The 72,089-nt window shown below is 38.1% G+C and overlaps 3 protein-coding genes across 3 annotated transcripts; all 3 read left to right on the plus strand.

Annotated features, from left to right (window-relative positions):
• The first annotated feature begins 8,138 nt into the window (after window positions 1-8,138).
• LOC117326390 (N-lysine methyltransferase KMT5A-A-like) lies at window positions 8,139-12,147 on the plus strand. The gene is made up of 3 exons (XM_033883137.1): window positions 8,139-8,371; window positions 9,097-9,241; window positions 11,730-12,147. The coding sequence occupies exons 1-3, from the start codon at window positions 8,188-8,190 to the stop codon at window positions 12,016-12,018; spliced, it is 618 nt and encodes a 205-aa protein (XP_033739028.1). The 5' UTR covers window positions 8,139-8,187; the 3' UTR covers window positions 12,019-12,147.
• A 16,049-nt stretch (window positions 12,148-28,196) lies between these two features.
• On the plus strand, window positions 28,197-34,115 carry LOC117326632 (cell surface glycoprotein 1-like). Its single transcript, XM_033883393.1, has 4 exons — window positions 28,197-28,263; window positions 29,030-30,637; window positions 32,225-33,156; window positions 33,850-34,115. Exons 1-3 carry the CDS (start codon window positions 28,197-28,199, stop codon window positions 32,977-32,979), a joined length of 2,430 nt encoding a protein of 809 aa, XP_033739284.1. The 3' UTR covers window positions 32,980-33,156; window positions 33,850-34,115.
• A 5,264-nt stretch (window positions 34,116-39,379) lies between these two features.
• Window positions 39,380-43,994, plus strand: LOC117326633 (THAP domain-containing protein 3-like). Its single transcript, XM_033883394.1, has 5 exons — window positions 39,380-39,538; window positions 40,001-40,164; window positions 41,962-42,176; window positions 42,723-42,878; window positions 43,960-43,994. Exons 1-5 carry the CDS (start codon window positions 39,380-39,382, stop codon window positions 43,992-43,994), a joined length of 729 nt encoding a protein of 242 aa, XP_033739285.1.
• Window positions 43,995-72,089: the final 28,095 nt, after the last annotated feature.

Raw genomic sequence — 72,089 nt, forward strand, 5'->3', positions numbered from 1 at the left:
TTGCGTTCCGATTCCGGTGGTGACAGGGCCAGAGTAAAATTGGGCTAATTAATAAAATGAAAAATAATTTTAGATAATCAAAATTTATACCAATTGCATACCATATACTACTTTTTAGCCCACCATCATCAGATGGTGGGCTATTCAAATCGCCCTGCGTCCGTGGTCCGTCGTCCGTCCGTCCCTCCTTCCGTCCGTCCGTCCGTCCGTCCGTCCGTCCGTAAACAATTCTTGTTATCTCTAATCCTCAGAAAGTACGGAAGGGATCTTTCTCAAATTTCATATGTGGGTTCCCCTTGGTGCCTAGTTATGCATATTGCATTTTGAGACCAATCGGAAAACAACATGGCCGACAGGCAGCCATCTTGGATTTTGACAATTGAAGTTGTTATCGCTATTTCTGAGAAAGTACTGAAGGGATCTTTCTCAAATTTCATATGTAGGTTCCCCCTGGTGCCTAGTTATGCATATTGCATTTTGAGACCAATCGGAAAACAACATGGCCGACAGGCAGCCATCTTGGATTTTGATAATTGAAGTTTGTTATCGCTATTTCTGAGAAAGTACTGAAGGGTTCTTTCTCAAATTTCATATGTAGGTCCCCCTGGTGCCTAGTTATGCATATTGCATTTTGAGACCAATCGGAAAACAACATGGCCGACAGGCGGCCATCTTGGATTTTGACAATTGAAGTTTGTTATCGCTATTTCTCAAAAAGTCCTGAATGGATCTTTCTCAAATTTCATATGTAGGTTCCCCTTGGTGCCTAGTTGTGCATATTACATTTTGAGACCTATCGGAAAACAACATGGCCGACAGGCAGCCATCTTAGATTTTGACAATTGAAGTTTGTTATCGCTATTTCTCAGAAAGTAATGAAGGGATCTTTCTCAAATTTTCATATGTAGGTTCCCCTGGGTGCCTAGTTATTCATATTGCATTTTGAGACTAATCGTAAAACAACATGGCCGACAGGCAGCCATCTTAGATTTTGACAATTGAAACTTGTTATCGCTAATTCTCAGAAAGCACTGAAGGGATCTTTCCCAAATTTCATATGTAGGTTCCTCTTGGGGCGTAGTTATGCATATTGCATTTTGAGACCAATCAGAAAACAACATGACCGACAGGCAGCCATCTTGGATTTTGACAATTGAAGTTTGTTATCGCTATTCCTCATAAAGTACAGAATGGATCTTTCTCAAATTTCATATGTAGGTTTCCCTTGATGCTTAGTTATGCATATTGCATTTTGAGACTAATCGGAAAACAACATGGCCGACAGGCAGCCATCTTGGATTTCGACAATTGAAGTTTGTTGTCGCTATTTCTAAGAAACTAATGAAGGGATCTTACTGAAATTTCATATGTAGGTTCCCCGCGTTGTCTAGTTATGCATATTGCATTTTGAGACCAATCAGAAAACAACATGGCCGACAGGCAGCCATCTTGGATTTTGACAATTGAAGTTTGTTATCGCTATTTCTGAGAAAGTACTGAAGGGATATTCCTGAAATTTCATATGTAGGTTCCCCCTGGTGCCTTGTTATGCATATTGCATTTTGAGACTGATCGGAAAACAACATGGCTGACAGGTAGCCATCTTGGATTTCGACAATTGAAATTTGTTATCGCTATTTCTAAGAAACTAATGAAGGGATATTCCTGAAATTTCATATCTAGGTTCCCCCTGGTGCCTAGTTATGCATATTGCATTTTGAGACCAATCGGAAAACAACATGGCCGACAGGCAGCCATCTTGGATTTTGACAATTGAAGTTTGTTATCGCTATTTCTGAGAAAGTACTGAAGGGATCTTTCTCAAATTTCATATATAGGTTCCCCTTGATGCTAAGTTATGCATATTGCATTTTGAGACTAATCGGAAAACAACATGGCCGACAGGCAGCCATCTTGGATTTCGACAATTGAAGTTTGTTATCGCTATTTCTCAGAAAGCACTGAAGGGATCTTTTTCAAATTTCATATGTAGGTTCCTTTTGGTGCCTATTTATGCATATTGCATTTTGGGACCAATCGGAAAACAACATGGCCGACAGGCAGCCATCTTGGATTTTGACAATTGAAGATTGTTATCGCTATTTCTCAGAAAGTAATGAAGGGATCTTTCTCAAATTTCATATGTAGGTTCCCCTTAGTACCTAGTTATGCATATTGCATTTTGAGACCAATCGGAAAACAACATGGCCGACAGGCAGCCATCTTGGATTTTGACAATTGAAGTTTGTTATCGCTAATTCTCAGAAAGCACTGAAGGGATCTTTCTCAAATTTCATATGTAGGTTCCCCTCAGTGCCTTGTTTTGCATATTGGGACCAATCCAAAAACAACATGGTTGACAGACAGCCATTATCGCTAAATCTTAAATTTTATATATAGGTTCCCCTTGTTTGAAAAGTACTAGCTATAGAGGGCTGTTTCTGAATTTACACAGATTAGTAAGACTTAGAGGAAGGGAAAAGTAGAGAAAAGATCAATCTGACATGGAACCTATGAAGATCATTCAATGGTGGGCGCCAAGATCCCTCTGGGATCTCTTGTTGAAGTATATATATATATAGTTTTATAATCGCCTACTTGTTGGGACCATGATCAATGTTATCCTCGAATTCTTGGGTCTTGAGAACTTTATTGGGTCTTTACCTCTTTATTGGGTCAAGAGCCAATTAATATTGGACCCAATAAATTTGTATAGCTCAATCGTTTTTCTTGCGCGGGAAAAATCATATAAGCGTATGTTCTAAAACCAATCTATTGGGTCCTCTTTTCCGCGAATATATAAATCCCGCGTTTGCACATCACTCCAGAATATATATATATTGAAAGTGACCAATCAGAGCATAGAGGAGCGCCGCAACTCGGATAGCCTCGCAGGATAGCCTCGATATATATTAGTTTATTCCATCCGGAACGTTTCGGTGATTTAGCTGCTGGAGTATTTAGGTCACGCCGTTCCCGCAGTTGGAGCGTGGACGTTTACAAGTCGTAAGTGTACTTTATACCCATTATTTCATTGCTCTAGACAATGCAGCTGTATTATACTTGTTTCATATTTCGATATTTTGGAGCACTTAATCAATTTTTTGCTGTATCTGTCTTAAAACGAAGTGGGGTAGCCTACGAACGACAAAACATGTCTGCGCACCGAATTTGCAACGTTTTAGGTTAGACCTGTACAGTACAGTAGCCAACTTGAGAGTTGAGACTATTAAAGCGCTATTTTGTATCGGATTGACTTAATGATATCATAATATTAGGTCTTCCAGTTTTTATCAAAACTTTTTTCGGTCAAGATGTCTTGCATATCTACACTGAAAATATATTGTACCTGTGTATTGGGTCTTGTATATATATATTTGGGTCTTCGTTATCATTTGTTTGACTGGATATGGCTTCATAAGCTCGAGTTTTCTCTGGCCCTGTCACCATGTCCTACACCAGACATGGTGACAGGGCCAGAGAAAACTCGGGCTATGGCTTCATCAACGCGTACACTACACACATTAATTCTGTTTTGACCTTGAAATGCAAATGTCTGCCATAAAAAGCATTAAGGTGACAGTACCCAAATCGGATCAGTACAAATTAGATCACTTTTCATGAAATTGCTTTTAAATGTTTATTTTTTCCACGGTTCATGTTTTACAATGATATACCTTAGGATTGAATGTTTATTGCCATGATACATATGCAACAATTGATCAAGTTACACTGTTAGATGAGTGTAGGACAAAAGCCCCCCCGGACATTAGCCCCCCCGGACATTAGCCCCTAGGACAAAAGCCCCTCCGGACGAAAGCCCCCCCGGACATTAGCCCCCCCGGACAAAAGCCCCTTCTTTATAAATTTAGCTGGTATACTTGATATAAATCTGTACTTTTGAAAAACAGAAACTATATATATATATATTGTTGTTTTTATCTCTGAAATTTGGAGAATAATTGTGTGCAAAATGAAGGTCCTTGGTTCAATGTCAGTGTATCATTATATGTCTGTGGTTTAACATCATAATTTATTTTTTCAAACTTTATATTATTAAGTAAGCTAAAAATTTCAGGAGAGTTCTCCATGATGAACAAATTGTTACTGATTACACATAATTTTTGACTTCCTAATATACTGCAAATATTGATAATCAAAGAAATGTCTACAAAAGCAATAAACATTTGATCCCTATTTGCAGTGTCTCAAATTATAATATAATAAGTACATAATGTACCTAACCAAACATGTTGCTCTGTGTTGTAATACGTTTAATTTTAGGAATACAATGTAATTAAAATCAAAGAAACAATGAAGCCATTAATGGTATATTTCTTTCCAGGAGAATATAAAACCTACGAAACACCTGTGAAACAGCTTATTGTTTATGTAACAGTTCAAGTAGTTGTTTTTCGAACTGGTTGTTTACATTGCAGAAGCCACTGGTGACTGAAGTCACTTACATATATATGTAGCACTTAATATAACCACTGCTAAAACATATATTGTAATTTAAAAAAAAAAAAAAAAAAAATAAAAACATAAAAAATAAAAAAAATAAATATAATTTTTTTTTATGAAGGGGCTTTTGTCCACTTTTTGATTAGTGTAAAGGGGCTAATGTCCGGGGGGGGCTTTTGTCCTAGGGGCTAATGTCCGGGGGGGCTAATGTCCGGGGGGGCTTTTGTCCGTACCTCCTGTTAGATTGCACAGGAGTAGTGATAAATATGAGTTATTAAGCTTGTAAAAGTATCAGTCAATGCATTATGATGACCCTTAAAGTATTGAGTCTTTGTCCATGCACCATCTAAAGTATTTTTTTCCATTTCCTTTTTGCTTTCCAGAAATGGAGAACTATGAAGCCACTATATTAATGCTTTATTATTTTTGTTGTCTAAGCTTTAAAGCTTCTGCTGTTTTGGTACCACTTTTTAGCTCTACTCTTCTTATCACTTCTGTTTTCATTGATTTACTGTTTGCGCTGGTTTTTAGCTCACCTGGCCCGAAGGGCCGGTGAGCTTATGCCATGGTGCAGCGTCCGTCGTCCGGCGTCCGGCGTCCGTCAACTTTTTCTTTAAATCGCTACTAGTCATAAAGTATTGAATGGATTTTCACCAAATTTGGTCAGGAACATCCTTGGGGGAAGGGGAACAGAGTTTGTATACAGTTTTACTCTGAACCCCCAGGGGCTTGAGGGGCGGGGCCAAATAGGGGAAATAGGGTTAATCCTTTAAATCGCTACTTGTCATAAAGTTATGAATGAATTTGAACCAAATTTGGTCAGGAACATCCTTGGCAGAAGGTGAACAGAGTTTGTATAAATTTTTACTCTGAACCCCCAGGGGCCTGAGGGGCGGGGCCAAATAGGGGAAATAGGGTTACTCCTTTAAATCGCTACTAGTCATAAAGTTATGAATGAATTTGAACCAAATTTGGTCAGTAACATCCTTGGCAGAAAGGGAACAGAGTTTGTATAAATTTTTACTCTGAACCCCCAGGGGCCTGAGGGGCGGGGCCAAATAGGGGAAATAGGGTTACTCCTTTAAATCGCTACTAGTCATAAAGTTATGAATGAATTTGAACCAAATTTGGCCAGGAACATCCTTGGCAGAAGGGGAACAGAGTTTGTATAAATTTTTACTCTGAACCCCTAGGGACCTGAGGGGCGGGGCCAAATAGGGGAAATAGGGTTACTCCTTTAAATCGCTACTAGTCATAAAGTTATGAATGAATTTGAACCAAATTTGGTCAGTGACATCCTTGGCAGAAAGGGAACAGAGTTTGTATAAATTTTTACTCTGAACCCCCAGGGGCCTGAGGGGCGGGGCCAAATAGGGGAAATAGGGGAAATAGGGTTACTCCTTTAAATCACTACTAGTCATAAAGTTATGAATGAATTTGAACCAAATTTGGTCAGGAACATCCTTGGTAGAAGGGGAGCATAGTTTGTATAAATTTTTACTCTTAACCCCTAGGGACCTGAGGGGCGGGGCCAAATAGGGAAATAGGGGTTTATCCTTTAAATCGCTATTATTCATAAAGTTATTAATGGATTTGAACCAAATTTGGTCTGGAATATTCTTAGGGGAAGGGGGAAAGAGAGTTTATATAAATATTGACTCTGACCACCAAGGGGCCTGAAGGGAGGGGCCAAATAGGGGAAATAGAGATTTGAGTTTTAAATGGATTTGAACCCAATTTGGTCAGAAACATCCGTGGTGATGGGGGAACAGATTTTGCATAAATGGTTACTGTGACCCTCAATCCCATAACTATGTATAGTAACGCTGGGCATTAAGGGATAAACACAATTCTTATGTAAACATAGGCCAAAGGGTTTTCCCCACCCTAAGGGACTTAGTTTCTTTAAACACCATTATGTTGTAAAAAATAATCCATATGGTCTTTCAGAGAGTACATTTTTGTATAATGTATTAACAAATTGAACATGAACATTATTTTGACATTTGGTCAAATCCAACCAGGTGAGCGATACAGGCCCCATGGGCCTCTTGTTCTGTTTTATGCTCTATTCCTCCACTACAAGAATCAGTAAGTTCTTTTATTTCACATACAGTTAAAAACTGTTTTAACAGGTCCAGTACAATCTGCCGACCGACCTAAATACCTGTGATATACGTATACGATGATGACGCTTTGTTACAATCTTTACATAAACACCTCTCGTTTGACTTTAAAACATGTCATCTCTTGTAGGCTAACTCAGCTGTTAATAAAATGCTAAACAATACCAAACCAAACTCTTGTAGCACACGTCCCAGTTGTAGCTGCTATGAGAAGTGATCATGTGCGCATATATATACATAGTGTATAAGACAATGTCATTAGGTTTGACATAGCTTTGATACATTTTACGATGTTGGGTTACATTCATCAATTTAAACATATTTCAAACATGCCCCTGAAACGTGCAAATTTACCTACCCTGACAGAGACTGACTATATATTAACATGCTGAAAAGTGCATGGACTGAAACAAATGCCTTTGAATTAATTTGACCTATCTTAAATAGCTATATGGATGATCAGTTTCAGCTGTATAGAGTAATAATAATAATAGACTCGAAGATTTCATTGAAATCAAGCAAGGTCAAATCAATTAAGATTTTTTATCATGATGGAGATTACAAAAAGCATGCAATCAGATGAATATTTTTATTTTTCATAACTATCCCATTTTCTAAAATGATGTCACCAATTTTTAAAAAAGATTATTATTATTTGCTGTCTTTTCACTCTTTTGTTATCAACACATGTACAATGCTAAAAACTTCCTTCAAATGCAACTTTGCTTCATTGGAATGAAATCTGAAATCTTCAAATCTATTACTCATAATAGCTATTTCAGACAGGTTTAGCTATTATAGGTCTTTAAATAGCTACATAGATCGAATGGCAGATTGTACTGGACATGGTTAAGTTTTTTTCCAAAGAATTTTTTTGAAATGAATGTTTCCTGCTAAAGTGTACACTTAACACAGTACTTAATCTGAAATCAGAACATTAACTTTGATTTCGCTGTATTAGGTAGATACAATACAAGTTGATTGCAATTACTCTTGTGAAATCTTATCAATTCTTCGATTTAAACCCTAGGACCAATATTCACAGTTGCTAATTGATTTGACCACAACAGGTGGATTTGTTACGTATTTGAGGGTCATTCAGTCACAGTTGTCAGTAACTGACCTGTTCCTCGACCTGAACAACTTTTGACACCTTATTAATTTAAACAATGAATGTAGTACAATACCAAGACTTGAACCAGTCTATTTGTCATCCAAGTTCAGCTCAAATTGTTTTGATTTTATTGCAATGTGAAGGTTGTATAGTTTGTAAAGTTTCATAATAATGCAGTACTAAAATTATGAGGATATTGAATATATAATTAAATGTACGTATTTCAGTACATAAATAAATTTAGGAAAACCACACTTTAAGTAAAATAAATGGTGGTATGTACAATGTATTATGATTTTATAACAATCAAATGTTGACCATTAACATCAGTATTCACCGTTTATTATTTAAATTTTTGGTGATGTATTTTCCAAAATTTGCTAAATCACAAGAAGAAAAATCTGTTATTTACTAAAATTATTCTGAAACTTTTATTTTAAAAATATCCCTTTATCAGATTATCACAGATTTCACAGTAATTATATGTACAGTATAAACACATTAAACCAAATTGTAATGAATCATCTTATAGAAATGTCATTGCGGAGGTCCAGGAGGACTGATCATAGTGATGGTAGTACTGACAGTGGATCCCCTGGACATACATGTACCAGTAATATTGAGGAGCGGCGCAACTTCACAATAAAGTTTATAGACACATATATAGGTAAGTAGCTATAGCATAAAATTTTAATTAAATGGAATTTGAATTTTTAATAATTACTAGTAGACAAAGAAATTATTTATATATAAGTGTTTTACTATTTTCATACAAACCTGTGTAAGAGGATTAGTCGTGTGACAAATTAATTTTAAATTTGATTTGAAGGAAATTACAATATTCCCCAAATGGTATGTTTTCCCTCTGAATAAATCATCCTAAGTTCCTTATCAGAATATTTTCAAAACATGGGTAGCATACCAAAGTAGATTTTGAAAAATATCTTCAAATGTACCATGAATATATGCACAATTAGGAAACTTAATCTAATCTCAGGACATTTTGTTCATGTTTTCTTTATGTATGTGATGTTATCCATGTCTCTCCCATCCCAAATCAAATTGACAATGTTATATCACTTAAGCAACTTCCAGGATACAGTAATTGGCATCCAGATAAGGGGGTATTCTTGTCTTACAGACACATGTGTCATTTTCTTGTCTTTGAAAATTTCCATAGTGGGTAGTATACATTCTAATTCAAGTTTAACCCCTGTCTATGAAGCAAGAAGATTTATCTATGTGTCTCACGGTCGTATATATGTGTCTTGAAAATAGTCGTTGTGTCTTTGACCAAACATGTTAAAAATGAACCATGCAATTTATTTAATTCCCTGCACATAATTAGAGAATACAGTAAAACATGTCCTGCACTTGATGTTTACAAAACAGGATGTGGAGTTTTTGCAAGAAGACCTTTTCAGAAAGGTGAATTTTTACTGGAATACAAAGGTGTCCAAACCTTGAGTTCTAGCAGCCAGGACATTGAGGAGGACTGCTTGAAGTACTTCTTTCATCATAATGGGCAGACATATTAGTAAGTAGATCTCGGCATGCCCACCAGGTTTTTAAACAGGGAGTTTCTTCTGTACCCCATGATATTCTTGTCAGAGGGTACTTTTTTTTTTCATGGGGTACACAACAAAAAGAACTTCTTTTTTTTTTAATGTTTTCCTGTGCCCACTTGCATTGACTCTTTGCAGTCTTTACAAAACATGGATGTTTGAAATCTTTCTGCCTTTTAAATTGAAAGCTTGTTTTGGGTCCATAAGGCTTATTATTTATTCACAGCTGACACAGATTTCCGGCCTGTGAATGTTTGGACTGACCGACTGACCCACTTTTAACAACGGTGTTGATTCTCTACACGTGCAGGGTTGCCAACTCACTCACGTGAGACAAAAAACTCACGTAAAAACGTCCCTAAAATGTCCCTTCTCACGTTGAAGCAATCCTCACGTAACGTGAGGTACAAATCTCACACATGAAATCGACAACTTTAGCTTGGGACTGTTCAAAGGGGAATAACTCTTACAGTTTTTGTAAAGATTACACTAGGCGTCGCGCTTCACATCCGGTTGGTAGCGACGGAAGCACGTTTGGAGAGCTGACTTCTGAACACGATAACTAAGCTTAGGCCTACAAAAATAGTGAGTAGATCTAATATTCACATTCTCAGTTTATAACTGAACAACCCCTTTGATATTTCGTGGAATATGCCGTCGCTTAAAAGGAAAAAGATCGCTATCTAGTCCACTAAGCTCGCCTAGTTCAAAGAATCGACATGGGGAAAAAATTCACGATTGGATTTCTAAAAGTGTTTTCGGAAATGAGCATGCCTATTGCCTATTGCAAGTTGTTTAAAGCTAACTTTTCGATCAGATCAAGGGCAGTATGTGACACATTTTGTCAGTTGGCATTGAGTTGGTTTTACAGGTAAAAGTTTATATATTACCACAGCTAGAAATTAAAATCTTGACGGATAATTCATAAGTAATCGCATTTTAATTTTATTTTTGCAAGACAATCGGGAAATTCTATATGGCAGTGACGGACAAAATGATTGCAAAGTTCCCCCTGCATGATCCTTCTTTGCCATGGATTTTTTGGTACCTAGCCATAGAAATATATACTTTATCTACTAGAAATTAAATGCAAAAATCTCAAACGTAGTACATGATATAAATAGAACAGTTATCCATTACTTCAAAATATTTTATAATCTTAACCTTAAACTATTGATTAAAACTATTAATAATCAACTTACAAAAACTATTGGAAACTTATTTAGTTCTTCAAGTTCTACAACTGGCAGCTAGATTACATGTAATGTCACCAAGGATGAGGAGAAGGATTCACTTGAGGAGGAAATTATTGACTTTCAGCTTGCTCCAAAGGAGGAGATTTCAAAGCAAGGAGATATATTAAATAAATGGCTTAAATATCTGTTAATGTCTGATATTTTTTCTACAACATTTAATCAAATAATAAAATGCTGTGATGCCGCGGCGTCGTCAAAAAGTCTCACACATTGGAAGAGCCCAATGTGGGAGATCTCCCACATTGGGCTACTTACAGGTTGGCAACCCTGCACGTGTGTACAGTACAATGAATGGAGGTTGCATGCTAAACCGTTAACTAGTGATGTGTCGATGATCGGGAATGATCGATTAACGGTTGATTATTGTCAACCGATTACGATCATCGATCATGTTTTGCATAATCGATTAATCGGGTCCCTATGTTTATATACATATAATGCCATCAGAATTTTTATCCTAATTGTTAACTAATTATATTTCTTAAGACACTAATCAATTAAAATTCAATATTCTTTATTCACATGAGTATGGCATCTTTATATATATAAAAGCCCTTCAGTATTGAAATGAGGCAATGTAGTTGTCTAGTTGATACTCATAGCTCAGTGAACCATGATATTACTGAAACATATTTATTTAAATGTATATACACGCAGTATCAGTGTATGTTTCATCAAAACAAAACAAAACATTATATGACAATAAGTGTTAACTTACAAGCTGCAATCGTGTGTGTATTTTCTTGTCATAATAAATTTGTCAAGTTTTATAAACACTAGTTTGTTAATTTTTAATTTCAATAGGATGTTTTAATGGCATTAGACATTTTTTGACGCATAGATATAAATAGCAAATGAATAAGTAAGTGCCAGTTGCCTTCTCTGGCTCAGTTTTGTTTGCATTTTTAATTTCAAACAGACTAATCAATAACAACCGATTATAATCGTATAATCGGTTACCAAGATCATCTGATTACAACCGATCATCGGTTGCCTTGTTCAACCGATTACCCAACACTACCGTTAACCTATATAGGCTAAAGATTTTGTAAGGCGACATCTCATTGTACTCAATCTTTACATAATATATATAAGAGTAAGGCCATATAATGGCATCAATGAAAACATGATATAATATATATATGTACTGTATTATAAACCTGCTCTAGTACTAGAAATTTTATTTCAATAAAATATTTTGCAGCATTGATCCATCTAATACTGATGCCATGGGGAAAATGGTAAATGATGGATTAGGGAAGAGAGCTAACTGCAAAATGAGGAAGATACTGAGAAAACAATTACCAGTTTTGCGCTTGTTTGCTACCAAAGTTATATGTACTGGAGATGAGCTTCGCTATGACTATGGGGTCCGGAATCTTCCATGGCGCAAAGTGAGTACAGTAAATTTATGCATAACAATTGTACATGTACATGAAAAGAAATTAAGTATTTGTCCAATTTCAGGATTTTCAACTGACCAGTTAAAATAGGAACAGTTGTTAAGATTACCAGACCTAGAGATCATTCTTAGGTTAATTAGTAACTAATTGAACATGGTTATTTATTTTATGTTTCCCTTGCTCGAAGAATGATTGTGCTATATATATATATGTGATCATTGGGTCCAACATTAATTAAAGAGGCAATTTATAATATATAAAGACCCAATAATTTGAGGATATCTAACATTGATCATGGTCCCAATAAGTATACACTTATAAAACTAGACAAACATTGATATTATTAATACCCTTGCATTGCTATACGTATATATATACTGTATATATGTCAGTTTCTAGACCAATGTTGAATTTTTCCTCGTAATGTATCTGTGTCTATCTCATCAGTACGAAATTCTTTCTGTTTTAATTTGCTTGTACTATTTGGAATTACAAACACTTAAAATAATAGTATCATGAATTCAGATTATAACTTAAAATGGGTGATAAATGATACTGTTTACAGTTCAACCTTTTATTTCCCTCAATACAGATATTTATGTAATTATTAGATCTACATTAGAGAAAAGAAGTCCGGCAACAACTGGAATGAAATGGGGTTTATAATGATATACTCTTTCAGAAACGTGACCCAAGTCAGCCAACACCTGTCCTGTATCAACAACCTGCATATTGTAGTAATTAGAAATTGATTATATTAAAGTTATAACCATGATTTTTTCTTTTTATTTAAGCATTGATGTCATTTTTTTTTTAAATTTTCATTGGGGTATGTTTGTGAACTGTATGAATCTGTGACATGTTCAGTTTCGCTTTCAGTACACTGGAAATTAGGATCACGGTTGCTATCATCTGAACACTCGATATTAGTATCATCGGTACTGTCATCTTCTGAATACTCTTCCTCCAGGCCTAGGTTCATCTCTAAAACTAGAAAATTTCAATACAACGTTATATGCTATTACATGTTCATGTAGGTAATATTTGTATGGGGAAAAAGGCAAATACCACCCATAAATTCCCATTCTGGAATATAAATGTTTATTTTTGTATATTCTCGCACACATTTTACACTTACACATGTTATGGGAGCATTTCATGATCATGTCACAAGATATTCAGAAAGGATCTTGGTATCCATTCTACAAAACTAAAAAATAATTGACATCAATGCTTATAATTGATCTTTAGCTGGTGTGCAAAGCCCACTCGCTTATGCTTTTATGTCTGGTGAATTTAAGGCCTTGTGGGCAGGATAACTCAAAATCAAAGGGTCTGTTTGACCTCATCTTTTCCAAATCTTGTCACGTTTAGAAAAGACAGTTTGCTATTGTTTTGAGGTTTGAGTGATAAACAGTTAATCTGTAATTGATTTAATTTTGATTTTGTCCTCATCAACATGCTTGTATATATGTGTAGAGCTGTGCTAAAAATAGTGTCCACAGTGCAATGTTGTTGGTTTTTTTTAGGCTAGGGTCTGCCATCTGCTAGACCTAGTACATGTAGTTTTGACAATGTGGGGTTTGGCCCTACAGGTGGGATGCTGACAGGCTTCAAGGCTGAGAAACCACCAGCTATCTAATCTCTGCATCAAATTTATATGACAGATCAGCAGCCCAAACCTGGCTGTTGTGAGGAGGGTCGAAGATCTGTTCAGTAATATGCAACATGATACCCCCATCATGATAACTATTAATTGAAAGTGTGTTTACCTTACCTAGATGTGAAAAAAAAACCTATCCTATTGTTCAATGATATTCCTATGATTTATTGATGTAAACTTATATATATATTAATTTGAATGTTTAATATGTCACAGAAAATAAAGATTTATGTGGTGTATGTATTATACTGTACCTATTCCCATCTGTGATCCATGTATGGATGTCCTTTAGGATTTGGGTATAAATTTCTCACACATGTATAAGTATACACATACTGTCATGACTTCTCGTTGATGGGTTACAACACAACCATTCACCTTCTTCCATGCGCCTTTTCTTCAAAACATATCAAGGATCATTTGATCCTCTAAGATTACTTTACAGTATTTAGAATATCTATCTCAACACATGGAGCTTGTCCATGGCCCAATCATTGGTAGTAGTGAGACATCACACATGTACTATGGCAATGATGGGGATGATCAGAATCTTGGAATTTAGACAGGTGGAAAAGAATTAGATTGCTAGTATCAGTTTTGGTATGACCTCTTGCTCATGCTTTTATAAAAAAATGACTTCTATTGATTAAATGGTTTTACAAAGCTGCAATTTGTAAACAGAAATGTTTGTTTCAATAAATGAATATATCAAAACCTAATTGGTTGTCAAAGTGATTAATCACTAATTCAGATGTTCTAAAGATAGAATTTTTATCAACATTGCATGTGAATCAATGAATATACAAGCTGACTTTTATCAACATTGCATGTGAATCAATGAATACAAGCTGACTTTTTTGATATTATTTTTCATCATTCAAACCTCAAAAACAATAACAACCTGTCTTATATTTTCCATACATTTGGGAAAGTTGGATTTGTATGATTCATATAAAGAACGTTTTTGCATCTTGTCCATTCTGAAATGTATTATCAACATGATATAAAAGCCCACCAGCTACATGGCCATTGGCCTCTTGTTGAAACTAGTTTCTAGTTTAAAACATGTTTAATGTACAATTTTACTGATTTTCTTTTTCACAAATCAATATGCAAAATTAATTGATGTATTGACGTCACATGTTCCGCACCATTTTCGGAATTATTTTCCTAGAGGTGTGGAAAAAAATCTCAACCTATAAGAAAACCACATTAGGCATTAACAATAGAAAATTGATTATTTCAGTGTACAATTTATTGTTGAAATTGTTATGTTGAACAATGCTGTAATGGTTCACCTAGCATACGTCTCTGAATGTTCAAGTACAGAATTTAATATAACATGATTAAGTGCATAGAATCCAAAACAGTCGCAAATTTGAATTTAATTAGAGCTCTGTAACTCAACAAAAAATGGTACTGAAAACTGGTGAAACAGATATTGCATGTTGTTTTGTCAGATTGACACTGTTTCTGAATCCAAATTAACACTACTCTTTTGGATGATGTTCAACTGGTGTACATAGATCTACAGTTGAGTGTAGACTAAAGGTTACACAAAGTGCACTCCGAGTGCACTCCGTTTGGACTCCAGGTAAACTTGGAGTGCACTCCGAGTGCACTCCAAGTTTACCTGGAGTCCTATCAGGCCCCAATCCTACCTGGGTCCACATGTAACACATGTACCTGTAACCAAGTACATATATACATACTGTTTATAGATAGATGTATACTCTTATACATTTTGACTCCTTAAACATGTAACAATAAGATATGTGTTACTGTTTTATCTTTGTATATATCATCTTATTTTGTTGGTTCAGTTTTCGTTGGTTAACTAATAATATCTAATATAATTGATTTTTTCTATTAGTAAACCCTATATAAAATGAATAGATCTGGCACTTCTTTGAAAAATGTATGATAGCATTCCTTTGATTTGAAGAGTTTTAACAAGCCACGTCAATTAGTAGAAAATTGGCAATAAACAAAAATGTATTTGGCAAGTTTTTTTTGGTCTCTCAAAAAACAGAGTTTGATTGTGTACTGGACATAACTTGTACTCGAAATACTAAGTACTGTTTTTAATATATTTCAAATACTTTTCTTCCAACAGTTCATATTTATCTTAACATACAACAAAAAAGAAAGTTGGTTTTTTTATCACCTTGATAGCATGTATTCCGGATCTAATGTCTAATGACCTCTTCCTCCAAGTTTACCTCATAAGGTGTGAAGATCTGGACAGGTGTACACACAGTCATCTAACTAGATAAAGACCCCCTTAATTGTTAGATGGAAACTGGTCATCACACGTTACCTTTACCTAGCCCGAGTTTCCTCTGGCATTGACACCATGTCTGGTATGGTGTCAGGGCTACAGGAAATTTAACTCAGGCTGACCTATACCAAGGTCATATAGAATATAGGTACACCCTTGTGACGGTTGATATCTGACACCTTTGAAATTATATGGTTGTCCATTCCTATTACAGTATTATAATATTAAAACAGTTATAAGTCATTAATATAAAAAAAAAATATTTGATTTTTTTTTTTATTTCAAACTGGTACTATTACTTTATGTCTTTGATGTTATAATGGAAGCATGTATAGAGTATTAGAGGTCAATATGTAAATCAACATAGATTAATATAATTTTCATGTTTGAGTTAAGTAAATACTTATCAAACATTCCATACACCAATTGCAGCAGGCCTTATGCAATTTTTTTTCAAAGTTTGAACATTTAACTTTATGATTTTATAATTGGTTTGAACAACCATTGAACATTCATGACCTGTATCTGTTACATACAATGTATGAGTGACACATATCATGATAGTCATTAGATATTGACTGAATGGGAATAGAAAACGATGTACAGTACAGCTCGAGTGGACGTTGCTTAATCCACTCATGCGCGAAATGGGGGGACATGCGTGGGCAAGACTGTCCACGAGCATTCACGGTATACCGTGATCCGTCACAGTCCACCGAATCACGTGGACATATGAAAAATCCACGTGATACCGTGGTTCGTGACGATCCGCGATATTGAGTGGGCAACCACTACACGATAGGCCGTGAAGACTCGCGCTGTTCCGCGATATAGGGTGGGCACTTGCTTGTCCGAAACGCATACCAGTTGTCCGGTTGCACAATCACTGTCAGAGCGAAATTTGACCAGACCCAGTGGACACAAAACTTTCGGAGAACGTCCGGAAAACGTCCTATTCCGGTCACAACGTCCGGGACTTTCCTACAACGTATTGAGAACGTTTCATGTCAAACGTTTGTGCAACGTTAGCTTTTGACGTTGTTTCGTTATTTGCTTGCTTTAGAGAGTGTGTTATATACATGTGTGTAATGGTATAAATTATAATTATATCGGTTGTGTTCTCCGCCGTCTAAACTAAACATTAAGTGGATCAGAGTTTTCAGACACTATTAACTAATTTGTGTGTAATTAACCCAGTTCTTGTGATCACTGCCTAATACGTAAATGTATCATGTGTGTAATTAATAACATTCACCTTTCAATGAGTCTTCGTTTCACGTAACGGTTTTACCCAATACAAGTGTTAATGATGTTAAATACCGATCATAAATTTATTACATGTATTTGAGATTGATTAATTATCGTATCACGTAAAGTATGTTAGTGCATGAAGTCTTATTATAAAACACTCGGGGCTATGACCTGGCTGCGGTCGCTTTGACCACGCACAGTGTCAAGCGAGAATCTGTACAGCTGTCGACTCGACACGGGTGACTTGCCCCGACATTTTTTTCTCCTCGTGATGCAAAAATCGTCCGGATTATTGCGGGAAATTTACTAATAAAAAGTACGTTCCGTTCCCAAAATGGGTTCAAATAACGTTACGGAAATCCGTCCCCGTGCTATTCCGTTTTCCCTGGTTTTCCGTACTATCGGCGTCCGGATTCACTGTACACTAATAATCTATTTATTTTGCACTTTATATACAAATTCATACATATAATGTGTTTATATGTAATGTTTATTATTTTATTGTACTGAATGCTTTGCATATATGTTCTGTATTCCTATGTACTCTTCATTTTTGGAGGCAATACAGAGAATAAGTATAATGTTAAGTACATCTGTCAATCAAACGGGGTGTCTACATTTCATTGGCGGATGTCTGACGGTAACCTGTCAATCACACAGATATACGCAGCTGATTGGTCGATCTGTGTAAATGGTATTTTCATCCACCCCAATGTGACAGAGCATTTTATATGTGAAATACACGTCTCTGATTTTTAGGATAAATCATTCTGTTCTTGTGTTATGTAAAGAATTAAAAAACTTTATGGATAAGCCGAACAAATATATATGTGTATTATTAGTACACTGTACTCGCATAGCACAGAGACCGGAAACAGTTCATATATCTAACCAAATAACACGCACGCCCGGATATGGAACGCCAAAGCTGCCTTATATGATAATTGTTCATTATATGATTTGATCTTACTATTATATGATATCTCTCTCCGGCCATGGACGGCTTTACCTCTAACTTATACATGTATCTTCAATACCAGTACAGGAAAGTCTGTAGATCTAAGTATCCTAGTTACAGTTCAAAGGAACCCTGCAGCTTACCTGTGATAACTTTAATTCACAACTTACCTGTAATCGGATGACATGTTGACAAACAGTGATGAGTACACAAGCATAGTCACACGTTCCTAATAATCTGATATTTGTACAATTGTCTATAGCCAATTTCAGGATGTATTAAACGCTATCTTTATCATTGGTATTATCAAGCAGCGACATATATCACTTATATATAAGGATCATAAAACATTTCAGGAAAATTATAACCAGGAAAAAATATGCTTGTAAGTAGTTGGAGAAAGATCCTACCTTGGTTTATGTACATGTTTGTGACATTTAGATAAGACACACTTAAGAATGATATAAAAAAGATTATCTAAACTTTGCCACTGTAAAAAAATTATCTGTCCGGAGACGCTTTGACCGTCTGCAAATATGACGGCCTTTTTTTAACGCCCGGGACGATTTTTGGTAAGATTTATCTTGTCTAGAGAGTCGTATGATATATTGATTTATTGTATTGTATATATGTTATATGTACTGATCACAGGCGCTTGCATAGAAAATGAGAATTAAAAAAAATGATACCAGTGGTATATGTACTGTGTAAAAACACATACCACTGTCAAATAAAAAAAAATGAAAATCACATTTTCTATGCAAACGCATTTGGTACTGATGAGCTGTAAAGCTTAAAGTCAATAAATTAAATGAATTGTATTGAATTGACATATAATAAGGTGGCATATTTCTGCCGTCGATTTGCCAACTTGAAGACGTCTGTAATGATATGGCTTGATATACTTTGCCTTAAATCAGTATAACAGATGTACCTTAGAAGAAAATGAAATTCAACTTCAATGTCATTAGAATTACACACTTCACATATCATATGATCTCTTAGACGGTTTCTATACCGTCCATGTTCAATATTTAAATTGTGTAAACTTAGTCCTTTAGCAATTTCTTAAAATACAATTACATGTATCTGAATTCCGCAGTTCCAACCAGTACTTAAATATGCGAAGTTTTCTGTATGTTAACAATGGTACTCTTCCGAGTTCACAATATACTAAATAATTACGAGTACTTTTTAAACACCAAGTACTTTTTACAAAAGTTTAAATCAAGTAGGTTCTCTGTAACAATTTAAGGGTGGGAAATCACAGCGATCCACCCGGCAAAACAACTACACTAAAGGAACACGCATAAAAATTACTAGTACTTAAAGTGTACCCGGAATAAAAATATGTTATTCTAGGTAACCATCAAAGAAGAATGTAGCAAACCGCATCAAAATTGGTTGGCCGAGTGCCGAGATATCGCACATCGTAGTACGCGATTTGCACCTGTTGGTCGACTGCTAATCAGGGTATGACGTCACATGTACAGGTTTAACGGAGTAACTGAAAAGGGGGCCAGCAGTATAGACGACAGTGTGGACAGTAGCAACACAGACAAGTCTGAAGATTTAATTCAAATTAATTTTATTCTCTTTCCACATATGATCTGGATATGAGATTTAAGGGTGATGACTTTGGCGAATATTGCTGACAAGATGTTGAAATCCAACAATATCAATTTGAGCTTTCAAAAGATTGATTTTAGTGAAAAGGACTCTGAAATGACCGCTTGGGTAATACAGACTGATGTGTTATACCAGGGACATACAGATGTTATACACGATCAAATAATCGGTCAATCATCAATAAATGTATATTAGTTATGTGTTTACCATTTCTTACTCATTGCTGTAAAAAGGAACACGGCATCAACATTTAAAAAAAAAGATAATGTACCATTTTCTCCGCAAGTAATATTTATAAACATACCAACAATACAACAGTTCTGGATACTCTGGTTTGTGAGACAAGACGATTAAATGTTTGAGAAAGATATAATTTATATACGATCGTTGTCATTGAAATTACATAAAAGTGCTTCGCAACAATTATAATATTATTGATCGTTTACGTACAGGTACATATCACAGGAACTTATTTAAACCATAATTTTAGTTCTGTTATTTTTGGTGATAAAAAAACATACAATTAAGTTAATCGTGACTTATCATAATTAATAGTAAAACGTATTAGTAAACTAGCAATAATTTAAGTGTATTTTTTTTCTTTTATTTTCGTTTTTTCGGTTATTTTTTCTTTTCTTTTTGTATTTGTATAAGTGTATAAGTGATTGAGATCCTTGTGATTTTACTTTCCATTCGTGTGTCGCAAGTCATGTCTTCTCTTAAAACAGGAATTAGAAAAAAATATACCAGCATGTTCGGAGGATTACGAATCCTCAAGTTTGAGTAGGTTGGTATACCGCTAAGCAATTGCCAGGTGAGAAATTACGGTCCACAAGCTTATAACACCTGTCACTGCACCACAGGTGTCTGTGATTTCTGGCCCTCTAATCGGCACAAGCCGATAATTGCTTGTGAGTTCACGCGTTTGGTTTCCATGCACTTCAAAACAGTTCCCAAGATATGCTTTTACAGGTTTTACGTAAATTGAGCTTGAATTTTGTCAAGAATTGCGTTTACATTTATACTATAGGGAATACATTTTCAAGTTGTTGAAATCGAACACATTATTTTTGGAATTCAGTGAGTTCCGTTTTCCCTACAAGTAAAACAAATTCGTATCTCAAAATTTTGCCTATAGAATAATTAACCATAGTTGGCTCTTTCACATACCCACGATGTTGAAAATTTACTCTATGAATCCTGTCTGGGAGTTACTAATCTTTCATGAACACGTGTCATCAGTTTCGGACAATTATCAGAAAATCACATATAGTGGTATCTTCAAGTGGATTTGCTATAATTATGATGGAAGTCGTTACATGTTATAAACGGCCCGTTATTCATTCTACATGTAACAAAGACCCGTTGAAATAGAAAATTATTCAATTTTTTAATGTTAACGACACGTTATAATAGAAAATAAGTAAGATGAACACGCTGTATTAAGCCCGTTATAATAGAAAACTAGTAAGATGCTACATGGTATATATGGCCCGTTATAATAGAAAATTATATGTCCCTGGTTTCGATAACACTTGTTATATGGGGATAACATGTGTGAGTTTGTTCTTATCCCGATTCATCTTATCTTTACCGAAAGTGGAATACAGAGAAAGAAAATATTTATTCAACAATTGCCTTCGGATGTGTTATATACGGTAATAATAAAAACTATATAAAAATATCAGCATTCTTCCTTTGGATTTCCTAAAATATACAGTAATTATCATCTTTAAGAGTTGCTTTCCTCCGTTTCACTCCGAAAGTGCCAGTCTTCTTTCACACTTGTCCAGTCACCCATTGTTAATTACATGGACACCTGTGCTTACTGTTTTCTTTGAGATTATCATTTTAAACAGTGAAGTGTATCCCCTAACCGAACTTCCCACTGAGCGACTTCTTCAGGAAGGCCGGTCATATACACATGTACACATTACCTGTATGTTACCAGAAACATGGACACAAACACACATCAGTGACGACTGACAGAGTTTGGCTGGGTGGACCCGGTCAGACGCTGGAGCTGTCACCTGTACACGTGTACCGTTACCTGTATGTTACACCAGTAAACACACTTACCTTTGCAGAATATCACGCCCATATGTCTGTATAAGCATAGCTAAGGCCATGATAAAACATTTATGTTATAAGCAATTACACTGTCGTTATACTTATTAAAAATGATGTCAATTACTTTTATCAGAGACTTGTATAGGTATATACAAAGCCAATAAAATGAAAATAAAATAAGAACTATATGAGAATTCTGCTGATAAAAGCGGGTCCTCTATATACTCCCTACACGTATATATACATATATATATATATCAAAAACCAACACATATGTTCCACCGCTAGTACGGACGGAGACGGCGTTTATTCAAAAATCGTAAGTAAAGTACATTAGATACGTCTCAATGTTTCTCCTTTTCATCCCCTCTCACAGGTTGTCGCATTAAAATCCTAAAAAACCAAGCGCGCCACCCAACCTGAAACCTATTTATAGGAGAATAGGAGGTGTACCAGCCCGACAATGCTTAAGGTTTTTTTTTGTTTTTTTTTTAGCTGGGATTTCTAACCATTTAGCGACACCCAAACATACCTCTATAAATGCAATATATCTACTGTATGCAAAATTTCCATTTTGCCGTACTACATGTGCGACGTTCTGAGCTAGAATGACTACCCAACCTATACCCGATCTACACCTAACCCATGGCCCTATCTGATTGGCTATTGCCAATGCACGAGACAGACAACCTGTCAACATATACTCCGTGTATTCTCCGAAACCGGGAAAAAGATATACTCTTAGCAGCAAATAAATGCAATGCATCATTGGTTACTAGAACGTGAAGTAAATTATCTTATGTCCTTATATGGAAATCAGTTCAACCTGAAAAATAGGGAGTCGACATGTGACAAAAACTCTATGCAAAATCCTGAACACAATTTACTATTAATCGTGGGTATGCAGGATATACAACTCGGATTCGGATATTTTGCAATTTTAAGTAATAACTGCGGCCTTCGTTATTTATTTAAATGCAAAATATCCTCGTCCTCGTTGTATATCCTACAACAAAACACGAATCTTCGTTAATCATTTCTAGGTACAGTCCATATCCTGTTCAGTCCTGAAGCGATATTTGTTGTATTTTGTCTGTATGAAACAATAAAAGTTAACACTAAATAAAAGGTGGAAAATGCATGAAATTTTTTTTACACTTCTGGCACGGTGCTAGTAAATGTACATGTATGTTTCATAGAAAATGACTAGCGACGACGACTGCCATTTCCTGGTTACAAATAGTAGTTTACTAACTACGATGTACGGTAAACCTCCGGTTAGTTCGAACAAAATTAAATAAATATTGACGAACCGGTTCGAATTATTCGAAATTTTGCTTCAGAAAATAAGCGTGAGTTCGAACTATTCGAGTCAATATCGGCGAAAATCTCGGCAGAGTGAAATCATTAGACACAAACACATCCATCGTAAATCTGATACGTAACAACGGCGGCCTGAACAATGGCACATTTATAAGTAAGTAAAATAATAGAATTTTATTTAATTCAATGTTAATTGATCGTTAAACATTCTTCATTTCGCGATAATTATTATGGTTATTGCGCGAAGCCGCTCGGTTAATGCGTAGCTACAGTAGGCCCCAAAACAGTACAGTACACGTTTCATTTCTGACACAAAAGTTAAACATTTGTACAGTATAATCTTTCCATGGTTATATATTTTATCTGAATAAGAAACTATCGCTATATTATTGTAATAAATGGTCTCTTCAATATATCAAAAGCAGTCTACATAACCTGTTGCGTTTACGAAAGCACTACTGTAAAAATAGGCGAGATTCTATATGTTGGTAAAATTAGGTCAGAACATCAACATGTCTGTTTTTAAATAAGCCCAGTCGTATTATCTACCAAATATAGTTGATACCTGCAAAATTATCCATCACTAATTGGGACACATGTGGATTGTTTTGACTGGATATGAATGCTTTCACGTCACTCAGCACGATTTCTTATCCTTATATATTATTTTATATCAATGATTACTGGAGCGTTCTTCTTTATTGATTTCAAAAATTCAAAATGTATTCTGAAAATTAGTCAGATATTATCAGTGTCTCATTTATCTTTGCATATCAATTACGAAAATTCAATGCACGCTCAGTTTCTAACAAGTTCAAAAGCCTGCAAAAAACTATCGATAACAAAGCCCGAGGCAATGCTACACCCGTCACTCTTTATCAATTCACTCAGACTCCGCCCATCAACCAATTAGAGTCGGCGCAATAATAAAAAAGCGGAACAAATCTCTGACACACCGGTAGATCTACCCGGATGATGTTTTTACAGGTGTAGAGATGAAACAGTCACCGGCGCCTATTAAATCTTTAAACTGCTGAAACAATAGCGTGATTACTGCCGAGGTGTTCAGAGTACAACTGTAACGGTCAGTGCTGTCTATTAAATCGGATAAAACGCCAACTCAGTTACAGTAACATTTTATACGCACATGTTCAGCCCAACTTCCGGTGCTAATACACAACGAAATGGCGTGGTTATCAATAAAAAGTAAGTAGGTCGATCAAACAGTATTTTATATGTCCAATAAAAGGTAACGGTTCTGTTAATAATATAATGTTAGTAATATTCAAAACCATCTGTAAGAACTGGTTTGTCCGCCGCCCTGAACTATACATCGTCACAACCCGAGATGAAACACTTTAGAAGCAAAACACTTATGAACCATGTATGATAAAATGTTCTTCTAAAACAATTTATACTTTTATTTCATCTTTAGTGTATTGCTTGTCTTGCAAACTACCTTTACACGTGTTTCTGGAATACGGCAATATGTAGAGGATCGCTACTGTACACAATAATAACTTACGCTCGGGAAAAGACAATTGTTTGAATGCAGACTGATTTGATATCCGATTAATCAATGGATTTTCACGGCTAAGATTTTCATGTTTTTTAGTGGTTCTTCCCATGGATTTAGGGGCCAACGCTAGATAGTGATCCACAGTATTTAGTGGACCACTGTGTCTCGTGGTATCTAGTGGACCGCGGTATCTGGTGGTCCGCGACATATCGTCGTATAGCGTGGACGTCCGCGGTATACGCTGATCCGTCACGGCTCGCGGTATTGCGTGGGCTTCTTGTCCACTTGTGGACATTTGAGTGGACAGCCTCATTTTGTCCGTGATATAGCGTGGATTAAGCAATGGCCACTCGAGCTGTACTGTAGTTCCAACAGGTCAGTTTTACAGGTAAATGGTACATACCATAGGTTGCCGTGTCCAACTGCCCTGAGGCAAATTTTACCTCAGGCTCTATAATCTTATTTCCTGGATGAGAACAATGTGTACTAATTAAGGGTATAAGGCTATAGGTTGGTTTTGGGAAATGGTGAATTTACATTCATTATACCATTTTGAATTACACTGAAATCATTTATTTATTTTATTTTAATCTCTTTCTTTACAATTAATTTTTTAAAGCAATGTCTTTATATTTTTGAATATAACAAGATAAGAACTGCATCATTTCTGAAATTGATTTGCATTAATTTTTTTTGAACTGATATCATTCAACATTGTACCTCTACATACCGGACACCTGCATAAACCAGCCAATACGTTTGGTCTCAATGACTCACGGTTTAGACAGGTTACAATGTAATAAGAAACAGCTTATTTTACTTTCTAATTTAAGTAAAGAATGACTTCATTTCAATAGAGTTTGTCTTCTTAAACCTGTTAACCAATTTGTTAATGGTTTTACAACTTATCTTGATATTTCCACCTTAATTACACTGGTATTTCGTTTATACATGTAATTTTGGTCTGATTAAGGCCTCTCAAACGGAGAGCTACAATCCTTTCCTTCAAGTCAGGAGATTATATATATAATCTTACTGTTCTGTTAATTGGCCTGAGGTTATAACACTGTGACCATGCTTTGCACAGCTTCATCATTTGAAGCCATACAGTGACAGTATTGACACAGGTATTTCTGTGAACCCAGGACAGTACCTGTAGCTGGCTCCTAAAACTTACCTGGCACCGTATCAGGGGTGTCAGGCCAGAGTCAGTCATGCATGGCCAATAATAATAGCAATTAAACAGATACTGTCATTTATTATTGGTAGTACAGAACTACATACTTGTGTGTACGTTATGTCAGAATATTAATTTAACTAGGTAATACTCGTAAATATGTACAGTTGTAAATGTATATTTTTCTAATGATACATTTAAATATATAACCTATATAAACTAAAATGATTGTTTATTTTATAATTACTTGCCTGAATTGAGTACATATATGTAGAGAATGTCTTAAATAAAAACGCATAATTCATTAAATACTGTAAACTTTCAATATTTTGAATAATCAATAACATAATATAGAGTCATGATATATGTACAGTAATAAATATAAAAATAATTTTCAATTCCTTAATAAAATGAAATACAATTTACTTACATCTAAATGAAATATGAAATAATAAGCAATTAACTTTCATAGAAACCTGATTATAGCATGAATTGTATAACTGTCTTTTATGGATCTTAATAAATATAAATTTAACATGTAGGCATTATTACCATGTATTAACAATAAAAGAAATATTCCTAGTAGACTAAACAAATGTTAACAGTAATATTAACAGAACAAAAGTAATTTGTAAATATCTATTTGTTTATATGTAAATTATATTAAAAGCATCAAAGTATTGATATATATATATGATATAGTCTGATTATAGAACTGGGGCAGACATGGTGTCTTAAAGGACTCCAGGTAGACTCGGAGTCCACTTGGAGTGCACTCCAAGTTTACCTGGAGTCCAAACGGAGTGCACTCCAAGTCCAAATGGAGTGCACTCGGAGTGCACTTGGGTGTAACCTTTAGTCTACACTCAACTGTAGATCTATTATACATTGTGAATCTCACCTAGTTGTTAATACCCAAAGAAAGAGGAAATTGTTATATAATAGGCCTACATTGATATTATGTATCATTATCATATATCTCAGGGAAGGTTGAGAGTTTTAATGAACTGTACGTTGCTACTTGCTTTTTTGTCAGTTTATCAGAACAAATCACTGAAATCAGTATTTAAGTGTATTGTAAGATTTTTACTGCTCTATTATAAGTAAAATATAAAGGGGGACTTGGTTTTGCTTATAGTGCTTATAAAGCAACTAGTGAGAGGTGCATCATACAGTATTCTTTGTTGTGTAATTGGTTCTAGTTATATACAGTCAAACCTGTCCTATGTAACCTTCCAAGGGAGTTAATAAAAAAAAAAATGACCCGAAAAGAAAGCTCATGATTATTCTGCCACATATGTAAAATGTATCAGCTACAAGTATCAGTACAAAAATGAAAAGGGATTTCCTCAGTCATCAATTAAGATTGTGGATATAATAAAACCTGTAAGAAACCTCTAAAACAAATCAAAGAGTTTGAATGGCTAATTTGATTAATTCCAGTGCAGGATACATTTAAAAAAAAAAAAAAAAAAAATTCCTCAATTCCTGGTCCGTATGGATTATTAGTCACATAAATGCATTTCCTTAATCACGATGGAGACGTTTACAACTGGCAAATATCTGTCCTAATGTCTCAAAAAGAATATAAATTTCAGTTTAACAGTAAGTTGACTGATTATGCACTCTTTTTCATTCTTCCCAAGCAAATTTTTGTACTTCTATCTATCAAAATTTTGTGAAAATTGTCTGAATGGCTAGGACGTCTTTTCGCCATATCCCATCTCCTTTTTGAGAAGTAAAGTTCTTTCGTTGGCTTTTGGGTGTTATGCCTGCAAAGATAATGAATTCAATACATTTTATGAGGCAGAATAAGACATTTCATGCATTTCTGAAGTGTTTTTTAATCGCCAAAAGCGGACAAGTTCGTCCGGTTTCTTTTTGATTATGGCTTCTGCTGCCATTTTTAAACTCAGAAAGTCACTGAAAAAAGTCGCTGAAAAAAGTTGCTCTTCATCGTTTGGGACACAGATATGATGGTCGTTAGTCGCGTCTGACAGGTAGTCCCTTAATTCAGGTCACTAGTATAGTAAATAACGTTGGGAGGGGAAATACGGTCGCATATGAAAGGAAGTTGTTTAATTCAGGTGGTTGCTAAGGCAGGTTTGACTGTAAATAGCTGACATCTGTTCAGTCAGGACTCAGGATACTGAAACAGACCCGAACTTTGGTATGTTTCGTCAGCACCATAAGGCCACCCAGTCTTCGCCACTTACCCACTTCCCAGTACATGTACTTGCATATTTAGTGTGCTCCGCTTTGGTATATGATGCTATTGACGTTTTGTAAACCGTACTTGCTAAGACTATAAATAGAGATTTGAATTGACAATTGCTTTAATTTACACAGTCTTTATTTATTTATGAAATGTTATCATTTGTCAAACTTATCTGTATAATGGTCTTTGTAGTCAATCTGTCATTGACAGAACAAAGTGACTTTTATAGAGAGGTGATTAAGGCAGGTTTGACTTATTGTTCTTGTTACATTGTTTTTATTTCATTTTTATTTGTTTTAATCTGTCAGTTATGTTAAGCCCAAATTTACAACATATTTGATCAATGTACAAGTCATCTCTATGCCCTTTCATGATTTGCTCAACCTTGAAAAGCCCTTTAATTTGGCCTAGGACTATCATATGAAATGTAGTTTTTCTAATTTTGTCTGTAAAACTTAACAGCAAAGATCTTGAATGCCACAATTTTACAAGTATCAAACCTTTGTTGCATGATTTAAAGCAAAAATCCTGTAAATTTGTTTCAGACTTTGCATGTTCAGTTTTAAGCAATGTACAAAGATGAAGTATTATCTGAATAAGAAGACATGACTTAGTTCACATCTCAATGAACACCGAAATATAATATAAAGCAAAATTAAATGTTCAAATTTCAAGTGAAATTTCATTAGAATAAAAAAAAGTATCAAATTTTGTTAAAGTTTTCTGACTTGTGGTTGTAACAAAGATAATCATGCAGTTGCAGTGCATGACCATTCAGAATGACGAGCGTTCATAAGAGTTTTAAAGTTGTTAAAATGTGCCACATTCAGATATTCTCTTAATTAGTGATACATTCATTGATTGAACAAAATATATCAAAATAGATATATATTGATTTTATTCTTACAGTCCCAGGGTATTTATTGTGTTGGGCAGTAGTCATATCAGTCATTGTGCACCTCAAATTAACAGATATTGCACAAGATTTAGAAACTAAATTGATTTGTTGTAGGTGATGATGACAATGCTCATACCACAACACATGTGACAGTTCAAGCTCCCACAGATGTGACAGGTCAAGCTCCCAAAAATGAGACAGGTCAAGCTCCCACAGATGTGACAGGTCAAGCTCCCAAAAATGAGACAGGTCAAGCTCCCGTAGATGAGACAGGTCAAGCTCCCGTAGATGAGACAGGTCAAGCTCCCACAGATGTGACAGGTCAAGCTGCCACAGATGAGATAGGTCAAGCTGCCACAGATGTGACAGGTCAAGCTCCCACAGATATGACAGGTCAAGCTCCCACAGATGTGACAGGTCAAGCTCCCACAGATGAGATAGGTCAAGCTCCCACATATGAGACAGGTCAATCTCACACAGATGTGACAGGTCAAGCTCCCACAGATGTGACAGGTCAAGCTCCCACAGATGAGATAGGTCAGGCTCCCACAGATGAGATTGGTCAAGCTCCCACAGATGTGACAGGTCAAGCTCCCACAGATATGACAGGTCAAGCTCCCACAGATGTGACAGGTCAAGCTCCCACAGATGAGACGTCAGAGACTGTGCAGGATCCTACAGATGAGATAGGTCAAGCTCCCACAGATGTGACAGGTCAAGCTCCCACAGATGAGATAGGTCAAGCTCCCACAGATGAGATTGGTCAAGCTCCCACAGATGTGACAGGTCAAGCTCCCACAGATGAGACAGGTCAAGCTCCCACAGATGAGACATGTCAAGCTCCCACAGATGAGATAGGTCAAGCTCCCACAGATGTGACAGGTCAATCTCCCACAGATGAGACGTCAGAGACTGTGCAGGATCCTACAGATGAGATAGGTCAAGCTCCCACAGATGTGACAGGTGAAGCTCCCACAGATGTGACAGGTCAAGCTCCCACAGATGAGACGTCAGAGACTGTGCAGGATCCTACAGATGAGATAGGTCAAGCTCCCACAGATGTGACAGGTGAAGCTCCCACAGATGAGATTGGTCAAGCTCCCACAGATGTGACAGGTCAAGCTGCCACAGATGAGATAGGTCAAGCTCCCACAGATGAGATAGGTCAAGCTGCCACAGATGAGATAGGTCAAGCTGCCACAGATGAGACAGGTCAAGCTCCCACAGATGAAATAGGTCAAGCTGCCACAGATGAGATAGGTCAAGCTCCCACAGATGAGATAGGTCAAGCTCCCACAGATGAGACAGGTCAAGCTGCCACAGATGAGATAGGTCAAGCTCCCACAGATGTGACAGGTCAAGCTCCCACAGATGAGACGTCAGAGACTGTGCAGGATCCTACAGATGTGACAGGTCAAGCTCCCACAGATGAGACGTCAGAGACTGTGCAGGATCCTACAGATGTGACAGGTCAAGCTCCCACAGATGAGACGTCAGAGACTGTGCAGGATCCTACAGATGTGACAGGTCAAGCTCCCACAGATGAGACGTCGGAGACTGTGCAGGATCCTACAGATGTGACAGGTCAAGCTCCCACAGATGAGACGTCAGAGACTGTGCAGGATCCTACAGATGTGACAGGTCAAGCTCCCACAGATGAGACGTCAGAGACTGTGCAGGATCCTACAGATGTGATATTCCAGGCTTCCATGTTTGCCTCACGTATGTAAAATTCTTGTCACTTATAACAAAGAATTCTTTAGCATATATAGAGGAGGGAAAATATGCTTTTGTTCCTGTCTGTCTCATAATTATGACAATGTAATATAGTCCAACCCACTTAATACAAACTCTGATAATACAAAAACTCGCTTTATACGAATTGAATGAAAATCAAATCCCCCGCAAACTGTGCACAATGTGCTTATATTGTTTACCCACTTAATACGAATCGGTTACGACGAAAACCCTGGTAATACACAGACATGCCAGGGTCCCTTGACCACTGTTTGTGTTGTTTTAAACCCACATAATACGAAGTGTCAAAGTCAGAGCCAGCCAAACGTGACACAGGTAAGTTTTCATGACCTTTGTCTCGGACCGACCCATGCGCTGTTTAGAAAGTGTATACAACTGTAGGACCCGGATGACAACACCCCGTAATTAGAATCATGACTTCCCTTGCTTAAGTTATCATGGCTGAGGAAGACCTTGGTATTAGCTCGAGATTCCTGAGGATTAGAGCTCCACGAGAGAGATGATGATGGTACTGACCCGGAAACACATGCGATACAGATCGCGCGGCCCGCGAATGCCTTGACAAGTTGAAATCATTCATTCAAAATCAAAATGACGTTTAAGATTGTGTTTTCAAAAATCTCTTATACCTGGATATATTTGTAAGTAAGGTCAGCTCTGAAAGAGTCAAACAAACACTGGTCAGTGATTATTTCGCAGCTGCAAAACGTGATTAGCGCGATCGTGATATGACATTATGTTGCCGTTGTAGGCCCATTGTGCATTGGTAGGCCAACTGTAAATAACCAAAGACTGAACGCCACGCACTTACAATGTACAAAGTATCAACTGATCAATTGTAATTGATTTTAAACAAAGCATCTTCACACGTACCCTTTAATATTATTCAATGTGTAAAATATTCCCTTCCGGACTATCTGCCCCATCCACATGACGAAGCTTCACTGGATGTAACAAAATGTAGGTCTATCATAAAGTGTTGTTGTGCATGTGGAAATACTGTTTAAAACTAAAGTTATAGTCATTTGCCTTTCTTATATATTATGCAATATATACATTGATTAACTTTCATGATATGCATATTATTCAGACAAACCAGATTGTCTACGTATGTATGTGCCGGTTTGTAATCGGGTGCATTCTAATAAAACATCGTCCAACCAATTATATCTGGAATTCGACCAGTCATTTTTCGATCAACTTCTCCAAACTGAACCCTCTGTAAACCGAACAAATAGTCATGTCCCATGCATGTTCGGTTTATGGAGGTTCCACTGTATATCTATCGTGAAATAGTCTGTCCCTGTCATTGAATGATTGATATTACTATATGATTAATGATGGTGGATACCAAGATCCTTTCAGAATATCTTGTGACACAAAATGCCCCCACAATATCTGTAAGTGTAAAACGTGTTTGAGAATATAAAAAAAAAAAATAAACATTTATATTCCAGAATGAGAATTTATGGGTGGTATTTGCCTTTCCCCATACAAATATTACCTACATGAACATGTAATAGCATATAACATTGTATTGAAATTTTCTAGTTTTAGAGATGAACCTAGGCCTGGAGGAAGAGTATTCAGAAGATGACAGTACCGATGATCCTAATATCGAGTGTTCAGATGATAGCAACCGTGATCCTAATTTCCAGTGTACTGAAAGCGAAATTGAACATGTCACATCTAATGATGACGGTGACTTTGATGAAATAAAAATAAGGAAAAGAAAGGCCATTACAGAGGCTTTTGTTGATCACAATATTGCGAAGAGAAACTGTACAGAAAAGGAATTTGATGACCACGTTTCAGACAGTGAAATGTCTGATGTTATCGTCAATGAGTATGTTCCTGGAGAACTTGGACCTCATTTCAACATTGACACAGACATTACATCAGGAGGAAACAATACAAATGAGAGTACTAAGGACACCAATGACAAGTGTGGTACACCAATATTTGGACTGTTGCCAAAAAGCCAAAAGAAAGAAGGATGTAAGCAAGTGTATGATAAACAGAATTGTTGCACATTCTGTGGAAAAATGATCAAAAGCAAAATTTCACGTCACCTTTTGAATGCTCATAAGCTGGAACCAACAGTCAGCAAAATATGGCTACTACCGAAAAGATCAGAAGAGCGTACAATTAAGTTGGAAATGCTTGCCAACGAAGGCAACTTCAAACACAATATTACAGGTACAGACCATTCCTTTGACAGAAGATCTGAAAACGCTCACAGAATTCATTATGTGCAACATAAGAGAAACATCCACAGCACTGCAGAAATGCCCGACACCTTGTGATTGGACAAAACTTGCCAAATTTACCATGTGCAGGTTGATCCTGTTTAACAAGCGAAGGCGGGCTGAAGTCAAAGACTTGAAAGTTCAGGACTACGAGAAGAGGCCCAACTGGCATGAGGATCAGCGTGGTGAATTTGACCTGGCATTATCACATGCGGACAAAGTATTAGCCAGCAGGTTTGTTGATATATATACAAGTCTTGTCGTAATGACTATATTATATTCAATAAATTAAAAATTTAAATGAAAACATTAATATCTGGACATAACACCAGTATGTTAGTTTCTACTTTACAAACAGTGTACATATTTATATATAAATCTAGGTTCTCTTTATAGCAATGTCTGGATAATCTTAGTTTGTGATTACTGGTAACAAGTTACCACAAGCCCGTGTCTTGCCATTTTGTTAATTACTGTGCCTACACTTTGAATAATAATTTATTACATTGTATTAATTGCAACTTGACTATGTTTTTTTGTAACCCCAAAATCCTGGGGAGAAACCGTAATAAAGCAAATCTCAACATTGTGTTCACAGAGCCTCATTCTGGATTTAGACAGAAAGGTTTCTGTCATATCCACACATTGGTAATTTGGTTAGAGATTCATATCCTAATGCTATCGTTTAAATTTTTTTTTTTACAGGATTACTGGGGATTTTCACTCCCACAAAAGTGCTGAAGGATGTGCACTGATGTATGCAATACTTTAATTTGGTACTTTCAGCAGATGTCAATTGACAGCTACATGATTATATGATTTTAAGTCCTGTCTCCCAGGAGACTGGGTAGTTGGGTTCCAATAAATGATTAAATTGGGTCATCATTTGTGTTCATTAATTGTTTTCTTTGTATTTGTATTTTGTAGAATGGACATGGTCATTTCAGCAGGGAAGTCACGGAAAAATGTGGACGCATATATGTCCTGCTGCCACCAGACAGCAAGGATGCCATTGACCTCCTTAACAGCCTGAGAGATAAAGTCGGGATCAGATCCACCAACGAATACATATTCGCTAGGGTTTGCTCAGAGACTCTGCTGACGAGCAACACCGAGCTCAGAGAAATTGTTGACAGTTGCCCCAACCTTCAACATCCTGATAGAATCAGCTCAACATCACTTAGAAAATATATAGCCACAGTCTCTCAGGTTTGTTATTTTAAATTGATTTTGTTTAGCTATAGCCTAAAAACGTTAAGATTAGATGCTTTACTACTATGTGAAGAACATCTAGAATTACTTACTTTAATATATATTATGTTCATTATGGATATATTGTTGGAAGCTGACTTGCGTGTTTGGTAGTTATCATGACAGCTGGTAATATATACAGGTACAGTTATTGACTGTGTTGAAGTTTACATGTGGCGATACAGAACTGCAGTGGCCAACTATTTTGAGCCAAAGGTAATTTAATAAGCAAATGAATGTACATGTCTGTATAGTCGAGTAAATCAAACTTAAGTAAGGCCACATCAACCAGTTTAGGACGTACGTAGGTCTGTCTGGGTAATTTTTAGGTCAGTTCTGGCCTAACTATAAGACCTATATATACTGCCCTCCAAAAGTTCCATTACACTTTTCAGACAAAATATTTTTAAATTCAGTTAAAGCAGTTATAAATTAGTCTATCGACAATGTGTATTGGTTATTTAGAATGCTCAAAATGAATGTTAATGAAATATGTTTTCAGAGATTTGGAAAAAGGAAACTAAAACAGTTTTTTTTGGAGGGATTGTATTTATCAATGAAATGTAATTTGTTATGGTACAAATTTAATATCATGAGGTGGAATATTTTTGAAAATATTTGCAATCATCACTGACAAATGAATTATCTCCAAGAAATTGCAACAGGTTTAATTATTTTATGGGTTTAATTTTTGTTATATAGGATAATATAATGTGTCACAGAACTTTTGGAGGGCAGGGTATAGGGCCATATAATTTCACATGCTGATACATTTCAATGAGTAGTGTTGATTAAACAAGTTTTTGATTACCTTGACCCCAGGATATTGGTATAGTTTCTACGTTCAGGTTTGTTCTGGTTTGACTTGACCTAGAGAAATGCTTATTGCTGACATAGCCGGAAATGGGGTATCCATGTTTTACAAACAAATTTCTAGTTGTTTATTTAACATTTTATTGATGATGAAACCAGGGGACTATAGTTTTCCTCTCCATCCGTCTGTGTATAAGGGGTCTAGCAGCTGAATTATTTCTTGGGAATACACTCTTATATAAGGACCATAATAATGTTTACCTCAAGAAGTTTTGAGTTTCATTGTGTTAACTTGTGATGTCAATGTCACAGTAACTATTCCAGGACAACATGTTAATGAAATAGGCAAAATGTTCTCCAGTTATGGATCAGAGTGAAAAATTGATTTGGATATTTCTTTGACTTTAGATCCTGGATATGACTGATCTGGAGCTAGAAATGCTTGCAACGCATCTAGGGCATGATGTCAAAACCCACAAAGAAAACTACAGACTGTCACATTCAACCCGTGAATTGACAAAGGTATGTCATGCAGTAATTGTACATATGCATGGTCAGATGGTAGGCCATTTAATTCGCCCTTAAATATGTGCATTTATGGTCTGTTAATCGGTTTTGTTCGTCCATCTGACCTTGGACAATTTTTGTTATAGGTAAAAAAAAATTTTTTTTTTAATACAGGATTGATTATTCTCAGTTATCATATGTACACATGTAGCTTTACCTCAGTCTTTTGCTGTGCAAGTCTATTTTGGGATTAAACAGGGATACCATGGTTGACAACAATATATTTTTGAATTTGACAGTGATTGTTTTATCACTATTTCTGATTTATAAACAACCATAACACTAGGATACAGTTAGCACTATTTCTTGAGAAGTGCTGCGTACATGTCATTCTCTCTTATATTGTACAGGGTTTGCACTGGGCATTTCATAAATGGGGTCCTTTTCAGATAAAATTGGGTCCCTGCGAATAATTTGAATGGAGTTTCCAGAAAAAAATGGGGTCCTTTCAATTTTCTATACTTCAAAAGGCTATGGGGATGGCTTCAACGCAAACCCTGATTGTATGTAGGTTTTTCTTGATCCCTAGTGTTGTGCATAGTCCATTTGAGAAAAAAAACAAAATGGCTGACGGATGGCCAACTTTGATTTTGGTCACCATGAAATGTCTATTTTGATCGTTTTTATCGTCTGCATGTAATATTACCAACTTCTGAAACAACTAAAAGAATTTTGACCAAATTTAGTTGTGATGGGGTAATCAAAGTTTCTTTATTCTGTATTGTTTATTATGTCAGGATGCCTTTGGCTTCAGTATTATCGTTATGGAAATTTACATGTACATGCGTCCACAGAGAAACTATCCACATGTCTTAGACTCGTATGTTCATTCTAAGTTCATATACAGGAATATTTCATATAAGCCTAAAACTAACCGTGTTTACATAATCAAATGTCTACAATTCTATATATAGCTTTGCAGTCAAATGTCTACAATTCTATATATAGCTTTGCAGCCAAACATTCCACAGGATAACTTCAGCTGTCACGTGACTAACGACTAAATGGCGGTTATGTTTAATGTAACTAAACCAGCGACCGTTCACAGTTTCATATGTATTTGTATGTCCCTAGAATACGCAGGACTTATAAACAGGAATTGAAGGCAAGTTGTAACAAACTTAGCATTGCCGTTTTTCATGAGGATTTTATTAAATAAGAATATTATTTGTTTATTTGAAAAGAATCTTAATGATTATGATCCATGACTGATGTACTGGTGTCTTGTTTGTCAAAACTATATGTATATGTCTCGTCTGACAGCACGACCACAGTTTTCTATCAGAGGTTAAAATATTTGCATTTTTAGGTCACCTGAGACAAAGTCTCAAGTGACCTATTCTAATCGCCTGTTGTTCGTCGTCGTCCGTCGTCCGTCGTCTGTCGTGTGTCCGTAAACAATTTACATTTTCAACTTCTCCAAAACCACTGAACCAAATTCAATGAAATTTGGCAGGGAGCTTCTATGGCTGAAGGTCAACCAAAATTGTGAATTATATGGTCCCAGAACCCCAGGGGCCTGAGGGGTGGGGCCAAAAAGGGTCAAATTAACAAAAACTTCAAAAATCTTCTTCTCTACTCTCAGATAAGGTAGAATCAAATACTCTTCATAGATGGAAGGGTCTTCAGGTGCTTTACCACAATTGTGAATTTCATGACCCTGGGGTCTCGCGTTTACCCCTGGGGAGGGGGTAAACTTTACTATAGTTTATATAGGGAAATCACATTTTTGACTATTATTTGTTGGATTTCTATTGGAATTTATGCTAACTTGGTTTAAATTATCAGCATAGGATGACAGTTTGATAGTATGTACATGTTGGCCCTGGTTGACCCCCAGGGGCTGATGGGCGGGGCCAAAAAGGGTCAAATTGACAAAAACTTCAAAAATCTTCTTCTCTACTCTCAGATATGGTGGAATCAAATGCTCTTCATAGATGGAAGGGTCTTAAGGCACTTTACCAAAATTGTGAATTTCATGACCCAGGGGTCTCGCGTTTGCCCCATGGGAGGGGATAAACTTTACTATAGTTATAGGGAAATCACATTTATGACTACCATTTGTTTTATTTGTTTTGAAATTCATTCTAGATTTGTTAACATTATCAACATGGGATGACTGCTTAATGGCATGCACATGTTGGCCCTGACTGATCCCTTAGACTGATATGTCAGGCCAAGAAGTGTAAGTTAAATTTATTGAAATATTTCAAATCTCAGGTGACCGTTAAGGCCCATGGGCCTCTTGTTGATGTTACTAGGGTCATAAAATAGATATTTGCTAGGCCTTATTAACATCTTATACATGTAGTATAAATAAAAAAAACTTATCCTGTGTACATCTTGGATTATATCTCTAGTTGTACATTCAACTGTTATAATAGACTGATTTGTCCTTCAGTTGATTTTTTTTTCAAAGTTTACAAGCAGCTTTACTGATCCAGAAGTATATCAAAATAGGGAAAGAAATATACTCAGCTATTGGGAAGTTGTCAGCAGATAGATATATTATATAGTTTTCTTGAATATTTATAGAATTGTAGCTGTCTGATACTATAAAATCCAAATTAAAATGTCTTTTCTTATGACCTCGGACCCTTACATTTCTCAGGGCCTTTTGGCCCTTTGATTTTCCAAGGGGCAAAGCACAATAGGTAAATTATAGTCAACTTTCTTGAGACCCAGAAACTGCAGATCTTGATGACTTGATATGTAAGAATATATAAAGCATGTCAAGGTATAGTATGATGGCAAATTGTTCCCCATGGGAGATAAATATAAGTTTACATTAATATTTGATTACATAGAATAAAAGTAAGAAAAGTTGATTTTGGGCTCCTTCTCTGGAGTTATTCAGTGGATTTTAGCAAAATGTGGTATGCAGTCCACAAAATGGTCTGCTTGAGGTGAAAATGTTGGCATATATACCCAATTTTATCCAAAGATGTAAGTGAAGATGAGATATGTACAGTTCCATATGAGTGTTTTTTAGGTCACCTGATGAGACAAAGTCTCAGTTGACCTATTGCAATCGCCTTTTGTCCAGCGCCGTGCTTGGTCTGTCCATCATAAACAATTTCGACTTCTTCTCCAAAACCGCTGAACCCAATTCAATGAAATTCTACAGGAAGCTTCCAAGGCTAGATCTAGAGTTCAAACGAAATTGTGAATTATATGGTCTTGTTTTCAAAAACATATTTTTCACTTTTCAGGTATCGCAACTTCTGCTAGCTGTTGAAAGTGGAAAGGTGAACACCTGGCAAGGAAAGAACTTATCTGAAATCACCATAGATGGTAAGACAAAACTGACTTTATAAATAAATAGTTCAGTCACAAAGTTAACCTATTTATCAGTCCCAAGACACCCCGGGTCCTTCATGAGTGAAGCAAGAAAATTAAGGTAATTCCTTTAAATCGCTACTAGTCATAAAATTATGAATGGATTTGAACCAAATTTGGTCTTGGTTTGTTTTCATTCAACCAGGAAAAAGACATACAATTAGGGGCTTTTATTGACTTCAAAACTGATGAGGGAAGGCCTAAGAAACAAGAAATTAATTTTATTTGGCCATATATATTTTTATTTAATCATAATACAATCAAAGTTTTATTGTGCAGCTGCTATCTGTCCCAATATTTCCTTGTCCAAATCCTGATATCGTTGAATTCCCATGCACCATGGACTGTAATAGGTGGGTACATCAGCAGTTGTACATTTATTCAACTGAATGTTTAGACTCAATACTCCTTTCTCGTGCGTCATGGCCACTATAATGAAAACGAGGCTGTAGGCGCACAGTCAGCGCCATCTATGTATACAAGCGGCATGGCTGCGAAGCACTGTTGTGTACCGTTTTGCACCAACGACTCGAGGAAAGCAGCCACCAGTGACCTGAAAATTTCATTCCACCTCATTCCGAAAGCGGAATCGCTGAAAAAGCGATGGATTGTCGCAATAAGGAGAGACGAGGGTCCATTGTTTAAGGTATTCGCATGCCCCCCCCCCCCCCCAAATTCATGACCACTCGGTATGGGCCCTACAGTAACACTCGATCATCGCAATCAATGCAGCATACTTTTTGTACTAGGCCTACTAGTGAACATGTTTATTCTTATTTACATCATTACTTGATTAGCTTCATTGATTCCATATTACTATTATATAATTAGCAGCTACGATATATCACGGCTATAAATTTACATCGTATGAAAGATTTCATGTTAGTATATAACTAGGCCTCTGATGTTTTATAATTCCACACAAAACGACTTGTAGATCTAGGTCTAAATAGCTCTAAATAGCTAATATTCAGTCTATCAAAGGAGTTTGACATGTCAGTAAGAAGATGTGAAAGCATAAGGGGCATAGGAATATGGATCTATATATGATTGTGTGGTCCTGCATAAATTAAATGTTGAGTTGATTATATATGTCGTTACAATACAGGTTACAAGTTCTACATATGTTTGCTCTGAGCACTTCACCCCAGAGCAGTTTAAGAGGACACTGACTGGAATAAAGAAACTTAAAGATGGTGCAGTTCCCACATTATTCCAGTGGATAACAAATAAACTGGAGAGACCACCCCCCAAAAAACGTCAATTTGTCCAGTGAGAACAATGCAGTGCAATGTTTAAAATTCATTTTAGTGCATTCAAAATCGATGTTTGTTTTCTCTTGTTTTTACCTGATCACTGGTGTTCATATTGTTAGTTTCAAATTCAGGTGAACCCATTACTACATACCATCAAAATGTTACTTTCTGTATCGTGTGACTTAAGTTAATAATGACCTACCAGGTAGCTTAAATTGATCACACAGATATACTTTCACATTTGTTGGTAATAAATAAAAATGACACATTCAAAATTACATTTTATTATGGTAATATTCATGAGAAAACAAGCATTTAGATTCTATACAATTTCAAATGTTTTAAATATTTATGGAAAAATTTACCTTAAAATTGATTTTTACAAATCCATTTGATATTTTATGCAATTTCTTCTACGACTCTTAAGAAGTAATTATAAGCCAATGGTGAAAATGATCAATTTTGGAGTAAATTGATTCATTGTACAAAACCTGCTTTAATCCACTACATTGTATATATGTGTGTACAGTATATATTGGCAGAATATATATACCACATTTTTTTCAGTGCTGTGTACGTGTTAGGATTTCCAGAATCAAGTTGTCCGGTTTCATTAGTTATACAACTTCCGCCAAAACATAATGAAGAATTCAGCTGGTGTAATGAATTATGAAATCCTAAAGACCTTGCTTTGAAATATGATACAGTGCTTCATACATATGGTTATAATTATATGTCACAGCACGACCCTGATAAAAAAAGGTTTGATATGATACAGGAACAAATTTTTTATTACTGGGAAAACTCGCTATATATATATACATATCAATTTGCCTATATAAACAATTTAGGAACATCAATGGATGTACTGGAACTCCCAATGTATCCTGTCATAAGGAGAAAAATCCTCCAAACTCGGGCACATTGTGTGAATTGGTGTACAGGTGATATTTATAAACTAGACAGAATGTTATTTTCTTATTTACATGCCGAGATATTCATGTTTAACTACATGATGTCTACTTTATACACTTTGATTAACTATTCCATTACCATAAAATTAAGGTTGCCATTATTAACAATGAAATCAACACAGGTGGACACATTCCTAAAAACAGATTCACTCTAAAGTCTAATTACCTGTGCATACTTTTGCTGTGGCAGTCCATTGGATTATTCTAGATCTGCAGTGCATGGGTTATCAATAAATCTGGATTATTGGATACACTGATAATATAGTATATAAAATGGGTAACCATATGAACTTTTTTAATTGTATTAATTATTGAAAACACTGAAAAGGCAATGTAACTCTTGGATGTCATAATACAAGAATATGGTGTTCATTGTAACATTTCCTATAATCATGTGAAAATCAATAATGGCATGTGCAGGAATTCATGAAGAAAATTACATTTTTTGTTGATTTTCATAGTTTTGCATGAGCAGAGTTTTGTATTTGGTACCGTCCAATTGTTTTTGGATGCTGGGTTCAAGTCCCAGAGGCTCGGTGTGCAGTTGAAAATCACTCATTAATTATAGACAAATCTAAAACCTTCATGGTTAGATATTCTAATTCTCAATAATTCTTATGATTGCATTTCAACAACATAACAACATATTGTTGTTGAAATTCATTATATTGTATTTTATTTTGCATTTTGAAAAAAAAAGTCTTTTAAATGAAAAAATTGGCAATATGAAAGCTTTTGTTTATAAACAATAATATTTTGCTTTCGATTTATAAAAAAAAGTGACCATTGTGTACATACAGTAGTATGGAAATAATCTATAAAACTTTTGTTCTCTACAGACATGACATAGAAGAAACTTCGAGGGTTACTGAACCATCAGATAATGGTCACCAGTGGCAGCCCATCCCAAGCCAGGATCACGATTATGCTTCTGAGCCATTGACAGACAGGGAAAAGCTCGAAATATCTAGACTCTATATTGCAGATCTTGAGTCCAGATTAGCAAAACAACAGATGCAAAGGTTTTGTCTTGAAAGGTTTACATCCGATGAAAGTACTTTAAATATGTATACTGGTTTCAAGACCTATGCCTGCATTAAAGCAGTATATGAAAGCCTTAAACCAAGTGCCATAAATATGACACACTGGAGCCAGGTCCAACGTCAGAGGGTAGGCGTGGAAAATAAGGATGACCCGTTTCGTTGTGAAACCCTTCCCCTCATAGATCAGTTTTTTATGTTTTTATGCCGTATTAGGCAAGGTCTCAATGAACATGACCTTGCCATACGGTTTGGTGTATCTACTAGCACTGTTAGTAGACTGTTACTTACATGGGTGAATTATTTATATTTCATGTTTGGAAGTTTACCCATTTGGCCATCTAGAAGTAACGTAGATATGAATATGCCAGATTGTTTCAAAATTACATACCCCAATACTCGGGTGATTGTAGACTGTACTGAGTTACGAGCTCAAACCCCCAGTGCTAAGGTATTGAACTCTGAAACGTATTCTAATTACAAATCCCACACTACTTTTAAAGGTTTTATAGGCATAACTCCTTGTGGTGCAATAAGCTTTGTAAGTGCTCTACACACAGGTTCCATTTCTGACAAGGAAATAACCAGAGTATCAGGGTTGCTGGACCTCCTTGATGTAGGGGATGAGGTGATGGCTGACAAGGGATTCCTGATTCAGGATCTCTTACAGAAAGTTGGTGTGAAACTCGTGATTCCACCTTTTCTTGGTCTAAAAGGTCAGTTTTCAAAACATGAGGTCAAAAGTACACATGAAATTGCCAGGCTAAGAATCCATGTATAAAGAGCCATCAGAAGATGTAAAGAGTACAAAATCTTTGATACTGTGTTGCCACTCACTCTTGCTGGCTCTGTTAATCAGGTTTGGACTGTATGTTGCCTGTTAACAAATTTCAGAGGAAAATTGTTCTGAAGTTGTCATGATCTGGAAGATTTTACAATATTCAGACATAATTATGGTACTGCAACCAGGTTTTTCTTTGTTCAAAATTCTTCATATTTTGAATTGATCTCTGAAACTTTGTATACATTATACACATGATGGGAAGTTGTGTTTCCCCCAAAGAATTTTGGCAAAAGTTAGGCATATACACACTAGGGATTAGAAAAGTGGAAATTCGCTCGCCAATGACACTTATCATAATTACCACAGGTGTATCATCATTACCACTAGATGTTGATTATTTCCACTGGATTTTGATTTTTACCATCAATTTAGTTAAATTGGTAAAACTAGTACAGATAGACTCGAACTCGTACAAACATATGTAACCAAATGATATGCTCAGTCTATCAACTTCATTCGTGGTCCACTTGTCATGAAACTTCATACACTTGGTTCAAAAAAATGCATATCTTTTACAAAACTATTGCAACCACCTGGGATCAAAACTGAGGTCACTGTTTCTACATGTTAAATTAGATTTTTAAGTCTACAGTCTGTATATGATCAACAGACTTCATTATTTATCCCATGGGACTGGAAAGTAATGTAATTTAAAAAGGCAGCTTCTCAAATCTTCGATTAAAATGACATTTGATTTTAACCATATTTTGCAACAAGTTATGGGGCTTTGTGTAATTCAAACTTATCTTTCTACGACATATTTTGTATTATTAGCAAAATAATAAACAGAAAGAAATTTAAAGGACAATTAAGGCCATCTGCTTTCTTGTTACATAAGTTATTAAGTTATGAAACTCTTATGTAATACACTGTATTAACCACTGACATAATGAAGCATAGCTGTGCAACTCTTTTTACAAGTTGTATTAATTAACAATTTTGGATTTTTACAGAAGTTATTCTTTTGAATGGTGGAAGTCAAGTGTGATGGATGGATGATGGTAAAACATGGTAATAGTAGCTATAGGCAGCAACACTGAAATAATTCTTGTTCTTTCGAATCTAGGTGAGCAAGATATAAAGTTCACTTTACAAGAAGTGGAAGAAAATAATTGAAGTAAAACATTTCCAGTTTGCATTGCATTTCATCCCACTTAGTTAAATCAAAGTTGATTCTTTCCAAGTTGTAGTCACTTTGGCACCAGACGAAGAAGTCACACCATGGCATTCCGGTCATTGCCATCTGTCCCATCACCTGTAAATAATAATCATGTGTTTTCTTTAGTGCATAATTATTATCAACAAGCTTCAAATACCCCAATTCAACAATAGAATTGGACTGAGGGCATTTCACCTCAAGCAAACCCCATGATCGGGCTGTGGTGTCAAACACAACACGGTCTGGGGATGCTCCTAAGAAGGGGCAACTGGGGCAGATGAAAAATCCACATTGATATATGTTATTGGATGTAACATTTGCATAACATTCACATGCAGTTTGTTCATGAGTCAGTCCATGTTGCATGGCTTTTGTAACAATACGTTTCTTTGAAATGAGATTCTCAGCTAATTTATCAAAATCTTTTTTGCGAGAACATATCAACTTAAATTTTGATGATGTCAGTCTTGATGCCCGTAAACTGTGCCATGATGAGGAGTTGGACTGGTCACGTGTGTTGCTCTCAATATCGCTTGCCTGATCTGTTGTTACCTGCATTCCATTAAAAACATCCATTTGACCTTTACTTAGAGAAATGTGGGTTTTCCGTAATAATGCATCACTAATTAAAGATGGTCGTGGTGGTGCGGAAAGATCATTGATGATGTCACCAGAACTAGAATTTGTACATTTCTGTTGGTATGAAAGAACACTTCCAATTGGAACTTCCCCAAACTTACATACTGTCGAGGACACATTGTCAACATCAACATCACTCAATAATTTTAAGTATTGCGAGTCACTACCTGCCTACAAAAGGTTTTCACAAAGTCTTTTGGTGAAGTCATTATACGGAATAGGATTGACAGGACAATACACAGTACTTTGAACACAATCAATTTTCCTTTTCAGTTTTGGTGTTTTGTCTTTAGGTGGCTCTATTTTCCTTATTTCTACTTCCTCAACAGGCCTAGTTTTTATACCGTCTAATCTAGATGGCAAATGCCATGTCTGGGGCAGTGATGTTTTGGATTTGTAGTCTGGGATGATTTTGAAATCTAACTTTTGAAAATGAGCTATGGTGTAAAGAAGCCCTACAAAATGGCTACACTCAGCACGTCCTGCCTTGCATGTGCATTCTGCATGCTTTACATTGAAGGGGGATGTCAACTCTACCTAAAATAAAAATGTGTTGTTCATTGAAATTGCAAATTGGGTGTAAAGTCCTATATTTTTTTTTTTTTTTTTTTTCTAAATGAATTGCATTGGACATCATTGACAAGCTTATTTCAATGAATTCTCATTCTACTTTCCAAAAATGGTGTATAGTAAGTGCAAGATCTGAGAACTGTAATGTATATCAATCTTTCCAGTTCATTTTTGTTTTTATTTTAAAACAGAAATATTTATTGAATTACTGTAATGCTTAAATATGAAATAATCATTCCAAATGTTTTTGTTTTGTTTTGTCATTGGAGTAATAATATATATACATTGTATGTGTATTGCTAGGATGAAATTACAGAGGTACATATATGACTTGACTATGATATACTAGTATTTAAGAAACACTACAAATGCCATATTTGCCTATGTGTTTTTTCCCCAACAATTAACACGTTCTTTGAAATAAAATTTTCAATTTTTATCTGAAACAAATTTTCAATTCTTATCTGAATATGATCATGACACCCCTTATATAAATGATGGTAAACAATTGCATCATACCTGAAATGTTCCCATGTGTTGTAGTCATGAGGTATGGAATTAAACTTTCTCTAATAATTTTTTTTTCAAAGTTTGCATCAATAATCGGCATATAAATAGAATTGTATTCATTTATATACACAGGAACAAAACAGTGATATGCAAATGCAGCAAAAAATGTGTTTCTCACTTTCTGGCTAAATATGAATGTAAAAATGATATATTCTTAAGCACAAACTTTTGTCATGTACTATCTTTATCTAAGTTATATATATTTTCTTGACCATTTATGAAAAGAAACACAGGTTTTTCTGCACTTTTTTCAAACATTTTTGTACTCAGTAAATTGACTGTAATCAAGCCATAAATTGTAGATGTTTAACAGAATGTATTGTAATATATTCAATGAACATTAAACAATGATTTCAATCAATTTTGCTGATACAATTGAATGGAATGCTGAATCTAAAAAAGTGTTTCCTGTTCTTTGCAATATTTAGTGATTTGTATTGATGTCCAATCTTGGTCATCATTCAACAAAATAATTTGAAACAGGAAATATACCTTTTTAATCCAAGCTGGTAAGAAAAAAACAGTAAAATACTTCCTTCATTCAATATTGTTACTTTTATTTCATCCTTGATATGTGTATACATATACTGGTTCAGGTTCCTTTATAAAATGTGGTCACATATTTGGACATCAATATACAATATATATATATATGATCCAGAATTCGATGTCAAGGAATTTTGGTTACATCTCAAATATTTGATTTTAAAAGATATTTGTGGATTTATTTTCAGAATGTTGTCTGATCATCTCAAAGCAGCTCATTAAATCAGATAGTTAATGTATTTATTTTATCTTATTGAATTTAAATGAAACATTTCTACATCAGTTATAGTGCTGAAATGTTGGACATAATGGCCTGACTTTCTAATACTGAACTTTTTAAACCAAAAAACAAATGCATTGAATATTACTATCATGTCTTCTTTTTATTATCATCACATCAAATATTGATTAAAAATAGATTTTGAAGAAGATGTGGGCTTTAAAAAACAAAATTTTCTGGAATATAACAGAAATTAAAATCAGATTTTAAAACGTAACATTTTGTGTCAAATTAAGTTACGTCTCGAAATGTTCTATATATATATATCCATCTATCCTTCCCGGCGATCAACGGTAAATTTCTTTAGGTAGGAACGATGTTATTTGTTATATATATCCCAGTCTAACTTTCCTATGACAAGTCGAATAGATGGCAGATACTTTGAAAAGAGTGCTTAAAGTTTTGTGTCAAAATGTTACGTCTCAAAGAAAAATATAAAAACTGTAATAAGATCAATTCTACGACAAGACTTCTCGTTTTAAATATTTTACGACATCAACCAACATGTGATGATACCAGACCCATTTCTGGTAGATCACGTGATCGGCCTTTTGACACCGATAATGTTAGAAGTTAGCCAGCACAGCGGGTTAACCAGCAGGTCCGGTTTGGATACACGCCTACTGCGGTGATAGGCCCCGCCTACTTCTACGCCTGCTTCCTGTCTAGAACTTTACACGCATGCTATATCGTACTCAAGGCACTTGTGGACATGATTATGATGTTTTTAATTTAAATGTTACATTATTGACGAGTAAATTATTGTATTACAATCGCATGGTTAATTTGTGGGGGAAAAATCGTACCTCTGCCTTACAAATAAATAGTTTTTTTTTGTTATTTTTTTTGACAAATTCAGCATGCGAATGTGATTGTACTCTCCGTCTATCCATGTACAGTACTGTACATACATTAAGCTTAGATTCAGTTTGTTTGAATCGACTTGAATTTTTTGAAATATTGAATTTAAGATCGCAATTTTTTCAAACCTAAGCTTACAAACAAACTTTGACTCTGAATTCTTAATAAAATACCCACACCCGATCTGTATTATTTGTCATGCGTTGCAAGTATGAAGTTGAATTTTCATATGTGTAGTTATGACCTGGAACCACCTTTTTAGTATTCTCCTCGAAGAAGTTCGCACCATTCACCGTTTTGACCCCGTCATTTCGCATGTTGTTATTAACCAGATTGCTGCATCAAGAAGTGAGTTCATAATGAAATAATTAAGGAGATTATTTTTTTACATTTCATTCTTGACGTGCAACAATATCAGCAATAGATACGTGCGTTTTGTATCCCAGTACAGTATATATCCGCACAGCGACTGGCCATGCTTTGGTTACGAAATTGATTACTATTCATGTGTTGGTGCAGCTGTTGTATTTTTTTTTTCTTTTTTTTTTTCCAATTTGAGACTGAACTTTAACCGGATTAATTGTCATTCCAGTTGTACTTTAGTGAGTTAATTGGAATTTCTGTTTAAAAATCGGAGACAGTGAAAACAATTATAAATAGCTAGAGCGTTACTACTTACTGAAAATAATGCCCCAATCGCCATGCTGGTGTAATTTGACAAATAATCAATACTTAGACAAATAATTATGAATTAAACAATGCCATTTATTTTACTATACACTAAGTATTTAGTCAAATGACCCCCACCAGCTGTGGTGGTCAACCCCATTTCACACACTTACTATACACTAAGTATTTAGTCTACTGGCGCCCCCACCAGCTGTGGTGGTTAACCCTACTTCACACGCTTACTATACACTAAGTATTTAGTCTACTGGCGTCCCCACCAGCTGTGGTGGTTAACCCCACTTAACATGCTTACTATATACCCGGTATTCAGTTAAATGAGCCCTACCAGCTGTAGTGGTTAACCCCACTTCACACGCTTACTATACATTAAGTATTGAGTATAAATATCCCCACCAGCTGTGGTGGTTAACCTCATTTCACACACTTACTATACACCAGGTATTCAGTCAAATGAGCCATACCAGCTGTGGTGGTTAACCCCACTTCACAGACTTACTATACACCAGGTATTCAGTCAAATGAGCCCTACCAGCTGTGGTGGTTAACCCCATTTCACTCTCTTACTATACACCAGGTATTCAGTCAAATGAGCCCTACCAGCTGTGGTGGTTAACCCCATTTCACTCTCTTACTATACACCAGGTATTCAGTCAAATGAGCCCTACCAGCTGTGGTGGTTAACCCCATTTCACTCTCTTACTATACACCAGGTATTCAGCCAAATGAGCCATACCAGCTGTGGTGGTTAACCCAACTTCACAAGCTTACTATACACTAAGTATTGCGTCTAATGACCCCTACCAGCTGTAGTGGTTAACCCCACTTTATACCCTTACCATACACCAAGTATTGACTCTACTGACTTCCACATGCTGTGCTGGTTAACCCCACTTTATACACTTACCATACACCAAGTATCAACTTTACTGACCCCCACCTGCTGTGCTGGTTAACCCCACTTTATACACGTACAACACACCAAGTATCAACTTTACTGACCCCCACCTGCTGTGCTGGTTAACCCCACTTTATACACTTACCATACACCAAGTATTGACTCTACAGACCCTCACCTGCTGTGTTGGTTAACCCCACTTAATACACTTACCATACACCAAGTATCAACTTTACTGACCCCCACCTGCTGTGCTGGTTAACCCCACTTTATACACGTACAACACACCCAGTATTGACTCTACTGACCCCCACCAGCTGTGCTGGTTAACCCCACTTTATACACTTACCATACACCAAGTATTGTCTCTACAGACCCCCACCAGCTGTGCTGGTTAACCCCACTTTATACACTTACCATACACCAAGTATCAACTTTACTGACCCCCACCTGCTGTGCTGGTTAACCCCACTTTATACACTTACCATACACCAAGTATTGACTCTACAGACCCCCACCTGCTGTGCTGGTTAACCCCACTTTATACACTTACCATACACCAAGTATTGACTCTACAGACCCCCACCAGCTGTGCTGGTTAACCCCACTTTATACACTTACCATACACCAAGTATTGACTCTACAGACCCTCACCTGCTGTGCTGGTTAACCCCACTTTATACACTTACCATACACCAAGTATCAACTTTACTGACCCCCACCTGCTGTGCTGGTTAACCCCACTTTATACACGTACAACACACCCAGTATTGACTCTACAGACCCCCACCAGCTGTGCTGGTTAACCCCACTTTATACACTTACCATACACCAAGTATTGTCTCTACAGACCCCCACCAGCTGTGCTGGTTAACCCCACTTTATACACTTACCATACACCAAGTATCAACTTTACTGACCCCCACCTGCTGTGCTGGTTAACCCCACTTTATACACGTACCATACATAAAGTATTGACTCTACAGACCCCCACCAGCTGTGCTGGTTAACCCCACTTTATACACTTACCATACACCAAGTATTGTCTCTACAGACCCCCACCAGCTGTGCTGGTTAACCCCACTTTATACACTTACCATACACCAAGTATCAACTTTACTGACCCCCACCTGCTGTGCTGGTTAACCCCACTTTATACACTTACCATACACCAAGTATTGACTCTACGGACCCCCACCTGCTGTGCTGGTTAACCCCACTTTATACACTTACCATACACCAAGTATCAACTTTACTGACCCACACCTGCTGTGCTGGTTAACCCCACTTTATACACTTACAATACACACAGTATCTAGTCTAATGAAACCCACCAGCTGTGCTGGTTAACCCCACTTTATACCCTTACCATACACCAAGTATTGACTCTACTGACCCCCACCTGCTGTGCTGGTTAACCCCACTTTATACACTTACCATACACCAAGTATCAACTTTACTGACCCCCACCTGCTGTGCTGGTTAACCCCACTTTATACACTTACCATACACCAAGTATTGACTCTACAGACCCCCACCAGCTGTGCTGGTTAACCCCACTTTATACACTTACCATACACCAAGTATCAACTTTACTGACCCCCACCTGCTGTGCTGGTTAACCCCACTTTATACACGTACCATACGTAAAGTATTGACTCTACAGACCCCCACCAGCTGTGCTGGTTAACCCCACTTTATACACTTACCATACACCAAGTATTGTCTCTACAGACCCCCACCAGCTGTGCTGGTTAACCCCACTTTATACACTTACCATACACCAAGTATCAACTTTACTGACCCCCACCTGCTGTGCTGGTTAACCCCACTTTATACACGTACCATACATAAAGTATTGACTCTACAGACCCCCACCAGCTGTGCTGGTTAACCCCACTTTATACACTTACCATACACCAAGTATTGTCTCTACAGACCCCCACCAGCTGTGCTGGTTAACCCCACTTTATACACTTACCATACACCAAGTATCAACTTTACTGACCCCCACCTGCTGTGCTGGTTAGCCCCACTTTATACACGTACCATACATAAAGTATTGACTCTACAGACCCCCACCAGCTGTGCTGGTTAACCCCACTTTATACACTTACCATACACCAAGTATCAACTTTACTGACCCCCACCTGCTGTGCTGGTTAACCCCACTTTATACACGTACAACACACCCAGTATTGACTCTACTGACCCCCACCAGCTGTGCTGGTTAACCCCACTTTATACACTTACCATACACCAAGTATTGTCTCTACAGACCCCCACCAGCTGTGCTGGTTAACCCCACTTTATACACTTACCATACACCAAGTATTAACTTTACTGACCCCCACCTGCTGTGCTGGTTAACCCCACTTTATACACGTACCATACGTAAAGTATTGACTCTACAGACCCCCACCAGCTGTGCTGGTTAACCCCACTTTATACACTTACCATACACCAAGTATTGTCTCTACAGACCCCCACCAGCTGTGCTGGTTAACCCCACTTTATACACTTACCATACACCAAGTATCAACTTTACTGACCCCCACCTGCTGTGCTGGTTAACCCCACTTTATACACGTACCATACATAAAGTATTGACTCTACAGACCCCCACCAGCTGTGCTGGTTAACCCCACTTTATACACTTACCATACACCAAGTATTGTCTCTACAGACCCCCACCAGCTGTGCTGGTTAACCCCACTTTATACCCTTACCATACACCAAGTATCAACTTTACTGACCCCCACCTGCTGTGCTGGTTAGCCCCACTTTATACACGTACCATACATAAAGTATTGACTCTACAGACCCCCACCAGCTGTGCTGGTTAACCCCACTTTATACACTTACCATACACCAAGTATCAACTTTACTGACCCCCACCTGCTGTGCTGGTTAACCCCACTTTATACACTTACAATACACACAGTATCTAGTCTAATGAAACCCACCAGCTGTGCTGGTTAACCCCACTTTATACCCTTACCATACACCAAGTATTGACTCTACTGACCTCCACCTGCTGTGCTGGTTAACCCTACTTTATACACTTACCATACACCAAGTATCAACTTTACTGACCCCCACCTGCTGTGCTGGTTAACCCCACTTTATACACTTACCATACACCAAGTATTGACTCTACAGACCCCCACCTGCTGTGCTGGTTAACCCCACTTGATACACTTACCATACACCAAGTATTGACTCTACAGACCCCCACCAGCTGTGCTGGTTAACCCCACTTTATACACTTACCATACACCAAGTATTGACTCTACAGACCCTCACCTGCTGTGCTGGTTAACCCCACTTTATACACTTACCATACACCAAGTATCAACTTTACTGACCCCCACCTGCTGTGCTGGTTAACCCCACTTTATACACGTACAACACACCCAGTATTGACTCTACAGACCCCCACCAGCTGTGCTGGTTAACCCCACTTTATACACTTACCATACACCAAGTATTGTCTCTACAGACCCCCACCAGCTGTGCTGGTTAACCCCACTTTATACACTTACCATACACCAAGTATCAACTTTACTGACCCCCACCTGCTGTGCTGGTTAACCCCACTTTATACACGTACCATACATAAAGTATTGACTCTACAGACCCCCACCAGCTGTGCTGGTTAACCCCACTTTATACACTTACCATACACCAAGTATTGTCTCTACAGACCCCCACCAGCTGTGCTGGTTAACCCCACTTTATACACTTACCATACACCAAGTATCAACTTTACTGACCCCCACCTGCTGTGCTGGTTAACCCCACTTTATACACTTAACATACACCAAGTATTGACTCTACGGACCCCCACCTGCTGTGCTGGTTAACCCCACTTTATACACTTACCATACACCAAGTATCAACTTTACTGACCCACACCTGCTGTGCTGGTTAACCCCACTTTATACACTTACAATACACACAGTATCTAGTCTAATGAAACCCACCAGCTGTGCTGGTTAACCCCACTTTATACCCTTACCATACACCAAGTATTGACTCTACTGACCTCCACCTGCTGTGCTGGTTAACCCTACTTTATACACTTACCATACACCAAGTATCAACTTTACTGACCCCCACCTGCTGTGCTGGTTAACCCCACTTTATACACTTACCATACACCAAGTATTGACTCTACAGACCCCCACCAGCTGTGCTGGTTAACCCCACTTTATACACTTACCATACACCAAGTATCAACTTTACTGACCCCCACCTGCTGTGCTGGTTAACCCCACTTTATACACGTACCATACGTAAAGTATTGACTCTACAGACCCCCACCAGCTGTGCTGGTTAACCCCACTTTATACACTTACCATACACCAAGTATTGTCTCTACAGACCCCCACCAGCTGTGCTGGTTAACCCCACTTTATACACTTACCATACACCAAGTATCAACTTTACTGACCCCCACCTGCTGTGCTGGTTAACCCCACTTTATACACGTACAACACACCCAGTATTGACTCTACAGACCCCCACCTGCTGTGCTGGTTAACCCCACTTGATACACTTACCATACACCAAGTATTGACTCTACAGACCCCCACCAGCTGTGCTGGTTAACCCCACTTTATACACTTACCATACACCAAGTATTGACTCTACAGACCCTCACCTGCTGTGCTGGTTAACCCCACTTTATACACTTACCATACACCAAGTATCAACTTTACTGACCCCCACCTGCTGTGCTGGTTAACCCCACTTTATACACGTACAACACACCCAGTATTGACTCTACAGACCCCCCACCAGCTGTGCTGGTTAACCCCACTTTATACACTTACCATACACCAAGTATCAACTTTACTGACCCCCACCTGCTGTGCTGGTTAACCCCACTTTATACACTTAACATACACCAAGTATTGACTCTACGGACCCCCACCTGCTGTGCTGGTTAACCCCACTTTATACACTTACCATACACCAAGTATCAACTTTACTGACCCCCACCTGCTGTGCTGGTTAACCCCACTTTATACACGTACCATACATAAAGTATTGACTCTACAGACCCCCACCAGCTGTGCTGGTTAACCCCACTTTATACACTTACCATACACCAAGTATTGTCTCTACAGACCCCCACCAGCTGTGCTGGTTAACCCCACTTTATACACTTACCATACACCAAGTATCAACTTTACTGACCCCCACCTGCTGTGCTGGTTAACCCCACTTTATACACTTAACATACACCAAGTATTGACTCTACGGACCCCCACCTGCTGTGCTGGTTAACCCCACTTTATACACTTACCATACACCAAGTATCAACTTTACTGACCCACACCTGCTGTGCTGGTTAACCCCACTTTATACACTTACAATACACACAGTATCTAGTCTAATGAAACCCACCAGCTGTGCTGGTTAACCCCACTTTATACCCTTACCATACACCAAGTATTGACTCTACTGACCTCCACCTGCTGTGCTGGTTAACCCTACTTTATACACTTACCATACACCAAGTATCAACTTTACTGACCCCCACCTGCTGTGCTGGTTAACCCCACTTTATACACTTACCATACACCAAGTATTGACTCTACAGACCCCCACCAGCTGTGCTGGTTAACCCCACTTTATACACTTACCATACACCAAGTATCAACTTTACTGACCCCCACCTGCTGTGCTGGTTAACCCCACTTTATACACGTACCATACGTAAAGTATTGACTCTACAGACCCCCACCAGCTGTGCTGGTTAACCCCACTTTATACACTTACCATACACCAAGTATTGTCTCTACAGACCCCCACCAGCTGTGCTGGTTAACCCCACTTTATACACTTACCATACACCAAGTATCAACTTTACTGACCCCCACCTGCTGTGCTGGTTAACCCCACTTTATACACTTACCATACACCAAGTATTGACTCTACGGACCCCCACCTGCTGTGCTGGTTAACCCCACTTTATACACTTACCATACACCAAGTATCAACTTTACTGACCCACACCTGCTGTGCTGGTTAACCCCACTTTATACACTTACAATACACACAGTATCTAGTCTAATGAAACCCACCAGCTGTGCTGGTTAACCCCACTTTATACCCTTACCATACACCAAGTATTGACTCTACTGACCTCCACCTGCTGTGCTGGTTAACCCTACTTTATACACTTACCATACAACAAGTATCAACTTTACTGACCCCCACCTGCTGTGCTGGTTAACCCCACTTTATACACTTACCATACACCAAGTATTGACTCTACAGACCCCCACCAGCTGTGCTGGTTAACCCCACTTTATACACTTACCATACACCAAGTATCAACTTTACTGACCCCCACCTGCTGTGCTGGTTAACCCCACTTTATACACGTACCATACGTAAAGTATTGACTCTACAGACCCCCACCAGCTGTGCTGGTTAACCCCACTTTATACACTTACCATACACCAAGTATTGTCTCTACAGACCCCCACCAGCTGTGCTGGTTAACCCCACTTTATACACTTACCATACACCAAGTATCAACTTTACTGACCCCCACCTGCTGTGCTGGTTAACCCCACTTTATACACGTACCATACATAAAGTATTGACTCTACAGACCCCCACCAGCTGTGCTGGTTAACCCCACTTTATACACTTACCATACACCAAGTATTGTCTCTACAGACCCCCACCAGCTGTGCTGGTTAACCCCACTTTATACACTTACCATACACCAAGTATCAACTTTACTGACCCCCACCTGCTGTGCTGGTTAGCCCCACTTTATACACGTACCATACATAAAGTATTGACTCTACAGACCCCCACCAGCTGTGCTGGTTAACCCCACTTTATACACTTACCATACACCAAGTATCAACTTTACTGACCCCCACCTGCTGTGCTGGTTAACCCACTTTATACACTTACAATACACACAGTATCTAGTCTAATGAAACCCACCAGCTGTGCTGGTTAACCCCACTTTATACCCTTACCATACACCAAGTATTGACTCTACTGACCTCCACCTGCTGTGCTGGTTAACCCTACTTTATACACTTACCATACACCAAGTATCAACTTTACTGACCCCCACCTGCTGTGCTGGTTAACCCCACTTTATACACTTACCATACACCAAGTTTTGACTCTACAGACCCCCACCTGCTGTGCTGGTTAACCCCACTTGATACACTTACCATACACCAAGTATTGACTCTACAGACCCCCACCAGCTGTGCTGGTTAACCCCACTTTATACACTTACCATACACCAAGTATTGACTCTACAGACCCTCACCTGCTGTGCTGGTTAACCCCACTTTATACACTTACCATACACCAAGTATCAACTTTACTGACCCCCACCTGCTGTGCTGGTTAACCCCACTTTATACACGTACAGCACACCCAGTATTGACTCTGCAGACCCCACCAGCTGTGCTGGTTAACCCCACTTTATACACTTACCATTCACCAAGTATCAACTTTACTGACCCCCACCAGCTGTGCTAGTTAACCCCACTTTATACACTTACCATACACCAAGTATCAACTTTACTGACCCTCACCTGCTGTGCTGGTTAACCCCACTTTATACACTTACCATACACACCCAGTATTGACTCTACAGACCCCACCAGCTGTGCTGGTTAACCCCACTTTATACACTTACTATACACCAGGTATTCAGCCAAATGAGCCCTACCAGCTGTGGTGGTTAACCCCACTTCACACACTTAGTATACACCAGGTATTCAGCCATATGAGCCCTACCAGCTGTGGTGGTTAACTCCTTTTCACACGCTTACTATACACCAAGTATTTAGTCTACTGGCCCCTACCAGCTGTGCTGGTTAACCCCACTTTATACACTTACTATACACCAGGTATTCAGCCAAATGAGCCCTACCAGCTGTGGTGGTTAACCCCACTTCACACACTTAGTATACACCAGGTATTCAGCCATATGAGCCCTACCAGCTGTGGTGGTTAACTCCTTTTCACACGCTTACTATACACCAAGTATTTAGTCTACTGGCCCCTACCAGCTGTGCTGGTTAACCCCACTTTATACACTTACTATACACCAGGTATTCAGCCAAATGAGCCCTACCAGCTGTGGTGGTTAACCCCACTTCACACACTTAGTATACACCAGGTATTCAGCCATATGAGCCCTACCAGCTGTGGTGGTTAACTCCTTTTCACACGCTTACTATACACCAAGTATTTAGTCTACTGGCCCCTACCAGCTGTGGTGATTAACCCCAATTCATACACTAGCTATATATCACTTTACTTTTTGATTGAGGGTTTTCTTGTAAAACCAATTTTCATGATGCAATACTTACCATAACTTTATCATGCGTTAGTCCACCAGTACCCCATACATTTGTATAAGAAAATACAAGGTAGAAATTCCACTCACACACCCCTTGGGAGGCCCCTCTTATCCTTAGATGTGCACACATACCCAGGGTACTTCTTCTTCATTATCCCAACATGGAACTGATGTAGCACAGGATAAAGTGAGTCAAGGGGAGGAATGAAAAAGGGAGGGACTCACTAAAGTTATGGTAAGTATTACATCATGAAAATTGGTTTCACAAGAAAAGCCTCAATTTCATTTCAGTAATACATTGCCATAATTTTATTATGTGAATTCGTCTTACAGTAGAGGAGACTCCGATTCCCAGCGCCATCAGCCGAAAATAACAGCACTCCGAGGCCAACAAAGGGGAAACCAAAAAGTCAACCCAGATGTTGGAGCTGCCAGTGGATAAACAACGTGGGACATGCAAACGCAAAAACCTACTGACTAGAGGAAGGGGGAGCTGCAATGTGCTGTGCAATTACCACCGGACCAGGAGAGAATAGGTCATCAGAAACTGATGCCATAGATCTAAAAAAAAGTCAGTGAAAGTGGTCTGGCCACCCCAAAAGGCGGCAGACATAATCTCCTGAAAAGAAGAGCCAGAAAGAAGTGCCCAAGAAGAAGCAAGGGACCTAACTTTATGAGCTCTAACTTTAACGCCATCAAGTGTTCCTTCATCTGAATCTTCGTAAGCCAGACGAATTACTTCGCAAATCCATCTGGAGATAGACTGCGAAGAAATGTTCTTCTGGCCCTGCTTACTAAGCAAGAACAAACGAGTTCGTGAGCCCCGCCCCTCCCCCTGGTTTTATCAATATAAAACCTCAAGGACAGACAAGGACAAAGCAAAATGCCCGTCCATCACACCAATCACAGATGATTCGCCATCTGGACTGGTAGATGGCAAATGAGGAAGATCGAAGAGATCGTGCGATGCAATCTGACACCTCTGAAGAAAAGCCTGCCTGAGAGAGTCCTTCTTTGATAGCCTCCACGCGTGAAGGTGGAGGATCCCTGGGTATGGATGTATTGACCTTGACCGAGGCTGCCGCAGAAGGTCCCAACTGGGAGGTAACTGTAGAGGTTGGTCTACCAGAAGGGACTGCAACTGTGGAAACCAAGGCTGCCTCGGCCATAACGGTGCTATCAGAACATGGATGTTTCACGAACTTATGAAGAACACTGCCCACCAAGTTAAAGAGAGGAAACGCATAGGCGCTCATCCCGTTCCAATCGAGAGATAGGGCTTCTACTGCCCAAGCCAAGATCCGGAATCGGGGAGACGAAGGTCGGTATTTGAAAGTTTAGGGAGGCTTCAGTTGCCTCTCTGTCAGAACTGTCTGACGACGCCTGGAGAGGGTATCGGCCAAGACATTCAGTCTGCCTGGAAGATGTTTGACTTGGATGGTCAAATTCATTTCCCGACACAACCGAAGGACTCGGATAGCGAGAGCGCACAGTACATGAGATCTGGTGCCTCCCTGCCTCTCTAGATAGGCCACAACTGTCGAATTGTCTGTCGCAAGACAGATCACCTGAGACTGCAGAACCTACCGAAGAGACTGCTGCAGCGCCAACAAAACTGCCCTCGTCTCCAGCACTTTTGTGTGCTCCGAAAGCTCCTCTGTCTTCTCTCTCGAAGGAATGAAACCGACCTTGAGCAAGAGATTCAGAACCGATCAAGTATCCTCCACTAACGAGTCCCGAACCATGTGTAACATGAGGGAATCGTCGACGTAGATATGGATATCTATGCTTCTGGAGTGAAGGTAACTCACCAGGCCTTGCAACAGCTTGTTAAAAACCAGGGGAGCAGTGGTGAGCCCGAAAGGCATGGACCGGAACTGAAAAACCTTGCCCTCGCAATTGAAGCGAAGATATTTGCGTGCCGACTTTTTGATAGGAATATGGAAGTTAGCGTCCTTCAGGTCTACTCACGTTTCTCACATTCCATCCCCAACGGCGGCAATAATGCCCCTTGGGGTCTCCATCTTGAAGTGAGGAGAATCAACGTGTGTGTTGAAAGGTCAATGATCGGACGCCAAGCACCCGACTTCTTGCGAACCAGGAACATCCTTGAGAAGAAACCGGGTGTGCAGTCCGTCAAAGAATTCTTTTTGACCGCACCTTTGAGAAGCATGGTCCCTACTTCCTCCCTCAAGGCAAGATACTTTTCTGGATCTCCTGGCGGAGAAAATAAAATTGGCTCTGCTGACAGAGGGGGTTCCAACAAGAGTGGAATCCCCAGACCCTCTGACACCATCGACAAAGCCCAGCTGTCCTGGGTGATCTCCTTCCACAGAGGAAGACAGGAAGCTAGGTGGCCGCTTACCGGTAAATCTGGTAAGGGAATGTCTACCCCGTTCCAAGAATCGGAAACGAGTCAAGCTGGACCCGAACCGAGACTGGAAGCGACAGCTGGAGGGTGGACGGAGGGACAGTCAGGAACCCTATTTTCCCTTTGAAGGAGGTTTCTTGCCACCCTAACGCTTCTTGCCCTTGGCCTTGAGGAGAAGCTTAGACTTAATCCCAGAGGCACGACATCTGGGATTAGGTCTAGCCTTCTTCACAGCAGACCCAGCAACCTGCGAGGAACTAGGAGTCTGACTAGGCTTGGCAAAAAGAATCCTCCTTGAAATCCTTCTGAACAGAAGGCAAAGTGCCCCCAAACAAGGAACCTGTGAAGGGGGCCGTCAAGAGGCGTGAGCGGTAAGGACCGCTCAATTCAATGCCCTTAAAGACAGAGAAGCGTCGGGCGAGCACTACATTACGGAGGAGGGAGCACTGCCGAGCAGCTACTGTCCTCAACGCAGCATCCAGGGCAGATGTAAGTCTGTCCTGCATATCCTGTCTTTCTTCCTCGGATAACCTATAATCAGGCAGATCGGATATTCTATAGAGGGAAACCGTGCAAAAGTCCACATAAGACAGGACATGTAGAGAAAGCCTTAGCATTCTCTCCACCATGTGGTGTTCCTTAGGCTGGAGGACCACCTGGTCAACTTGATTCCCGGGCCAAGAAGCAAAGTCCCTCGATTCTAGCTTGGCTTGATGAGGGAAAAACTTCCCATCTTGGATAGCATAATATGACGGTTTAACATCACGGAGATGACGCATGCCGGCAACACGATGGGAGGCTTCAGCCACAACATCATCGGCCTGATCTGATTCCCTAGACTCATTATCAGCAGACTGACCATCAGAAGATGGAGCAACCGATTGAGAGTTGTCCAAATCGGAACAACCAGGGGACAGATGCAGAATGTCAGAATGTCATGCTCTGCCTGACCCGATCCCTCGCAATCCATAGGCTCCGGAGAGTCCAAAACTTCAGTCTGGACTGTAAAAAGGAGATAACGAAGTAGCCAAAGGGGCTATCTGGAGCTGTGGCTCAGACATAGCCTCTGAATGGGAACGCTTCTGTAAACGTTTACCCACCTTGGCCTTGGGACGTGACAAAAAATTGATTTAGTCCGAGTCACATCTTTTCCTAGAGACTGCATAGCAGCAGGGACCGCATGAGAAGCGAAAGCACCAGAGGACCGGTGTCGTCTACTGGAGCCAGCCTTAAAGGGTTTTAGACACAAAAATGTTTAAGTTGTCTATAGGTTGGTTTTCTGAAAAGCCAGTCAAATTGCCCCCACACTCCTGGTGTTGTGTATATACAAACTGAGATACAGGGCACAGAATGGGTCCATCTGGACAACTGACCTATATGCAAAATTTCATTCTGATAACGAGGTCGTCAGCCTCCTACGTCACAGGTTCACTGCTGCCGAGACGACAGTTAAGCTGATAGTATAACTAACATTAGAAATACCCAAATGTGTGTCACATTAAACCACTATTTACACACTATCTACCATTGCTACGGTTTTGTAATGTGGGCATACTTCACATTAATATATTGGGTTACAACATTGAATTTGTTACATGTACTCCAGTGATGATCCCGTTATTCATTAAGCATCTGTATTCAATTTAACTTTATTCCATAAGTTTTGCAAATAATTGGATAGAATAGTATATAACATTAATGGACAAAGACATTCACTCTTATATGATTTATAATTCAATAAGCGAATTTGTCAGATTTGTTTCAGGGAAACAGAAGTAATGATTAAAAATGAACATAGACATGTGATAATAGTAAATTACCAAGGTTGTGATATTGTCCGCTGGTCTACTATTTTGGTTATACAATTTATAGACATGATGTGTGGAAAGAAAATCTAAATATGTAAGATGATAAAATCACGACATTCACTGTCATTGCTTTCAATGTTTAAAAAATAATATGGGGCTCTTTGAAGTTTCGCTCTATAAATGCATATAACAAGGCAGATTCTAGCCTAGTGATACTGGTGAGGTGAACCAGATGACGCGTTGGACCACGTGACCACCTAGCTCATTAAAATTTTTCAGCCAGCAGCATTACCCCCCTACTGGCCTAAAATAGATAAACAGCTTTGTAAGGCGAGGTGAAACCTTTGTCAGTCAACATTTATGAGGTCGGGCTAACAGAAAATGGAAAAATACCCTGTGTGTCCAAAACCCTTTAAAGGCTCCCGAACTAGAGGGGTGGGAGAGGGAGGGGGAACCAACAAATCACTAAAACGCTGCTGTGAGTGAGGGACCAAAGCCCAAGGATTCCACCGAGGAAAAGCATATTGGTTGAAACCTAACCCCGGAGCAGGCTGGAGGTCCCAAGGATTGGGAGTGACCCTAGAAAAGGTCAAATTGACCTGTCTGAGACTGGGGCTGGAACCCCTGCCCAAAGGATAAAGAGGAACCGCCACTCCCTCCGGGGCTGCAAACCCAGACATGTACGGACCCTGTCCGCAACTGCTAGGATTCTGGAATGCCAAACCACTCGCAGGCTGATTTGTGGAAAGACTCGCAGCATCATCGATAAACCTGGAGCAGACACAGTGTGACTAGGATCAGGCAACGAATAATTTGGGGAGAGAACTGCAAACCAGAGGGATTGGAAGAGAGAACGTCTGGGCCTGGTCGTGCCAAACCAGCGTCCTGACAAGGACCTACCCCGATTCCAGAAGCAACTGGACCAGCGACTGGTGACTGGGACATCACTTTACCTAAAGGCAAGCTCTTAAAAGGCTTACGAGGATTCCCAGTCCATTCAGCCAAAGGGCGTGCCAACCCCATGCTAGGCTGATTCTCCAAAGAATAAGGCTGAGGCTGGGAGGAAGGGGCCGCCTGCGACTCACCTAATAAACCTGCTGACACAGGACAGGAGACAGAAATATGGTCCCTCGAAGGTACCTCCTTGGAGGGTTCTGAGGAACACCTTACGTTTACCCTTACCCCTAACCTTCTTAGAAACCCTGGGTTTCCTAGTAGGGTTAGAGGGTTTGGGTAACTCATCAAGAGATTCCTGAAGAGGGGCCAGCAAACAAACATCACATGGCGCCTCTTCATTACTGGACTGGCACTGTTGACGAGACTCATGAGGGTCCATATCACTGAAGAAGTGAGTGCACCCATGAGCAGAGCCACGCCGGAGACCAGAATGGGACATATCATATCTAAATCATACCTAAAGACAACAAAACTGACAACAATTTGTTTATAGAATAAAATTTAATAAATTGCTGAAAATTCAAATAATTACAATGTAAAAAAACACTGCAAGAATGAAAGAAACAGTTATGTTGCAAAACAATAGCAAAAACCACCTGTGAGAGGTATACCACACAATGAAAATCACAGGTGAGTTATATATACATGTAGGTCACCACGTGTAAATACACATCAGTGACAAACAAGCCAAAACTTTTGTATGGGGATTTGTAGAAGAAGTCAAATAGACCACAAAAGGATACAAATTGAACCTGAAACACTTCAATTCAAACATTTTGTGCGTATGCGGACATATGGTTAATACGCTAGGCATACGCTGAATACGCTAGAGGTACGATATAGGTACCTTACTCGTAGGTCGAGTACGCTGGACATAAGTTGCCATACGTTGGCGGAAGGTGTATCATGAGTAATTAACGTACTTCTAAAGTATTTCTGACGTATCTGCAACGTATATAGACATCTTGGCATATGCCAGACGATGGAGTTACGTATTTAACATACAACTAGCGTATTATTGGCGTATGGCCAGTGTATTGCCAGTCTTTTGATAAAGTGTATATATAGGCTCCAATTTTTAGCTCATCTTCAGTTTTTCATGAACCTCCAACGACAGAGGATGGATGTAACACTTACCCAACTCCAGTATGATCTGATCAATTTTGCAATTCACCAGATCCAAGGTAACAGAATCAGAAGAAGACGTGAAGTCTGGATGAGACCATGGATTAGCAGGCGACGACAGTTTGGCCTCCACGACCAGCTTATGGTGGAGCTCCTAAACGAGGACCAAAGATCCTTCAAGAACTTCATGCGGGTTCCACCCGAGATGTTCGATGAGCTCCTAGCCTACAATGGGACTAAGTCCTGAGAGGTTGAACAGACCTTAAATGTTCGTGAGGCTGTCCTCAAAGGCTGTGTCTGGACTGGGCTGGGTTGGAGTGGGCTGCTCCCTCAGTACTGAGTGGTGATGTGGATGCTGGAAGGGTTGCTGTTGGTACTGCTCCATGTACTCCATGTACTGTAATCCCCACACTGATGATGCTGGAGGCGCGTGTCTCCACATGTGGGTAGGTGGCTGATATTGCTCGGAGGGTGATGATGAGGAGGAGCCGAACGAGCCGAAGGACGATGCTGAATAGGGGCGCAGTGGAGGTGGGTCAAGGTGGCTGGGTTTTTGGGTTGCTGGGATGGGGGAGCTCAAATGGCATCATCACCGTCCTCATCCATCAAGTCAGACAGTAACCTGTTGATGGTGGACCTTGCCTTCTTGTACTTGGCATAGGACATGGTCACCAGGTTGGCTCTGACGTAGTTGGCAAAGGCTATTCGGGCTGTGATGGGCTGCTGCTGGGCTTTGGAGAGGTCCTTGAGGATATTCAATTTGCCGGACTCAACAAGTCTATTCTGTAGGGACTCAAGGAGGGCGCTTTCCGGGTCCTGAGGCTGCTTGCGTGACAATGAACGGCTGGATAAGGGGTAAGGGCAATCTCATTCAGGCCAATCTTCAGCTCAGCGCAGACCGTCTCTGCAGCATCAAGGTCTCCTCTGTGTTGTTGGATGGTTGCCTTCACCTGCAAAGGCAGATAATAAATCATAAGCAAAGTGAATGCAACAATGAAAGCAAATTAATGAGCTCCAGAAAAAGTAGAATAGTTGTGTACTTACACCCTGGAGAGGCTCATGACGGTGGCAAGTGACCGTCTTCAAGAAGCCGAACTTGGAGATGATCCATTCCTCCCTCTCAGTCAGGTCTGGGGCACCATCGTCGCTTTTCTCACGCACTGACGGAATCAGACCTTGAGGGTGTCGGCTGTCTTCTCCTTTAGCTGGGCCTCAGTAGAGTCAATATTTCTTGTATGGTAAGTGTATGAAGTGGGGTTAACCAGCACAGCAGGCGGGGGTCAGTAGAGTCAATACTTGGCGTATGGTAAGTGTATAAAGTGGGGTTAACCAGCACAGCAGGTGGGGGTCAGTAGAGTCAATACTTGGTGTATGGCAAGTGTATAAAGTGGGGTTAACCAGCACAGCAGGTGGAGGTCGGTAGAGTCAATACTTGTTGTATGGCAAGTGTGTGAAGTGGGGTTAACCACTACAGCTGGTGGAGGTCGGTAGAGTCAATACTTGGTGTATGGCAAGTGTGTGAAGTGGGGTTAACCAGCACAGCTGGTGAGGGTCTGTAGAGTCAATACTTGGTGTATGGCAAGTGTATAAAGTGGGGTTAACCAGCACAGCAGGCGGAGGTCGGTAGAGTCAATACTTGGTGTATGGTAAGTGTATAAAGTGGGGTTAACCACCACAGCAGGTGGGGGTCAGTAGAGTCAATACTTGATGTATGGTACGTGTATAAAGTGGGGTTAACCAGCACAGCAGGTGGAGGTCGGTAGAGTCAATACTTGGTGTATGGTAAGTGTATAAAGTGGGGTTAACCAGCACAGCAGGTGGGGGTCAGTAGAGTCAATACTTGTTGTATGGCAAGTGTGTGAAGTGGGGTTAACCAGCACAGCAGGTGGAGGTCGGTAGAGTCAATACCTGATATATGGTAAGTGTATAAAGTGGGGTTAACCAGCACAGCAGGTGGGGGTCAGTAGAGTCAATACTTGTTGTATGGCAAGTGTGTGAAGTGGGGTTAACCACTACAGCTGGTGGAGGTCGGTAGAGTCATGTTGTATGGTAAGTGTATGAAGTGGGGTTAACCAGCACAGCTGGTGGGGGCCATTAGACGCAATACTTGGTGTATGGCAAGTGTATAAAGTGGGGTTAACCAGCACAGCTGGTGGGGGCCATTAGACGCAATACTTGGTGTATGGCAAGTGTATAAAGTGGGATTAACCAGCACAGCAGGTGGAGGTCGGTAGAGTCAATACTTGGTGTATGGCAAGTGTATAAAGTGGGGTTAACCAGCACAGCAGGCGGAGGTCGGTAGAGTCAATACTTGGTGTATGGTAAGTGTATAAAGTGGGGTTAACCACCACAGCAGGTGGAGGTCGGTAGAGTCAATACTTGATGTATGGTAAGTGTATAAAGTTGGGTTAACCACCACAGCTGGTGGGGGTCATTAGACGCAATACTTGGTGTATGGTAAGTGTATCAATCCGGGTTAACCACCACGGCTGGTGGAGGTCATTATACTCAATACTTGGTGTATGGTACATATATGTAAGCGTATGAAGAGGTTTTAACCACCAAAGCTGTTTTAGATCCGTGGCCACGACAAAATATATGTTCTTGGCTAAAGGCTGTGTACAAAAGGGACAGTTTCAATTTTCCGAGATGGCTTCTTATTGCGATTGTATTTTGTAGTATTGCAATAGTTGTTCTCCCTATAACAAGATTAATACAATTACTATTATGCACAACTTATAAAACCGTTACTTGCTTGTTGTGTACAACAACACTCTGAGCACACTTAACAACCCAGCATCTTTGTGCTTAGTGAGATTTAGCTGTTTCCTGGTATCATATATCCTATTTACAAATTCTACTGGTGAAATTGTTTACACGTTGCTTTTTTTCCCCCTTCTTTCTTTTACATTGTTTACATTGTCATGATAAACTAATTTAGTATCATTGATGCATTTAAATACCTAAGTCTTCTTCCATACTTTCAATACCGACTGCATTATCTTATTTTTGTTCCTTAAAATGTTCTACACCAATCTGTCATTGAACATATGGAGTGTTCCGATTTCTTAAATCAATAAATAAATAAATTGCATTGATAAAACATTGTAAAAATCAGAAATAATATACATACTAGACTCATAAGAAACGCCACCATGCAGTAAGGCTTGCAGTTATACAAATATAAAGTATCTGGAGATATTGGAGTCAAGCATCCAGTTAAACATTTTCACAGAGAAATACAAGTATTTAACTTGCAAGTGATAATCAAAGGTTTCGATACAGTCATAGGAATTTCAAATCTACATCTTTGGATCAGCAACACATAGTGTTTAACAAAGTACTACATTTTGAAAACTGATATCTTCTTCAATTGCAATAATAATAAAAAAAACAAATCATTTGTGTAGCCCAAGAATTGGTTCTAATCATGTTATGTGTAGCTAAAACGATCGTATATATAAACGACAAATATTGAACATGATGTCCAGACATTCGCAATTAATAACGCACGCCCTTTCAGGCCGTCCTGTATATATACATACTTAAAATCTAGTTTATGGTCAAACGTCTTTCTTCAAAACATAAAGCCTTGTTATGAAGTCCGAATTCTCTTAGGATTTTGCTAAAGGGAAATACATTTTTAGTATAAAATAATAATTATTATTCAGAACTTATACTATATTCTATATACATACATATACAGAATTATTTTAGTTCTGTTCGCGCAGTTCGTTGATGTGAAAAAAATGCAATATTTTGTGTAATTATGCATGATTTAGGTCATCATGTGATAAAAAAACAAACAGTTGTAAGAAACGATCCGATCCTGCCCGATTCTGCCCAATCCTGTAAGTCGTCTATCCCATATACTGTAGGACGGACCGCACAGAATATAGGTCGCGCAGGTATTTCCCGTTATGCAAACCACATGATTTGTCCATTTTTTGACTGCAAACACACATTTGTAACAAAGATAATCGGTCATTTTGCCTTTAACATTATAAACAACATTGTACGTCAATCATTATCTTCCTCATGAATATGCATACCGGATTTGCTGGTTAACCCGCTGTAGTGGTTAACGAAAATCACCTACCTTTTGACACGATGGCGGCAAGTGAAGAAGACGCAGATTTTCACCGGTAAGAATTCGCCAGTTGTTACGTCTTGAAGTTAAAACATTATGTTGAAGTTAAATAGAAATTTTAAGTGTTAAAACACTTGCAGATTGTGGTAGTTGTGTGTCATTTGATCAGTCACTGTAACGATCGAAATATCGTCCATAAAACTTGTCTCTTCCAGTGAACGATTGCATACACGAGTCGATTGAAATGGACCATGCGTCCGTTTGAAAAATATTTTGTTTGTGTCATTTGTTACGTCTCTGAAATCGGGATTGACGTCCAACGTTACATCACGTGGGGTTATAACGTTGAGATTGGTTTATATCAAGAAATTGTCGCCCTTACGAATTCAGTTATATTAGTTACATGGGAGTTCAAATAACGTTGACTCTTAAATTGAACTGTTGTTTTCCTTTCGTTATTGGTCGACATTCTTGTGAATGACGTAACCAAGACACGCAATTAATTGTCCATGTTACATCTTGGCAAAAATTATCTTGATAAATGATTGTTATGAAATTATAATTATATTGAATTGTATAAAGTTGATGGCTAGAGCTCTGCTCGTTGTTTCCCTCCAGCTATTTGCATCGTATAATTATATAAACGAACGTAAGGAAGTACACCTCCAGATGTAACTTTGACACAAATCAGTTGTTCTTACTATAATGTCATATATATTTTGTTATACTAACATCCTAATTATTGTTTTGCAGTTTATTTTGATAATTCTTGTAATTTGCTTCAAATGTGTCCTTTTAACAGCTAAAGATAATCTATTTAATAGATCTGTATGTCTTTATAATTTTAATGATGTATCATTCAATAATTTAATGTTGTTGCATAATCAACCAATTTCAGTTACAATCTTATAGGAGAAATATGAGATCAAAAAGTTTACATGTCATAGTTTTGATACATGTGTAAAATGAGGCTTGTATATAATACTACATGATTTATTTTGCAGGTTACAGAGGTTAATGCGAACTTCAGGATGGTCCAATACTTCGTGCGGAATAACAGCAATAGATGGAACCTTGGACAAACACAGTATTCTGTCATTGATCAGGATATTCTTAAAGTCAGTAATAAAATATCTGATTCTGGTCATAAACGTGTTCGTATTTTTTGTTTCTTTCAGAGGTCTACTTCATGCGAAGCTAAACATTTTGTCTTTTAGGATGGTAAATTACTCCAATATCCTCCATTATTAAGCTACTAAACACAGAAGGGTATTCTGGGCATTCCTGTTACACAAATGACATACTGTATGTTGGAGATGCTAGTTGGGAATCCCACATGTATCACGGAAACAAACTCCACTCTAGTAAACATATTAGAAAGTTTGCCAGTTACTTGCCATTGATCAGAACTTCACAATTTATAAAACAAAGTATTGATGTATGCAAATGAATTCTGTTTATAAGCCAATAAACACCTTACCATTTCCTTAATATCTGATAAAAATCGGCGATTTCTGTAAATAATAGTTGAAATTGTTGTCCTGTTACACCTTGAAGAAAATTTTTGTTTCACACATATTTTGGTACTTGAATTATACTTTTATGGACAAAATTAATTATTTCATCATCAAAACACCACTGAGAATCTTTTAACAGTCAATGTCTGAGTAAATAAAGCAAGATCATTATCTAGTGTCTCTGTTACATCCTGAAAAAAATCATAATCAGAAAATCTTTAATAAATTGTTAAATCTTGTGAAATTTATCTTCTCCTTAAAATGTGCAACTTATCTCATTATTCCCTTATGTCAGCACAAAGAAAAATGGATAAGCATGCACTTTTTAAAGTTGGACACCAAGTCATTTGAGATGTAACAAAAATTCCTTGACATCAAATTCTGGATCATATATATATATACGTGTGACCATTTTAACATGCTATATTGTAAAGCAATATAATAATTTCTTGAAATCCTCCTTTTAGTGTTGACCTGATATCTCTGATAATTTTCTAGACTATGTATATACATTTTTACAAAGCTATATATTGGTTTGAAACATAATGCAGAAAAATATAAAAGAAAATCATTGGACTTGAAAGGAAAATCAAGCCATATTATTCAGTACGAAGGTGTTGCAATACAGAAGGAAAAAATAATTTATACTCATCATAAATAAAATTGATTAACACCAAAACAACAACTCATGCGGTGATGTTGATCACTGTAATACAGAAGGAAAACAAACACTGAAAACTATAACTGTGTTCTTACTTTTAACTTGTAGGCCTCAATGTTTTTTTCTCATTGAGGGAAAACATTTTCCTCGCAGGAAACATGACCCATCTGTGCTCGTTTTAACTGGAAAAGTCGGTCTAAATTCCATTACAAGAATAATCAATTTTCAAAATGTAGTTGAAATAGTTGACCCGCGACTGGCTGTACACATACAGTATAACAGTTAAATAACACATAAACATGTGCGAGATGATTTGATTTAGTATACATATATGTATAAACAGTATATTTCCACGAGCAAGATCCAAGATCAATGATCAAGGAAGTACGACCTACGATTTTCGAGTATTAGGCGACCGGTAATATCGTGAATGAACGATCGTGATTTGACAATGTTTACAAGTCAAAGAGAAAGTAGACCTACTGTGGTGTACACATGTACACGTGCTAACCTTCAATGTCATGGATATTGTTTTCCGCAAAGTTGCTATATCCTCTTTTTTGTTGTGATCTTGGTATCATGGCAAGACCATTCGCCCACTTCTCTATGCCAGACTGATTCAAAACCGGAACGTTTTTTTTTATATATTTAGACCAGGCGCTATGGCCTGGGTCTAGCATGGCTGCCATTTTGCGCCCTCAGCCTCGTTCTGAATTCAATATGGCCGACGCGCGAGAAAGGAGTATTGTGCTCTTTCACTATTTCAGAATTGCCCACAGTCGAGGATATTCTTCATGGAGAAGATGAGGTTGATGAAGAAGGTACCCTGTCCAATAGACGACAGGAATCTGATGAAGAAGGTACCCTGTCCTATAGACGACAGGAATCTGATGAAGAAGGTACCCTGTCCAAGAGAGTCATTTCTGATATGCAAGATGAGGATTTTCTGTCAATATCATGTTGTCTGGCACTTTTGTTCAATTCTTTGAATGATGAAGTTATTTTTCCATGCTTCCATCTTTCATAATTTTGTTTCTCAGAGACCCATTCTACCTATATTAACGAGCATTACAGACTCTCCCCACACATACTTTATGAACTATTAGAGTCTTTTCTTCCCATGCAGATGTTTCTTGAATACACCAAATCAAACAGCATCATCTCTATTACACATGAACTGGTCATTCAGAATTGCATTATGCATTATGTGTGTTGACAATTTTTTATAGATAACTATAGCACATATTTCACTTTTAAAAGGTTTGGATGGATCTTCAAGCATTGTGCAGAGTGAACCGCATAAAGGAAGTACCCACACCGAAATAAAGTACAAAAAAAGTATGGGAAAAAAGTACTAAAAAAGCATAGAAAAAGTATGTTTTTTTTTACTCAATTTGGAACCGATATTCCAACACGGTTCCAAATTGAGTCAAAAAAAGTACTAAAGTACAAAAAAAAGTCTAACAAAAGTATACCTTTAGTACATTTTATTGTTTTCATTAAGTACAGAAAAAGCACAAATATAGTACAGAAAAAGTACATTAAAAGTACAATAATAGTAGAAAGTGCACAGGGCCAAATTGATGGTGTACTTTTTTTGTGCTTTTATACTTTTTTAGTACTTTTACAGGTAAGTCCATAAAGTACAAAAAAAGTACAAAAGTACAAAAAAAAGTATGAAAATGGTACAGAAAAAGCAGGAAATTAGTACTGAAAAAGTAGGAAAAAAGTACCAATAAGGTAGGAAATTAGTACTGAAAAAGTAGTGGAAAAGTAGGAAAAAAGTACTAGAAAAGTAGGAAAATAGTACTAAAAAAGTAGGTAAATGGTATTGAAAAGAAGGAAATTAGGACTGAAAAAGTAGGAAAAAAGTACCAATAAGGTAGGAAATTAGTACTGAAAAAGTAGTGGAAAAGTAGGAAAAAAGTACTAGAAAAGTAGGAAAATAGTACTAAAAAAGTAGGAAATTTGTACTGAAAAAG

Source organism: Pecten maximus, chromosome 4 (genome assembly GCF_902652985.1).
Source record: "Pecten maximus chromosome 4, xPecMax1.1, whole genome shotgun sequence".
In the NCBI taxonomy this organism is placed as follows: Eukaryota; Metazoa; Mollusca; class Bivalvia; order Pectinida; family Pectinidae; genus Pecten; species Pecten maximus.

Bases quoted from the DNA above. Each gene is read 5' to 3' on its own strand.
- LOC117326390 (XM_033883137.1), top strand. From the start codon at position 8,188: ATGTACAGTATAAACACATTAAACCAAATTGTAATGAATCATCTTATA. The intron at 8,372-9,096 runs GTAAGTAGCTAT...TTTACAAAACAG, and splicing joins GTTTATAGACACATATATAG to GATGTGGAGTTTTTGCAAGA. The intron at 9,242-11,729 runs GTAAGTAGATCT...AATATTTTGCAG, and splicing joins CATAATGGGCAGACATATTA to CATTGATCCATCTAATACTG.
- LOC117326633 (XM_033883394.1), top strand. From the start codon at position 39,380: ATGGCTGCGAAGCACTGTTGTGTACCGTTTTGCACCAACGACTCGAGG. The intron at 39,539-40,000 runs GTATTCGCATGC...GTTACAATACAG, and splicing joins ACGAGGGTCCATTGTTTAAG to GTTACAAGTTCTACATATGT. The intron at 42,879-43,959 runs GTCAGTTTTCAA...GGATTTTTACAG, and splicing joins ACCTTTTCTTGGTCTAAAAG to AAGTTATTCTTTTGAATGGT.
- LOC117326632 (XM_033883393.1), top strand. From the start codon at position 28,197: ATGGTCTTTGTAGTCAATCTGTCATTGACAGAACAAAGTGACTTTTAT. The intron at 28,264-29,029 runs GTTTGACTTATT...GATTTGTTGTAG, and splicing joins TAGAGAGGTGATTAAGGCAG to GTGATGATGACAATGCTCAT. The intron at 30,638-32,224 runs GTATGTAAAATT...GAAATTTTCTAG, and splicing joins GGCTTCCATGTTTGCCTCAC to TTTTAGAGATGAACCTAGGC.